This window comes from Vicia villosa, linkage group LG2 (genome assembly GCF_029867415.1).
Source record: "Vicia villosa cultivar HV-30 ecotype Madison, WI linkage group LG2, Vvil1.0, whole genome shotgun sequence".
Lineage (NCBI taxonomy): Eukaryota > Viridiplantae > Streptophyta > Magnoliopsida > Fabales > Fabaceae > Vicia > Vicia villosa.
The window spans coordinates 154,313,369-154,385,457 of NC_081181.1; the positions used below are offsets into that span (position 1 = coordinate 154,313,369).

General features: G+C 33.2%; 5 protein-coding genes and 1 non-coding gene across 13 annotated transcripts in view; 2 read left to right on the forward strand and 4 right to left on the reverse strand.

Moving 5' to 3' along the window:
• LOC131652570 (uncharacterized) overlaps nt 1-698 on the reverse strand; it is a 5,725-nt gene extending 5,027 nt beyond the window's left edge. The window contains exons 1-2 of one of the 2 annotated variants that reach the window (XM_058922465.1): nt 443-537; nt 55-106 (exon numbers count right to left, since the gene is read on the reverse strand). In XM_058922465.1, the coding sequence (XP_058778448.1) occupies nt 55-106; nt 443-489 (99 nt within the window). In that variant the 5' untranslated portion in view covers nt 490-537. Of the gene's footprint in view, nt 1-54; nt 107-442; nt 538-593 lie in introns of those variants that run through there. The other variant, XM_058922466.1, reaches the window with a different exon arrangement.
• Nucleotides 699-5,485: 4,787 nt separating this feature from the next.
• On the reverse strand, nt 5,486-5,557 carry TRNAH-GUG (transfer RNA histidin (anticodon GUG)). Its single transcript has one exon. It is a non-coding gene; the product is annotated as a tRNA-His (tRNA).
• A 7,444-nt stretch (nt 5,558-13,001) lies between these two features.
• Nucleotides 13,002-18,194, forward strand: LOC131652571 (pentatricopeptide repeat-containing protein At1g06710, mitochondrial-like). 2 transcript variants are annotated; one of them, XM_058922468.1, is made up of 5 exons: nt 13,002-15,940; nt 16,205-16,259; nt 16,300-16,446; nt 16,546-16,706; nt 17,328-18,194. In XM_058922468.1, exons 1-2 carry the CDS (start codon nt 13,076-13,078, stop codon nt 16,241-16,243), a joined length of 2,904 nt encoding a protein of 967 aa, XP_058778451.1. In that variant the 5' UTR covers nt 13,002-13,075; the 3' UTR covers nt 16,244-16,259; nt 16,300-16,446; nt 16,546-16,706; nt 17,328-18,194. The 2 variants fall into 2 exon arrangements, with proteins under 2 accessions (XP_058778451.1, XP_058778450.1); XM_058922467.1 differs by having other exon boundaries at nt 16,205-16,446; nt 17,328-18,193.
• A 659-nt stretch (nt 18,195-18,853) lies between these two features.
• On the forward strand, nt 18,854-21,107 carry LOC131647128 (uncharacterized). Of its 2 annotated transcripts, none has more exons than XM_058917041.1 (8): nt 18,854-19,112; nt 19,222-19,307; nt 19,432-19,484; nt 19,651-19,720; nt 19,986-20,098; nt 20,179-20,283; nt 20,566-20,665; nt 20,884-21,107. In XM_058917041.1, exons 2-8 carry the CDS (start codon nt 19,224-19,226, stop codon nt 21,058-21,060), a joined length of 702 nt encoding a protein of 233 aa, XP_058773024.1. In that variant the 5' UTR covers nt 18,854-19,112; nt 19,222-19,223; the 3' UTR covers nt 21,061-21,107. The 2 variants fall into 2 exon arrangements, with proteins under 2 accessions (XP_058773024.1, XP_058773023.1); XM_058917040.1 differs by having other exon boundaries at nt 18,858-19,008.
• Nucleotides 21,108-35,516: 14,409 nt separating this feature from the next.
• Nucleotides 35,517-36,941, reverse strand: LOC131647129 (protein RGF1 INDUCIBLE TRANSCRIPTION FACTOR 1-like). Its single transcript, XM_058917042.1, has 4 exons — nt 36,809-36,941; nt 36,512-36,703; nt 36,018-36,233; nt 35,517-35,802 (listed from the first exon to the last, which is right to left on the reverse strand). Exons 1-4 carry the CDS (start codon nt 36,809-36,811, stop codon nt 35,596-35,598), a joined length of 618 nt encoding a protein of 205 aa, XP_058773025.1. The 5' UTR covers nt 36,812-36,941; the 3' UTR covers nt 35,517-35,595.
• An 11,555-nt stretch (nt 36,942-48,496) lies between these two features.
• LOC131652572 (uncharacterized) lies at nt 48,497-57,585 on the reverse strand. 5 transcript variants are annotated; one of them, XM_058922470.1, is made up of 14 exons: nt 57,473-57,520; nt 57,315-57,379; nt 57,075-57,133; nt 56,607-56,686; nt 54,512-55,493; nt 54,279-54,364; nt 54,088-54,182; nt 53,552-53,857; nt 52,959-53,456; nt 52,031-52,721; nt 51,694-51,924; nt 51,469-51,593; nt 50,735-51,138; nt 48,497-50,143 (listed from the first exon to the last, which is right to left on the reverse strand). In XM_058922470.1, exons 5-14 carry the CDS (start codon nt 55,439-55,441, stop codon nt 48,854-48,856), a joined length of 4,656 nt encoding a protein of 1,551 aa, XP_058778453.1. In that variant the 5' UTR covers nt 55,442-55,493; nt 56,607-56,686; nt 57,075-57,133; nt 57,315-57,379; nt 57,473-57,520; the 3' UTR covers nt 48,497-48,853. The 5 variants fall into 5 exon arrangements, with proteins under 5 accessions (XP_058778453.1, XP_058778454.1, XP_058778456.1 ...); XM_058922471.1 differs by lacking the exon at nt 57,315-57,379 and having other exon boundaries at nt 57,495-57,585; XM_058922473.1 differs by lacking the exon at nt 57,315-57,379 and having other exon boundaries at nt 54,512-55,425; nt 57,473-57,569.
• Nucleotides 57,586-72,089: the final 14,504 nt, after the last annotated feature.

Below are 72,089 nucleotides of genomic sequence, written 5' to 3' on the forward strand. Positions count from 1 at the left end.
AAAAACTCAGAAACCTAATTGGTGAATTAAGGTTAATATAAATTGAAGACTTACAGTGACAACAATATGATACAAGTTGTGAGCTACATGTATGAAATCCATTATCCTACAAGTATGAAAAACATCAAATTCATCAATTTGTCTCTTACTTGAGGAAAACAAACATAATGAAATATGAGTATTTAATAATTTCAAGATCACGCAGTAGATTCAACCAAAAAAAGCATCAACAAAAGCAAAATCACATAGTAGAACCAAGAACAGATTGATGCGCATTGTCAAATTTACATAAAATATTAGGAGCTCTCCATTACAAGCCCGGGCAATACCTAATCAGGTCGATTATGTATAACAGATGCAAATTGAATTAATTGAGAATATGAAAATTGGGAATTAGCTGATTGAAGAATGATCTAAATCGAATTTCAACTAACTAACTAACCTAATGAAATTGATTAGCGTACTGTGCAGTGAATTTGTTGCATGCATAAATAGATAAAGCTAATGAGAGAACAAAATGAAGCAGAGAAAAGTTGGGTGGAAGATTGAGCGAGGAGAGTGTGAGAGGGGGGAGAGAGAGAACGAGGACTCACGGTGACGGTGACGGGGACGGAGAGGGAGTGGGGACCGGTGAGGGAAGACACCGCGCGGGACCAAGAAGAGGTATGGTTAGATTGGGGACAACGTGTTTTTTTTTTATCAGGTTTGGGGTCAAGCGTGGTCCTCCCTACCAAGTTCAGCGCCAATCACCACTAAATCAACTAACGGTTGGTGATTGGGGACAAGGTTTGGATGACTTACATTCACCAAAGTTACCATAATTTTATTTCTTTCTCTCTCCCAATTTTATCTATTATTTATTATTTGTTTTTATCCCATAAACCAACAAAGTTGCACGAAACTTACGGTGACTTTCCCGCCAGAAAGTCACCCAAGCCATTTCCTTAGGTCGGTGGTATGGAATAAGATGGGATGAAATGGAATAGGAGGGTAACTAATAGATTCCATCGTTTAGATTTATAAATAATGGATGGATTTAAAAGGAATATGATGTAGGGGTGTTCACAGTGCGATTTGGACAATTTTGACGTAAAAAATTATCTGAACCGTGTGAGATATTGGATCGAACTCTAGTATGGTCGAAAGGTAGCTTCTTGGTTCGACAAGATTAAGCATGAAGTCGAAAGTTGTTCACATGCTGGTGTCGAAGATCCTAGGGTTGTTAGCATGTTAAATTAGGTTTTAGTGTTTAAACCCTAATTTGTTAAGTTAGCTTGTTTATTAAGTTGCCTTGTGTAATGGGCCTTGTGGAAAAAGCTCATTAGTTAGTATGTTAGGTTTTATTATAAATAGCATACTAGTCTCTCATCATTGCATACAACAAATCCTAATTTAGGGTGAGAGAGGTTATTTGTTATTATTGTAAACTTGTAATCTTGTTTTCTAAGAGAAAGTAAAAGAATAGCAGTTATAACAAATTCTTGTGTTCTTCTTCCTTGTTTTTTATTCATCCCTTGTTTTATACTTTGTTCTTGGCATTGAAATCACAACAAATTGGTGCGGTGAGCGTGAAAAAGATGCCTTCAACAAAGTATGAGATTGAAAAGTTCACCGGAGTGAACGATTTCGGTCTGTGGCGCTTGAAGATGAAAGCCCTACCGGTTCAGCAGGGTTTCTTGAAAGCGTTGAAGGGAGAGGCAGCCATGAATGCTGAATTAACGGCAGCGGAGAAGACGACTATGATCGAGAAAGCACACAACACAATTTTGTTGAGCCTTGGTGATAAGGTTCTCAGACAAGTATCAAAGGAGACGACGACATCAGGGTTATGGGTGAAACTTGAAAGTTTGTATATGACCAACTCGCTGGTAAATCGACTCTACCTGAAGCAAGCTTTGTATTCATTCAAGATGATTGAAGACAAAGTGTTAGTTGAGTAGTTGGATATGTTCAACAAGCTGATTCTTGATCTTGAAAATATTGATGTGAAGATCGATGATGAAGATCAAGCGCTATTACTATTGTGCGCTTTGCCTCGAACACATGCTCACTTGAAAGAAACTCTCCTTTATGAAAGGGAGTTCCTGACCTTTGAAGAAGTTCAATCAGCCTTGTATTCGAAAGACTTGAACGAACGAAAGGAGCATAAACCTTCGACTGTTGGTGAAGGTTTGGCCTCTAAGGGAAAATTCTTGCGAAAGGAAAGTAAGTTTGACAAGAAGAAAGGCAAAAGTCAGCTGAAGTCTTACAGTGGCGAAGCATCTGGTATTCGATGCTACCATTGTAAGAAGGAGGGTCACACAAGAAAGGTGTGCCTTGAACGCCTGAAAGATCATGGAGGTAAGGATAATGGCAATGCAACCATTGTTCAAGATAATTTCGAACCATCTGATGTTCTTGTGGTTTCGAGCAATGACTCTAGGAAGGAGTGGATTATGGATTCAGGTTGCACTTGGCACATGACTCCAAACAAAGACTTGTTCGAGGAATTATGTGATAAAGGTGGCGGATCAGTAGTTTCCAAAAGAACATAGCTAAAATGGATGAACGCCACCCTATGAAGTAAGGGGAGGAGCAACTACAAAATGATGAAAGTTAAAACAAACTCAATTGTATCATATTTAAACAACATGCGAGAATTTGAGATTAATTTAAAAATAAATTGTGTTTGGTGGAATCTTTCATTAGTAGTAATAGAATTGAGAAAATTCTATATGGAAAAGATATGATAATTATTAGCTATTTTATTCACTTTTTAATGTATATGAAATAGTCATTTTTTTTATATCCCGTAGAGTTTTACAAAAAAAATAATTTCTCTTAAATATGTTATTATATTTGCGCTAAATCAATTGCTTTTGATTGAGTTTAACTTTGTGATATAAATATATGTAATATTTTTTTTCGTATTACATATCTTAATTATATTAATGACCATTATTTTTTAAGAAAATAAACAATAATTATTAACTCATTAATTATAGTAATGAAAATTGTAACTAATAAATTAATGAGTTACAATTTTTATTATTGAATGTTTATATACAAAAACTTTATTGAGTACAATGTTAGAATGATAGATTAATTTTAAAAAAATCATATATGAATAAAATAATATTTTGGTTGAACGTAGTTCAAAATATTAACTTTAATTATATTTTATTTTTTATACAATATCTATAAAATTTAAAAACTATTGGTTTATAATTTTTTATGACGAGCCCATTGAGTTAAGTTTTATAATTTTTATTTACAAAAGATAACAATTGAGGCTTATGGATGGTTAATATCATAATGGTGTCATTTTGTATTATTTAAATAATATAATAATGCTTAATTGTTTTAAAATATCATTACTAATTGGAAGAATACTTAATTGTTTTAAAAGTGAAGACTCATTTTGGTCCCTCACAAAAACTACAGAACCCAAATTAGTCCTCCACAAAAAATAGGACCCGATTTAATCCCTTACAAAATATAACCGGGTCATATTAGTCCTTCTGGGATATTTTTTTCAAACCGGTTTTTTCTTCTACTTTTAAACCGTGACTGGACCGCCAAGTCGTATTTTATTTTTCATTTTTCATTTTTTAAATACTAAATTGATTTTTATTTTTAATTTCGATTTTATTTTTAAACAATTCAGATTTTAAAATACAAAAAAAGATAAGATTTGTTCTAAAAAGGAATCGAACTTAAGACATTTAGGTCACATCCTATGCCTTTACCACTATGCCAACGTACACTTGTGACAAATAATTCGCATGATTTATAGTAATATTAAACAATTCTAAATTTAAAATATAAAATATAAAATTTGTACCCATGAGGTCTCAAACTCAAGTCCCTTCAAATTTAATGATAGTCACTTCACTGTAAATATGAAAAGTGATTTAAGAGCGGGTGAATCAGTTAGATTAATCGGTATTAGTGAATTTTTCTCGATTATGAATGTTAGCAATATTGTTCTAATTTTTTTCGAAATTGTTATAATAGTTTCAAAAAAATCAAAACATTGTTAACATTCATTATCGAGAAAAATTCACTAATATCAATTAATCTAATTCATGCAACCCCTCTTAGATTACTTTTCATATTTACAATAAAGTGACTACCATTTAATTTGAAGGGACTTGGGTTTGAGACCCTGTAGGTATCAAAATTTATATTTTTTGTTTTAAATTCAGAATTGTTTAATATTACTATAAATCATGTCAATTATTTGTCATCAATGTATGTTGATATAGTGGTAAAGGCATAGGATGTGACCTAAATGTCTTGAGTTCGATTCCTTCTCATAACAAATCTTATCTTTTTTTATATTTTAAAATCTGAATTGTTTAAAAATAAAATCGAAATTAAAAATAAAAATCAATTTAGTATTTAAAAAATGAAAAATAAAATACGACTTGGCGGTCCAGTCACGGTTTAAAAGTAGAAGAAAAAACCGGTTTGAAAAAAATATCCCAGAAGGACTAATATGACCCGGTTATATTTTGTAAGGGATTAAATCGGGTCCTATTTTTTGTGGAGGACTAATTTGGGTTCTGTAGTTTTTGTGAGGGACCAAAATGAGTCTTCACTCTCAAATAAAATAGATTTTTATTTCCCATTTAACTATCTTAATTAATATTTTTAATTTTAATTAGAAATTAATTTTATTTTTAATTGATGAAAAACTAATCAGTTTCTACTCTCATTTTAAATTTATAAATGCATAATATATTACCACTATAAAAAAACAAAGGACACATGCAACTAACGCATATATAACCAAATACGTATTAAAAAACAATAGAATAGTATCGTACAATAAATGAAAAACATAAAAAGACAAAGCTTATGTTTTTTTTTTTTTTTTGGAATTGACATTATAATTTGTAAATGATACCCATCCATATGTAATATAAATTAAAGTTATTTTTTATTTATCTAAATTGTAGACTATATTTTAAATGAACAAAATTTAGGTATAATTCTTTAGGTGTAGTTGTTACTAACTTTTGTCCATTTTAAAGGTTAACTAATCTCTTCTTATATGTATTATGAATCAAATATCTACTAAATAATTCATAATCCAAATGAGTTATTATTACAAGATCTAATAAATATAAATACATAAAATTTACTCTATTCTTTTATCCTACTATTTTCCGGATTAATTACTATCTTATATAAAAAGTTATTTAAATTTAATTACTTATTATATACTATATTTCAATTTTATATTAAATTGTTATTAAAATTATTTATGGGCTATCAACTAATTTATATATATATATATATATATATATATATATATATATATATATATATATATATATATATATATTTTATTTCTAATATATCCGTGCGAAGCACGGTCAGCGAGCTAGTTAGAATAAATGATTATTATTTAAATATGGAACTAAAATAAAATAATTACGAGGATGGTTCTTAACTCTTCTAATAAGGATATTTTACTATAATAAAAGATTTCATACTTTGTGGCTGCTGGGATTCGAGCCCAGGTCTCCACGGCCACAACGTGGAATTCTTACCACTAAACTACAACCACCATGTAATGTATTAATGAACAATATTTTTTAGGCTTTTAAAAGTATTGTCTTAGTTATTATGAATACACCAACCACGATCACGTGTGAATCAATTATGTTTCATTTAATAAGTAAAATGTCAATTTTAACATATATACTTGATAAAGTTGATAAGTGGCAAAAATAACTTAATGCCCAAGTCCAAGTAGATCTTTGAGAAGAAGAAATGATAGTTGACTTAAGTTATTTTGATAATTAATAAAGAAAGCATTATTATATTGACTCTAAAAAAAATTTAAAAAGTGATTAAAGTAATCTGACTTTTCAAAGGTTTTTTAATGGAAGTTGTTTCGAAAGTTGTTTAGTGGCCCAAAAAATGGAGGCCCATTAAGCGAATCAAGAAGCTACCACACGAAGGATAAGCTCGCATTTTCCCCTTGTGTCGTAGAGTATTCACCACAAGGAAACCATGTTAATCTCTCAAATCATTCCAACAGTTAAACGCATCTCACGTCGTTTCACATGCATGCAGTTACTAACCATATCTCATATTTGAATAGGAGAACACATCACTCTTAAGGTATTTAAATTCTTTCTCATTCAAATTTCATTTCTCACTCTCTTACTGACTTGAGCGTTGGAGTGTTAACCTTGGAGGTCAGTCTCCAATTCACTACATCGGAGGCATCAAACTACTATGAATTAATCATCTACAATCATTATCTAGTTCTAGGGAAAAATAAATATTTATTCAATATCTTTATAATTGTATGTAATTAATAAAAAAACTCTCAGCAATAAAACATACACAAAAAAAAAAAAAATTTAAAAATGGGAGAAAGCATTTAAAAATATGCATAATCACTTATTCCATATGCATAATCGATTAAGACTGCAAAAATATGGTGTTTTCTCCTCAGGCTCTAGTGTTTTCACCTCACTCATTCTTCCTCACGCATCTCTCACATTTCATAATTATTTATTCATTCCTACTATTATCAATAAGCTTATTCTAGATTCACTTGGATTTATTTTCTTAAAAATGAATTTGAAGCCATGTCCACTTTTCAAAAGTTCAAAGCTTAGGTTGAACTTCAGCATGTTTGTACTGTTAAAGCTTTCAATCTGATTGGGGGTGGTGAATTCATGCCTTTTCACAAGTTGTTATCTGAATTAGGTATTGTCCATAGGATTATCTCCCCTCATACAAAATGGAGTGATTGAAAGAAAGCACATGCACATAGTTGATATGGGTCGTACTCTCCTAAGTCAGGCTTCCCTACCTCTTACCCATTGGAATTATGCATTTTCTACTATTGTCTATCTCATTAATAGACTTCCCTTAGCCCATATTCAAATTCAAATTCCCTACTCAATGTTGTTAAAACTTTAATCTGATTATGCCCTCCTTGGGGGTTTTGGTTGTGCCCATTTTCCCTTACTCAGGCCCTACAACACACACAAGTTAGATTTCAGGTCTCAAGGGTGTCTGTTTTTAGGCTACTCCATATCCCATAAAGGCTAAAGGTATCTAGCTCATGGTGTCAGGATTTACATATCTAAGGATGTTCTTTTTAAATAAACTAAGGTTTCCATAGAAACATTTATTCCCTCTTACTGCATTTGTTTCATCTTAACCTCACTCATATGTGTCTCTTTCATCTCTTCACACCACTCAAGTGGTTTCTCCCCTCTCCTCATACAAATTATATTGGGGCCTTAACTTCTGACTATTCTCCTATTGTTCATGATCTCTCTCTTTCAGATTCAACTTCCTCAAGTTCCACTTTTATTGCTCCTGGTCCCTCTACTCCTAGTCACTCTAATAACGAGTCAAGTACCTTAAGAGATACTTCCTATGATCCTACTTAGTCTTCTTCTGCTAGTCTCTCAAGGGTCTTTATTTATGGTTCCTCTTCTCTTCATTATATCAACTTTCACACCTCAGACTCCAATTTCAATCCTAATTCTTCATCTTCCTCTTATAGATCTAGCTCTCTCCTACCTAATGTCATTCATGTCCTACACAGATCTGTTAATCATCATAGTATGCAAACTAGAACCAATAAAGGATTTTCACAACCTAGACTGCAACCTAAACTTCTTAATGCCCATATTGAGCCCACAATTATGAAACAGGCTCTTGCTGATTCCCAATGGAAAGCTGTCGGCAGGCACACTATGATGCCTTCATGCATAATAACACTTCGACTCTTGTTCCACTGCCACCTCATAGATAGACCTTTGGTTGAAAATGGGTTTCCAGCTTAAAGAAAATTCTGATGGAATTATAAATAAGTATGAAGCTAGACTAGTTGCCAAGGGGTTTCATAAAACACAAGGTTTTGACTTTAGTGAAACTTTCTCACATATGTTCAAGTCAATTACCATCAAGATCATTTTATCCACTGCTTTCACTTAGAACTAGTTCATTTAGCAACTTGATGTTAACAACGTATTCCTTAATGGCTTGCTTGATGAAGAAGTCTTTATGGAGTATCCTAACTGTATTGAGGTTTCCAATCCCACTTTGGTGTGAAAGATTAACAAGCTCGTAGGTAGTGGTTTGGAAGACCTCATGCATAACTTCTTCAACTGTAGTTCAAAGCTAGCAAATGTGATCCATCATTATTCATTTATTGTTCAAGTGGTCATACAATCTGCCTACTTATTTATGTGGATGCCATTATCATCACAGGTAGCCCCTATTCCCTTTTGCAAACTCTCATCACTAAGCTCAATAAGGTATTCTCTCTCGAGCACCTTGGAGGTTTGAATTACTCTTGGAATTAAAGTCAAACATGGGCCCTCTAATTCCCTTTTCCTCAAGCAATCCAAATATATTAGGGATCTCCTTCAAAGGACTAATATGCTAGATTTTGAGCTCTATTGCTACTCCCATGCAGTCTACATGTAAACTGACAAAATTTGGCTCAACTGCCATGACTGATCCACACCTCTAAAGGTTTGTAGTTGGAGCATTATAGTATGCTACACTAACCCCGCCAACAATTTCTTACTTTGTGAACAAAGTGTGCCAATTTATGACCATCTCTTAGAGGCTCATTGAGTGGTAGTCAAATTCATTTTAAGGTACCTTAAAGGCACAATTTTAGGGAGAAGGTTACTGCCAAGCAACTTCATGTCCTTCATATTCCCAGTACAAACCAATGGGCTGATGTGCTTACTAAGCCCTTCTCATCCACCAGGTTCCTAGCCCTAAAGCACAAACTCATGGTTGTTTCCTCCTCCCTGTGTGTGTGTGTGGTGGGGGGTATTAATCACTACTACAAAACGTGTATACAAAAACGCCAAAGTCACCACGGTTCATCAATGCACCATGGTGACATATCTAAACTGAGGCGCTAATAATTTTTTTATTTTTTTATTAAAAAATGTTAGCATATAATAATGATAGATGGTTTAACTTTGATGATAAAATGAAACTTTCATGGATTCGGACCTCATCGCCCTCAAATATTTTATTCCTTTCACGTTAAGACACACATTTTCTTTTTTTTTTATTTTTAAATAAATAATAAAAGGGACATCGCTACGGCCCATATCCTTTGCAGGTAAACCCTAGCACCCACCTTTTCTCTTCTTCTTCGTCATTAGCCATGATTTTTGTTCTTCATACATAAGGTATTATTCTTCTTCCATCTTCTTGATAGATAGTTCCTGATCATCTCTTTGTTGCATCATGTTTAATGTTCTCTTTTTTTAGATTTATCTTCACATCCTTAACAGGAATAAAGTACAAGAAGTATGAAGTTATGTTGAAAACTCTGTCCACCTTGTACTTTTTCTTCATAGCTTCACAAACAATGTGAACTTCATACTTTGTTACAGTTCCACGACTTCATGTATATCCATTGATGGTGTAAGTTGTTAGTATTTTTATTTTGTTGCATATATTTGTTGTTGAAAAATAAGTTTACGGTTTCACATCTTGATAACTTTCACGGTGTCTGTAGACTCAAAACAAGAATAATACATTGTTAAGTCACAAGAAAAGTAAATGAAGAAACAAGAGCAGCAAACTTTATCTAGTTCGAGAAACTATGAGAAGAAATATAAGAATTATGAAACTGATGTGTAAAATTATTACTCCCTATATTTCTTTTCATAGCTTCACAACCTAGATGAACCATAATTGATTCATGTTCTACGTACGATTGGTTTCGATAAATGGTGCGTCCTGGAAACACTTTATAATATCTGGTTTTGTTGTATGATGATGTTTTGTTGATAATGACTTTTGTATGTTGTTGTTGTTGATTAATGTTCTCAGTGCAAGAAGATTAGGTTGAGTTTATTATATTCTGTGTAAATTGTTTGTTTCACTAACCCTCACTTAAAAACATTAATTTAAATTGCATAAATACTTATAATATGCAAATTAAGTTGTATTTGAAAACCAACTTATATCAATCGATATTTTTCTGAAATGCTTGCATCTTATCATTCATTTCATGATCTTTTACAATTATAATATGGTATAATGACCTGGCTCCTTCAATGCATCGCTATCTTTGATTATAGTTAAATTTCAATAACAACAAGGCATTGGATAATATGCTTCGTCATCATCACTTATCATTGTAATTTTTATGATGATCTATCATCATAAAAATTACGATGATAAGTGATGATGACGAAGCATATTATCCAATGCCTTGTTGTTATTGAAATTTAATTTTATTCGAAGATAGCGATGTATCGAAAGAGTTAGACCAATAAACCACAATCTATATGTAAAAGAGCATGAAATGAATAATGAGACGCATGCAATCTGAAAAAAATGGTTTGTTTAAGTTAGTTTTCAAGAATAGTTAATTTTCAGAATATTGACTTCTTCATCACTTTGAATGCTTGTATTTCTTTAGTGAGGTGTTTGAAAAAACAAGCAATCTAGATATTATATAATAAACTCTGGGTACTTTCAACAACGGTTAACTATTGTAACTATGATCAAAAGTAATTTATGTTTTAAAATATTTGTTGTTGCTGGGTTTCGAACCTAGTACCTACGTGTATATATCACAATGGTTTATAAGAATAATCATTGTGATATGTGGCGCGCGCCCTGCCTTACAACCACACTCTACTTGATAACGATATGACACGCGCGATGGTACCCCTTTTCTAACCGTTGTGTAAGGGATTTTCTGTAGTAGTGAATGTAAGTGTTAGAGAAAGATATAGTTTAGACTCAAGAGTGACAAATGTAAGTTTAAATGTAAGATTTACATGCCGTAGCAGGTCATGTGCAGTTATTATATAAAATGACTCATGATGAAAATTATAACTAACCACTCAATTAATTAAAATTTAATTACACTCAAAGTGAAAACTCTCTCTAACTTTTCTAACACGTTGATACTTATAAATCAACAACTTTATATTAAAAATATAATTTTTCTTATTAAGTATATTTTATTTTAAATAACTTTTATACTATATAATTACTCTTATAACCTTCATCTTTAGAGCTTCAATTTTTTTCATTCACAATTGCAGTATAGTCTCTAATAGTCTAAATGTTTATATTTTCTATTCTACTAAACTTATTTGATTATTATGAAAAAATTAGAATTATTAGATAATGAGATAAAAAAAATTGTATTGGCAAATATTGACTATTGTTTCAGAGCAATAACCTGAGCTTAATTAATTTTTCCATAATGACTCAATAAGAAATATTTCTTACTTCCTAAAGCTAAAATAGATTTATATATGATGGAGTAAATTATGATAGACAACTTTTGGTTGTTTTTTTTTGACTAAAAAGATATTCATTCATTCAAATGGAAAAATACATCGATCATTACAAATTCAAGATCGCTAAAAACTGAAAAAGGAGAATCTGCAAACAATCTTGCAGCACCTAGGTTAATAGCATACAACGGCAACATGAAAGTGCCTACAAATATGACAAAATAAAAGCCACCAGAATATTCATACTTCTGGATCTGCAACATTGACGCCCAAGTCTTCCTCAGATCTGCAATGATTTGAAGTAAATTTGTCAACCTGAACCAACGAACACCGTACTAAGACGGGAAAACCAACGAACACCGTACTAAGACGGTAAAACCAACAAACACCGCACAAGACGATGAAAACTTAAAAACACCCCAAAGAAGAAACAAATATATATGGATAACCACTTATTTAAATAAAAAGAGAAAGAAAAATGAGACAACTTTTGGTTGTTGAACGTACCCAATTGATGTCAACTATGAATGTTGAACAATGAATAATATATGACAACGTTACGACACAAGTTGATGAAAAAAATTGAAATTTTATTTTTTATATGATTATGGTGGTACTGAAAAAACTTACATTTAGAGGGCTATGTCGGCATCATTAAGATCAATGAGATATATTGTGTTAACAATGAAATCGAGTAGAATTGTTGTTTTGCTTATTCTTAAAGGAAGAACAACACATTTAAGATTCTCTATAGCACTAGGTATAAATGAGTATTCCGCTCATGTTATTGATCAAAATAGTCCTTTAGCATACTTATTAGCTAAAATAAAACTTATTACATGAGATGAAGAACTAACGATGCATAAACATTATTTTGAACCTGTTGATGTAACATTTAGAGATGTTTATTTATTTATTTTGTAATAATATAAATTTAAAATTTCTTTCCAGAGAAAAGGTAGTTGTTTTTAGAAGAGATTTAAGACAAATTCTACCAGTTATTCATCAAGTAACAAGGCAAGACATGATTCATGCTACTATTAACTTTTCATATCTTCGAAATTATCGTGAAGTCGTGATATTACATCCATCATGAGGCCAGTTACTAGGAACGAATATGCTAATGTTATACATAGATTGGTGATGAAACAATTGAAGAAGAAAGCAATGACAATATTGCACTTTAAATTCTAGATGCTTTCTCATTAAAAGCTTAGGTGATTCAATTTTATATATTGTTCATAATATTTATTCATCCTTTTTGGATAACATGAATGATCAAACATTTTTTTAAGGAAGAGTTAAACTAACCCTGAAAAATGATAGTGCTGATGTTATTAATTAGTATATGTTGTCGCTAATTTCCTGTGAATTAGTGACAACATATTACATATTAATTAGTATATCTATGTTTTGACACTTCATACTAAGTGAATCCAGATATAAATGAGCCTAATAATGTGAACACAGACTTGGATCATCTCCTTCATTTTTCTCCCCTTCCCTCTCTATCCTCTCTATCTCTCTTAATCTCACTCTCACTCATCATTAAAAAATAAAAGATAATAAGGAGAGAGAATGAAATTAAGAGAGAGATAGAGAGGATGAAGAAAAAAGGAGAGAAAAATGAAGGAGATAATCAAAAAGTGATGTGAACAAACTTAAATTTCAAAATTTAAAATAAAAATTAATGATCCTATTACAATTATTTATTTAACTCTAAATTTGCACATGTGTAACATTCAGGGTTTTGTTCTGAACATTTTTCTTAAACCCTAAATCAAAACCCCTTTGAATTTGATTGATTTTCCAAGACTATGAGGAGGAACAGAGAGTTGAAATCTCTACTCTCTCGCTCTCTCCAATTCTCCTCTTCTTCCCAACACACTCTCCCTGGCTTGCTTCATCCCAGCGACGCCACTTTTTCAACCCCAACACCATCCCCAACCCCTGATTTATCACAAGACTACGCATTCCTCCGCAACACTTTACTCAATTCCACTTCCACACAAACCCTCCCTTCCGGTGACTCCCCTCACGACGCCGTTTCAATTTCAAACGCAATCAGAGCCGGTTTCGACATCGAAACCAATCAATTTTTTAGACAGTTTCGTGGTAGGTTATCCGAGTCTTTGGTAATGCAGGTCATGAATAATGTCAACAACCCTGAGTTGTGCGTAAAGTTTTTCTTATGGGCCGGTCGGCAAATCGGTTACACTCACACTCCACTTGTGTTTGATAAATTGCTTGAGTTGTTGGGGTGTAACGGCACTGGAAATGATAGAGTGCCATTGAAGTTTTTGAAGAAAATTAGGGATGATGATAGCGATTTGCTTCGTAGGTTGCTTAATTTTCTTGTTCGAAAGTGTTGTCGAAATGGGTGGTGGAATATGGCTCTGGAAGAGATGGGAAGGCTTAAGGATTTTGGTTACAAGCCTTCTCAGACTACTTATAATGCTTTGGTTCAGGTTTTTCTTAGAGCTGATAAGTTGGATACTGCTTATTTGGTTAAGAGAGAGATGTTGAGTTATGGGTTTGTTATGGATAGGTATACTGTTAGTTGCTTTGCTTATTCCTTGTGTAAAAATGGGAAATGTAGAGATGCTTTGGATTTGATTGAGGAGATTGTGCCTGATACTGTTTTTTATAATAGGATGGTTTCTGGGTTGTGTGAGGCTTCGCTTTTTGAAGAAGCGATGGATATGTTGCATAGAATGCGGTCTAGCTCTTGCATTCCTAATGTTGTCACTTATAGGATTTTGCTTTCTGGTTGTTTGAGAAAAGGACAGCTCGGGAGGTGTAAGAGGATTTTGAGTATGATGATTACGGAGGGATGTTATCCGAATCGTGAAATATTTAATTCTCTTGTACATGCTTATTGTAAATCAAGGGATTACTCCTATGCCTATAAGTTGTTTAAGAAAATGATTAAGTGCGGGTGCCAGCCAGGATATCTGGTTTATAATATATTCATTGGTAGTATATGTAGCAATGAGGAACAGCCTAGCTCGGATATTTTAGAATTGGCAGAGAAAGCTTATAGTGAGATGCTTGATTCAGGGGTTGTATTAAATAAGGTCAATGTCAGCAATTTTGCGCGGTGTCTTTGTGGAGCTGGAAAATTTGATAAAGCTTTTAAGATTATATGTGAAATGATGGGCAAGGGTTTTGTCCCCGATGATAGTACTTATTCTAAAGTGATTGGCTTCCTTTGTGACGCTTCTAAGGTAGAGAAGGCTTTTTCGTTGTTAGAAGAAATGAAAAGGAACGGCATTGTTCCCAGCGTTTACACCTATACTATTTTAATTGATAGCTTTTGCAAAGCGGGTCTTATTCAGCAGGCTCGCAAATGGTTTAACGAAATGTTAAGCGAAGGTTGCTCGCCCAATGTGGTGACTTATACTGCTCTTATTCATGCATACCTGAAAGCAAGAAAAGTGTCTGATGCAAATGAACTTTTTGATATGATGTTGCTTGAAGGTTGCAAGCCTAATGTTGTTACATATACAGCTTTAATTGATGGTCATTGTAAGGCTGGGCAGATTGAAAAAGCTTGTCAGATCTATGCCAGAATGCGAGGTGACGTAGAATCCTCTGATATCGACAAGTATTTTAAGCTAGATCACGACAACTCTGAAGGACCAAATGTTATTACATATGGGGCTTTGGTGGATGGTTTATGCAAAGCCAACAAGGTTAAGGAGGCACGGGAATTGTTGGATACCATGTCATCTCATGGTTGTGAGCCTAACCATATAGTGTACGATGCTGTTATCGACGGGTTTTGCAAGATTGGAAAGCTTCAGGATGCACAAGAGGTATTTGCAAAAATGTCAGAGCGTGGATACAGTCCAAATTTGTATACCTATAGCTCTTTAATCGATTGTCTGTTTAAAGATAACCGATTGGATCTTGTTTTGAAAGTGTTGTCGAAGATGCTAGAGAGTTCTTGCACTCCAAATGTTGTTATTTACACAGAGATGGTTGATGGCCTCTGTAAAGTTGGAAAAACAGATGAAGCTTACAAGCTCATGCTCAAGATGGAAGAAAAGGGCTGCAATCCAAATGTTGTAACCTATACTGCAATGATTGATGGTTTTGGGAAATTAGGAAAAATTGAACAGTGCCTTGAGCTCTACAGAGATATGTGCTCAAAGGGCTGTGCTCCAAACTTTATAACCTACAGGGTTTTGATAAATCATTGTTGCTCAAATGGCCTTCTTGATGAAGCATACAAACTCTTGGATGAAATGAAACAAACATATTGGCCAAAGCATATATTAAGTCACCGTAAAATTATTGAGGGCTTCAGCCAAGAGTTTATAACCTCAATTGGGCTTTTAGATGAGTTGAGTGAGAATGAATCAGTGCCTATTGATTCTTTTTACAGAATTTTGATTGATAATTACATCAAGGCAGGGAGACTAGAAGTTGCAGTGAATCTTCTTGAAGAGATTTCATCATCTCCAAACCTTGCAGTTGCCAATAAATATCTATATACTTCTTTAATCGAGAATCTGTCCCGTGCAAGTAATGTTGATAAAGCCTTAGAGCTGTATGCTAGCATGATAAGTAAGAATGTCGTTCCAGATCTTAGCACACTTGTCCACCTCATCAAAGGCCTTATCAAGGTTGATAAGTGGCAAGAAGCACTACAATTATCGGACAGCATATGCCAAATGGTTTGTCTCACATTTGCCCTCCCTAACTTTATGAAGTACAAAACAACGCAAGAATAATTTTTCCATGACATTTTACTTGGCTAATTTAAATTTAGTTAACATTAAGCACTTCCTTTACACACTTGGTGGTTGAAATGTGTTTTTATCCTGCTTTAGTATTTCAAACAAAACTGCTCTGTAGCTGTATCAGACCCTTGATTTATCATTTTGCATATTTATTCTGACCTTTAATTTTTGTTTTTGCATTTTCTATTGACATTGCAGGATATCCGCTGGCTTCATGAAGAGGCATGGTCAAGCTGAAGGAAAATGGATACAGGTTTGGATGGAAGACATGGTCAAGGTGAAAATGGATACAGGTTTGGACGGAAGACATGGTCAAGGTGAAAATGGATACAGGTTTGGACGGAAGAGATGGTCAAGCTGAAAATGGATACAGCTTTGGACGGAAGACATGGTCAAGCTGAAAATGGATACAGCTTTGGACGGAAGACATGGTCAAGCTGGTGAGAGGCTCATCTCTTTTAATATCTAGTTTTCTCAGATGCATTTCTTGTATCTTTGAACTTTATTGAAGAACTGTGGTATTTTCTGTTGGTGTTTAGGTAATAACATCAATAATGGAAGCAGAAGCAAGAGATTCTGAAGAAATCTTGGAAAGACTTTTCATATTCCATTAATGTTCAAATCCTGTGTATTTTGTCCACCCATCATTACATCATGCTGGGGTATGATCGTGGCATGCAGTATGCTAATTAATGTCAAGGTACACAAAATCAAACTTTTAGCCTTGATGTCCTTTGGAGCAAAGTTACAAACTCCATAATGTTTCTGTTATTTGCTATTGCTAATATTCTAGAAAGAGTTAAAATTTATGAGGTGTTACATACGTGTGTCAAAGAACCATGTAATTAAGGTTGATATAATTAACTGTTATGGAGTAAGCTGCTTCATCATTTTAGCAATCCAATCGTTTGCAAACACAAATTGTGTGCTGATTTCAAAGAACGATATTTGGGCATTATTTGCTTTGCATGTTGATTCTCAGATATTCAAATGCATTATTCTTTGTTATGCTTTCTGTTTTTCTTGTTTACCCTGTTTGATAAATTAGAAATTGTATAATATTGAATCTGTACAGAATGATATATCATGTAGGAGTAGGACTCACATCACATTACACTAACCAATCACTTGTGCTATCACATCAGCCTAATATATCCGCCGGTTTTAAATTGTTAAGTTTTTGAAATCATGCTAGATATGGTCAAGGTTTAGTTCTGAAACTCATTTGTTGGAAGTGAAAGTCATCTTCATTTGTTATATTTATGGTCTATTTTTGAAGTTCTTTCAGAGATAAATAATCATCTTATTTTTCATTGTGAAGAGCTTGGCAGCTGAGGAATCAGCTTTTTGACATCCGGCATTTGGGAAAGCATCCTTTGTTCTAAATTTTCCTATTCATTTCAAAGTATGATATCTGCTGGAAGACTTGGTGGCTACAGGTCAGAGTTGTGGAAATAATTTCTATGCTCACTGCTTACACCTGACAACCTCCAGCTGAATTGGTGGTTACAGGTCAGAGTTGTGCAAAAAACTTCTCTGCTTATTGCTTACACCTGACAACCTCAGGAAGATTTGGTGGTTACAGGTCAGAGTTGTGTAAATAACTTGTCTGCTCAATGCTTACACCTGACAACCGCCAGCAGAATTGGTCGTTACAGATCAGAGTTATGGAAATAACTTGTCTGCTCACTGCTTACACCTTACAACCGCGGGAAGACTTGGTGGTTATAGGTGAGTTGTAGAAATAACTTCTCTGCTTACTGCTTACACCTGACAACCGCCGGAAGACTTGGTGGTTACAGGTGAGTTGTGGAAATAACTTCTCCGCTCGCTGCTTACAACACCTGACAACCACAAAGTGCACGCCGGAGGGATCTTCATTAGCTGAGCTGCTTTTATATTTTGATGGTGTATATCGATAGGTTGCAGTGGTAGTTTCTAATTGGAAAATGTCATTCATTTTCTTTCTTGATCAATTGGTTTATTTTTAGGGGGAGTCATTATTGATTTTGGAAGGCAATTGCCTCCAATTACATGGCCTTCAACCCCTCCATATAAATGAAAGCAACAATAAGTTTCACACTTGAATCACATTTCATCATATAAATATATTAGTATAATATTATTTTTCAAAATGAACTCTACAAATATTTAAAAGTAAAAATTGTTTGGAGATGTATATAATAAAATATTCAATGAAATAACTTCTTTTTTCTTTTCCTTTTTAGTTTTAGTTTTAGTTTTAGTTTTTGCAATGTTGATATTTTAATTGTCGTTCTATTTTTTGCACATGTTATATTAAAATAGTGTTTTAATATATTATTTTTGTTTGGCATTTTAAAAAAATATTGAGAGAAAATTAATAGATAGAGTTTTATGATTAAAAAATAATTAAGGAGCAAATTGTCCCCAATATTGAAGAAACCTAAATGTATACTCCCTCCGTCATATATTAGAAATAAAATTCACTTTTTCAAATTCATTGAATATTAAAAGTAATATTTACTTTTTCAAATTCTATATTAAAAGTAAAATTTACTTTTTCAAATAATTAATGTATCTAAACATATATATTAATTATTCAATAAAATTGAAAAGATAAATTTTTTTTTTTTAATTTTTTACTACCGATATAATCCGGTTCGGAGATGGGTTTTAGCATCAAGTGATTTCAGTTGCGGAGATCGATGAAAAGATAAATTTTAGTATAATAATATTTGTATTTTATTAAATACACATAAATTGTTACATGATCATGATGGATTAAAAAACACTCTACAAAATACTAGTTAAATAATTTTAATTATTTTTGAAGGTCTAAAATTTGAATTTTTATTTGTCATCAATGACTCGTAATCTACCTTTAATAAAAAAACCAAAATTGTTTTTGAAGAAAAACTGACCCAGTTTTTTAAAAGCAGTAAGAATCCAACACCCAATTCGTCCCCCTCTCATCTCCGTAAACGGTGAAGGGTTTTGCATCGGAAGGACCTGAGGCTGAGGTAATCCCGCCATTTCTTAATTTTCAATTCCATTTTCAGATATTGACCCCTTTCCCTAATTGCATCCTTTCCAATTTCCATTTTCTCCCTCTCAAACGGAAATGGTGAGACATTGTTTTTATATGTATCTAGTCGTTGATGATCTACTCTGATTTCTTTCCCCGATTATATGTTTAATTTATGAATCATTTCTAAAATTGTTTAACATTACAGGAATGGGAGTTAGTAAAACAGAAGTAAACTTGAGGAGATTGCTTACAGCTGCTCCTCACCAGCTAAACCAGCCAAAACTTGTACATGTATGTCTCAAAATATAGCTTACCCCTCTAAAATCCGACTCCCAAACCTACATTTTATGTTGATCTCAATTACCTATAACTTATTTGCTATTTTTATTGAAATAATGTCGCGTTGATTCTGCAGTATGTTGCTACTTTGCGTCAACAACTAGAACAATTGGATGACCACTTGCCAAGGTAGTATGTTTCTTTATATTGATTACATTTTTTAAAACTGATTGGCCAGTTTATTTCCTCTTCTACCTTCTTAGATCATTTGTAATCCATTATCTAAATCTGTTATATTCCTGCTATATATTTCTCTACTGATTATGTGCATTCTTTGATGTTTGTGTAAATGCAGGATCTCAAAGGCTATGTTGAACGATTATTCAGACAAGATTGAAGCCATTGCATCAAAATTGGTTCATGTGGTATGTATTTGTTAGCTATTGCTTCTTGGAAAAAATATTAAAATGCAAAGGGATCATTAGAGCAACTGACTAAACATTTGAGGTTCCTTTTTTGCATCACTATAATGGGCAATGCCGTTAACAAAAGGATGGAATTATTTGTACTTGGTTGGAATGCATCATAAGGCAATGCAATTTGCTCCGTTGTTTCCTATTTATATATTCCGTTTTAGAATTTAGCTAAACAAGCACTTAGTGATTGTGATATAACAATTTAAATTTTCAGCCTGACATAGAAGTATCTGAAAAAGACATTGAGAGAAATGTTAAAGAATGCCCTTCCGAAATTGAGGAAAAAATGCCGATGTCACCTTCTTCTGGATTGCGAAGAAGGCCTGTGTAAGTTAATGTTAACCTTTTTCACTGCTGCTTGTATTTTGCAGGCTGTTATACCATTACTCATTTGATTCATTGGACAGAGCTGCCTCAAGTACTGAAGATAGAGCACACGAGCCTTCTGAGACCGATCACTTATCATCTGTTAAATTGGATACTGCAGGACATGCACATATTGAAAAACACAGGTACATTTGAAGTTTGTTTGATGGTGGGTGAGTCAGTACTACTACAGGGAAGTGTCCATAACCTATAAACCTTAGGTTCCTATGCAAATTTTTTAAAACTACAAAGGTATATATTTTTGAAAATAGGACTGATATTTTGAGCTCAATGTTACTGAATATGTTGAACTACTAGCACTGCTATATTTAGAAGTTTACTTTAGTCATCATTGACATATTCTCTCAATGCTTTGTTATTGATCATATTAATTGTTGTACTTTTTTGTTGAAACTTTTACTCCTCAGAAAGCTTCAAAATGATTTGACAGAAGAGATGGTGGTGTTGGCAAAACAACTCAAAGAGAGTAGTCTTATGATGAGTCAGTCTGTAAAAGATACAGTAAAGGTCTGATTCTCATTTTCATTCTCTCCTTCATGTCCTATTGATAACTGGTTATGAGTTGACTTTGCAAAATGTATCATTTTTGCATGAGATAAGGGATTGTGGATGATGTTAATATCTTGTGATGGCGGTCAATACAACATGTTTCATACAAAAAACCATATTTCTCGCAATTAAATTTCTCTTGAGAGGTTAATGAATGATGGGTTGGTTGATTGCAGATACTTGATTCTACTGAGCAGGCCATTGAACATAGCTTGGCAAGCACAGGTCGTGTCAATGTGAGAGCAAATGCAATATACTCAGAGAGTTCCAAGACTTCTTGCTTAACATGGCTTGTGATGTTTGTGATGACATTTGTATTTGTCATGGTTATTCTTCTAGTCCGTGTCACATAGGGCTTGCAGTTAACATTTCATATAGTAAATTAAATTACTTTTAAGCATACCTTTTTCCATAATGGAAATTTTCCTTCTATTCATATATTTACATTTTATGGACATTTAACTGTTCATACATTCAAAGTATAAGAACTATAATATTTTCTTCACATCATATCATGTCACTTTTTTATCAAAATATAATAAAAAGAAGGATCAAGCCACCTAATGGGCTGTGGAGGATTTGATTTTGGACCCTTCTGCACATCCATTCTGATTCCTCATTTTTTTTCTCAAAAAAAATATATTTAAAAATAATTAATTATAGTACCATTTAATGGCGGAAGGCATATGTGATATTTGGCTCTTTCACCCCTTCAATCACCATAACTTTTAAGAGTTGGAGTTTAAAAATTCTTTATCTTCATTCATTTATTGTCAATATCATCGTCACCGCCGACATCGAATAGATTTGAATGGTTATTTCTTCATCTTCCTCTTTCTTCATCAACTCATCATCAAAAAGTTTTAAAATTGGAATCCATTTCTTCGTTATTGAAATTTCTTCCGAAATTTCAAAATTGAAACCATATCTTTTATAGACGTAGAATCTTTGGATATTTGCTTTATACAACATTTTTTAATTTTAATAACCATTGGTGCTGCAAAAGATTCTTGTTCCCTTGATTCTTCTTTTTTGAAATTTTCGATGATCTTTACCTCATTTGATGTTTCCCGTAATTTATTAACACAATTCGTATGTCTAGATTCTAATATTGGATTAGGCTTTCAACACCGGTCATTAAATCTTAGACAATTGTTGGAGATACAATTTTTGAGATTATTTTCAAGAATTTTAACACTTGAGAACCATCTTTGAATAGTTATTTCATTTTCATTGGGTATCTCTTATTCTTGGTCTAGTGTGGTCATCATTTTCTTTTTAATCTTAGTAAAACCTTCACAAACCATTTCAAGGGTGTCCCACTTCTTTGACATAGCTAGTACAAGTTTATTCTTTAATGCCTAACACATTTATCATCAATTACATAATTTTAAAACTTTTTGGCACTTTTTATTTTTCTTCGGTGGTCCCTAAATTTCTCACATTGTTCACTACATTTTTTTAATAAGTCAAATATATATAAAATAAAATAAAAATTACAAAGAATTTAGGGGACATAAGCCAAATTCAGTCTAACCACGAAATTGAACCGAAAGGATATACAAATAAATCAGAAACAACAAAAGTGGTTTATAAAAAACTAAAGTAAAAGCGCACACACAACCAACACTATCTAGCGAACCCGCTTACGGGAGCGAAACCAAATAGCAAAAGAAAGAGTCTAGTGTGAGCATTTACTTTTCAAAGTGGTGTATGAACCAACCGCCAACACGACCTAATTCACGAACCAACAACCTCTGGAAAAAACCAGCAAACAAATTGACTCTGTCGAGTCCAACAATCCAACATCAAATTAAATGATACATATATGAAATCAATCTAGCATAAATCCCGAAGATTGATGCAAATATTAAGATAGTGTCGGCGCAGAGAGGTAAACCTAAAATTTTGGAACCTGCAGATCTCAACAGATCTGAAGCCAATCAGAGAATTAAAACCTCAAGATACCAATTCAGCACCAACCACAAAAGAGATCACACAACTCCAGATCTGAAGCAGTTGGTTGCCGATTCGCCTGAGGTGATATTTCCCGGAACCAAACCGGAGTAGAAAAGACACAAAACCGACCAATCCAGACAAGAAGAAAGGTGGAACGGAAGACAACCACAGAGGACCAACCGTCACCGAAAAACACCGAAGAAAAGCCGGAGAAACAGCGTCGGACAACCTAAGGGTGAAATGGAGGTGCAGGGGAGAGACCTCATCACACCAAGATAATGAAATGAGTAGGAACAAACGAAGGTGTAAAATAATTATGATTTGTGGGTTATGTTTTAGATGGTTCGTTTGTCCTCCTTATGATTTGTGGGATTATGTTTTAGATGGTTCGTTTGTTCCTACCTATTTCATTAATAATGAAACGACCTTATTTCATATATAAAACACTAAGCGCATGATCTGGTGAGATCTCACAATTTCACATTAGTTCATTCTTGATTTAAATTTGTTTAACTCTTTCAACTGAAACTCAAAGCACTTTGTCTCGTGCTTTCTTCTTGATTGATGATGCTTATGAATTTTTTGAAGGATAGAAAAACACTTAGAAAGGGGGGGGATTGAATAAGTGTGACTTTAAATCTTGGACGATAAAAATAAATTGCACAATTATTTTTATCCTGGTTCGCTGTTAACGAAGCTACTCCAGTCCACCCCCGCAGAGATGATTTACCTCAACCTGAGGATTTAATCCACTAATCGCACGGATTACAATGGTTTTCCACTTAGTCCACGACTAAGTCTTCTAGAGTATTCTGATCACAACTTGATCACTCCAGGAACAACTGCTTAGATACCCTCTAAGACTTTTCTAGAGTCTACTGATCAACCTGATCACTCTAGTTACAAACTGCTCAGCCAACTGCTAAGACTTCCTAGAGTATACTGATCACACGATCACTCTAGTTCCTTACAACTTAATGTAATCAATTCTAAGAGTTTACAAATGCTTCTTAAAAGCGATAATCACAACTATGATATTTCTCTTAACGTTTAAGCTTAATCTCACTAAAATATTACAACAGCAATGTAGTGAGTTGATGAAGATTCTGAGCTTTGATTGAATAGCGTTTCAGCAAGTTTATTTTCGTTCAGAGTTATTAAGAATTGGTAACCTTGCTTCTCATCAGAACTTCATATTTATAGGCGTTGAGAAGATGACCGTTGAATGCATTTAATGCTTTGCGTGTTCCGTACAGCATTGCATTTAATGTTATACGCTTTTGTCAACTACCTCGAGCCTTGTTCACGCTGTGTCTACTGACGTTGCCTTTAGTAGCTTTAACGTTCCTTTTGTCAGTCAGCGTAGTCTGCCACCTGTACTTCCTTCTGATCTGATGTTTGTGAATACGACGTTTGAATATCATCAGAGTCAAAACAGCTTGGTGCATAGCATCTTCTGATCTTCTGACCTTGAAGTGCTTCTGAGCGTGATACCATCTTCTGAGCTTCAGTGCTTCTGATCTCTTGTTCTTCTGATGCTTCCATAGACCCATGTTCTGATTCTGCTTCGACCATCTTCTGATGTCTTGCCAGACCATGTTCTGATGTTGCATGCTGAACCATTTGAGACACAACTTCTGAGCGCTGAATTATGCGTACTCTTTATATATATTTCCTGAAAGGGAAATTGCATTGGATTAGAGTACCATATTATCTTAAGCAAAATTCATATTATTGTTATCATCAAAACTAAGATAATTGATAAGAACAAATCTTGTTCTAACAATCTCCCCCTTTTTGATGATGACAAAAACATATATAAATGATATGAATTTGCGATCAGAAAGAGTAGACGGCAAAAGACAAATTACACAGCTATAGCATAAGCATATGAATATGTCTCCCCCTGAGATTAACAATCTCCCCCTGAGATAAATAATCTCCCCCTGAAATAAATACTCGAAGAACTTTGATAAAAGACTTCCCTGATTATTTCGGTAGAGACGATCATATAAGCTTCTGCCTTCAGAGAATTCATAGCTTCTGACTTCTGCTTCCATTGGACAGCTTCAGAACTTGAATTTCTTTAGATCCTTAGAACACTCACAGCTTCTGATTCCTGCTTCCATCGTGGACAGCTTCAGAACTTGAATTTCTTTGATCTTCAGAACATTCACAGCTTCTGACTTCTGCTTCCATTCAGGACAGCTTCAGAACTTGAATTTCTTTGATCTTCAGAACATTCACAGCTTCTGATTTCTGCTTCCATTCAGGACAGCTTCAGAACTTGAGTTTTCTGGATCTTTTAGAACATTCACATCTTCTGATTTCTGCTTCCCTCGGATAGCTTCAGAACTTTGAATGTCTACCAATCATCACTTCATGCTAGATTTGTATCAGAACATTGTTGAATGTACCAGAGCATCATCAGAGCATCTCTACATCCTGAAATGTTACAGAACAAAAACTAAACGACAAAAGTCAGCATGAACGAGTTAGAACATAAAATGTATGTTTGAACACATTATATGTATCAGAGCCATATAGGCTGAAATAATGTATCAGAGCAAATAATGTATCAGAGCCATAACATTATATGTATCAGAGCAAATAGAATTTAGTCAAAACAGGATAGACAATGATATTCAAATTCTATTATCAGTGCTTCTGATTCATTCTTCTTTCTTGCTTCTGATCTCTGAAGCTTGACAACACTCAGCTTGCTTCAGTTTCCATGGTTTTGCTTCTTGTGTTTGCTTTTTGCTTTGAAGATTCTCTTCACTTCTTTATACCTGCAAAACACTTAAACCATATAGAACTTGCAGTTCTTGTTAGTGAATGTGTGGGAGCTTTACCTAGTAACTGATAGATTTAATCAAATCATTTATCATTTATCTTCTCCCCCTTTTTGTCATAACATCAAAAAGAATATTTAAAAAAATTTAGATGCATAATACGACAAATAGATTCACTGGAATGTAAATCAAAGAAACTTTTTCATTGATAATCAAGAAGGTTTACAAGACAGGAATGCAGGAAAACAGATGCAACAAGGAAAGGAAACTACAAAGACCAAAAGACTAAGATCCTAGCCTACGCAAAATTCGCGCCAGAACATCATGAATCCCGTCAGTGCTTGTAGCTTGCCTTGTCATGAAGGAACGAAACTCAGCATTGGCTGCTTCTTGCGCGTCCAAACGAGAAGCCAGCATAGCTTGATTCTGATGAAGAGTTTCCAAGGTCTCCATCAGAGCTGAGGTTTCACCAGAAGAAGAAGCACCAGTATTTCTGCCCAGAGGGACAGCAATCTCAGCAGGGTGATCTTCTGGAAGATCTTCAGCTTGTGCATATTCCATTTCCTCATCTGAGTCTGACTCAGAAGGAGCCTTGGCATATTCTGGTTCAGGCAGCTCAGAAGTTCCATCTTCCAATGCTTGAAGAATAGCTGCTAGGTTTGTTGGAGGAGTAGGACCAGCAACTTCAGCACGATAAACCACTACTGGAAAGACCATGAGAGGTGCTTTTTCAGAAGGGTTCATTCTGAACCAGTTGAACAGCCACTGAAAATCTCCAGTCAGCACAGGAAACCAGAGCACAGAAGACCGGGGTTTCCACACCACGATATCTCTGCAGAGATTTTCTTCTTCCAACTCATCTGCAGGTATCTTCTCTTCAGACAAGATCCTTCTCTTAGTGTCAGTAGCCTTCACCAGAAAGTCCTGAAGAAGGTATCCCAGAGGTTGCTCATAGGATACATATCCAGATGGTTAAGGTAGGCAGCACCCAGGATCTCCAACCAGCCGTTTACATCAGAATGTAAACGCTCCAGAGAGGATTGAGTAGAAAGGGTTGGAGGGATTATGGTGAATCTGAAGTCTGGACGAACAACACTATAGGGATTAGGTGTTCTGGTGGGAAAAGGGTGTGAGAGAGGTGAAGAAATATCGGATGGAAGGGTTGAAGGAGAGAAGATATCAGATGGTGAAGAAGGTGGTTCTGAGAGGATGAATGAGGAGGAAGAGGTGGTGGAGGTCTTTGAAGAGGGGGTTGATTGAGGGGAACCGTCAAGGGGTTGATACACTTTGAGAGGGTCATAGGAGATCCTAACTCTTTTAGGTTTGGTTTCTGGTTCAGCAGAAGCCTTTCTCTTTTGTTTCCTATCATTGTCTTGATTCCCAGAGCTTGACGATGGATTCATGATGAATTTTCAGATGTTGGAAACTGCTAGGGTTTATGATATGAAAAGAGAGAGAGAGAGACGAAAAAGAAACCGAATGCAAAGAGAGAGAAATATGAGAGGGAAAAGAAACGTTTGAAGAGTATAAAAAGAAAACTGAAAGAGAGTAAATGATGAAAAGCATTTAATGTTACGTGACTTGAGGAGAGATAATAATGACAAAAGACGTGATTTGCACAGTTACCTAAGTAGACGTCCCCTCAACTGCACGCACGCTTGTCCAGAAATAGTGAACACGTGTTTACCATCTGGATAGCCAGTTATAGCTGTCTTGCTTTTAAAGAGATTCTGAATCAACTTAGACAATAAAACGTTAGTAATAACTGAATCACAATTTCTAATTGATTTCAACCAGAACTTCTTATAAAAGTAATTTCATTTCAGAAGATACTTATATATAAGAGTATCTTATCTTCTCATTCTGGGCTTGTTTCTGAAGACTTATTTTGTCCCGATTATATTAAATCCATCTGGTCTAGGAAAAAGGTCCCAAACATCATTCCTTGTGAACTGATTCAGTTCTTCTTGCATAGCAATTATCCAGTCTGGATCTTCTAGAGCATGATCAACAGAAGTTGGCTCGATCAAAGATACAAGACCTAATTGACAGTCTGCATTGTTCTTAAGGAATGCTCTTGTTCTGATTGGATCATCCTTCTTTCCAAGAATGACATCTTCTGAATGACCAGAGATGAGTCTAGATGATTTTCTGACAGATGGTTCTTCAGAAATACTTAGATCCTCCAGAGAAGCTGATACTTGATCTTCAGATTCTTTGCTTCTGAGAAGCTCTGCTTCTGATGCATTGCTTCTTGGCTCAACAACTTCTGATATGTCAATATCATAACCTGCAAAATTATCAACCTGCTTTGGTTTTTCAGAACCAAGCTTATCATCAAACCTGATATTGATTGATTCTTCCACAATCAATGTTTCAGTATTGTATACTCTGTAGCCTTTTGAGCGTTCAGAATATCCAAGAAGGAAACATTTCTGTGCTTTGGAATCAAACTTACCAAGATAATCTTTAGTGTTCAGAATAAAGCATACACATCCAAAAGGATGGAAATATGAAATGTTGGGTTTTCTATTCTTCCACAATTCATAGGGAGTCTTATTTAGAATAGGTCTGATAGAGATTCTATTCTGAATATAGCATGCAGTGTTTATTGCTTCTGCCCAGAAATGCTTAGCCATATTGGTTTCATTGATCATGGTTCTGGCCATTTCTTGCAAAGTCCTATTCTTTCGTTCTACAACCCCATTTTGCTGTGGAGTTCTAGGACAAGAGAAATCATGGGCAATACCATTTTCTTTGAAGAACTCTTCAAAGGATCTGTTCTCAAATTCACCACCATGATCACTTCTGACCTTTATGATTTTACACTCTTTTTCAGATTGAATCTGAATGCAGAAATCAAAGAACACTGAATGAGTCTCATCCTTGTGTTTCAAGAATTTTACCCACGTCCAGCGACTATAATCATCTACGATGACTAATCCATATTTCTTTCCTCTGACAGATGCTGTTTTGACTGGTCCAAACAGGTCAATGTGCAAGAGTTCTAATGGCCTTGAGGTAGAAACAACATTCTTAGACTTGAATGCAGGTTTGGAGAACTTGCCCTTCTGACATGCTTCACAAAGAGCATCTGATTTGAATTTCAGATTAGGGAGTCCTCTGACAAGATTCAGTTTGTTAATCTGAGAGATCTTTCTCAAACTAGCATGACCTAATCTCCTGTGCCAGACCCACTGCTCTTCAGAAACAGACATAAGACAAGTCACCTTCTGACTCATAAGATCTTGCAGATCTGTCTTATAAATGTTGTTCTTCCTCTTGCCTGTAAATAGGATTGAGCCATCCTTCTGATTTACAGCCTTGCAAGACTTTTGATTGAAGATTATATCATAACCATTGTCACTTAATTGACTGATAGATAAGAGGTTATGAGTTAATCCTTCTACAAGAAGTACATTAGAAATGGAAGGAGAGTTACCAGACTTTATAGTTCCAGAGCCAATTATCTTGCCCTTCTGATCTCCTCCAAACTTGACTTCTCCTCCAGACTTAAGCACCAGGTCTTGGAACATAGACCTTCTTCCTGTCATGTGTCGTGAGCATCCAGAGTCCAGGTACCATGACATGTTGTGCTTTGTCCTTCTTGCAGCCAAGGATATCTGCAATAGGAATAATCTTATCCTTAGGTACCCACATTTTCTTGGGTCCTTTCTTGTTAGATTTTCTCAAGTTCTGATTGAACTTGGGTTTGACATTATAAGCAATAGGAGGAACAGCATGATAATTTTTAATATGAGTTTCATGATATTTCCTAGGTTGTGTCACATGCTTCTTGGTGTGTGTTATGTGAAAACTTTGTGCATGTGAAGTGTGCCTAATATCATGAGAGTGGCCATACTTGAACTGATCATACAATGGCTTGTATGTGAGTTTCATTTCATCAACAGGTTCAAGTTTGTATGGGGTTTCACCCTCAAAACCAATGCCGACTCTTTTGTTTCCAGACACAGCATATATCATAGAAGCTAGCTGACTTCTGCCAATACTTCTAGATAAGAACTTCCTGAAACTTAAATCATATTCTTTCAGAATATGGTTTAGACTAGGAGTGGATTTTTCTGAATCAGAAGGGGATCCAACATTATTGGATAATTTTAAAAGTTTTTCTTTTAATTCAGAATTCTCCAACTCAAGCTTCTTTGTTTCAAATTCAAATTGCTTTTTCAGCTTTTTGTATTTGAGACTAATCTGAGACTTGAGTTCCAGAAGTTCAGTTAGACCGGAAACTAACTCATCTCTAGTAAGTTCAGAAAATACCTCTTCAGAATCTGATTCTGATGTAGATTCTGATCCGTCATCATCTGTCGCCATCAGCGCACAGTTAGCCTGCTCATCTTCTGAATCATCTTCTGACTCATCCCAGGTTGCCATAAGACCTTTCTTCTTATGAAACTTCTTCTTGGGATTCTCCTTCTGACGATTTGGACATTCATTCCTGAAGTGTCCTGATTCATTGCATTCATAGCACATGACCTTCTTCTTGTCAGATCTTCTGTCATCAGAAGATTCTCCATGTTCAAATCTCTTTGAACTTCTGAAGCCTCTGAACTTCCTTTGCTTGCTCTTCCAGAGTTGATTTACCCTTCTGGAAATCATGGACAGTTCATCTTCTTCTTCAGATTCTGATTCTTCAGGATCTTCTTCTTTGGCCTGAAAAGCGTTAGTGCATTTCTTGATATTAGATTTTAATGCAATAGATTTACCTTTCTTTTGAGGCTCATTTGCATCCAGCTCTATTTCATGACTTCTCAAGGCACTGATAAGCTCTTCCAGAGAAACTTCATTCAGATTCTTCGCAATCTTGAATGCAGTCACCATCGGACCCCATCTTCTGGGTAAGCTTCTGATGATCTTCTTTACATGATCAGCCTTGGTGTATCCTTTGTCAAGAACTCTCAATCCAGCAGTCAGAGTTTGAAATCTCGAAAACATCTTTTCAATGTCTTCATCATCCTCCATCTTGAAGGCTTCATACTTCTGGATTAAGGCAAGAGCTTTTGTCTCCTTGACTTGAGCATTTCCTTCATGAGTCATTTTCAAGGACTCATATATATCATAGGCTGTTTCCCTGTTTGATATTTTCTCATACTCAACATGAGAAATAGCATTCAGCAAAACAGTTCTGCATTTATGATGATTCCTGAAATGCTTCTTTTGATCATCATTCATTTCTTGCCTTGTCAGCTTTACGCCACTGGCATTTACTGGATGTTTGTAACCATCCATCAGAAGATCCCATAGATCACCATCTAGACCAAGAAAGTAACTTTCCAGTTTATCTTTCCAGTATTCAAAGTTTTCACCCTCAAATACCGGCGGTCTTGTATAACCATTGTTACCGTTGTATTGCTCAGCAGAGCCAGATGTAGATGCAGGTGTAGGTGTAGACTTTTCACTTTCATCAACCATCTTTTACTGAAGCGTTTTTCTCTTCCTGAATCTTTTCTAAACACGGTTAAGTGCTTGCACCTTAGAACCGGCGCTCTGATGCCAATTGAAGGATAGAAAAACACTTAGAAAGGGGGGGATTGAATAAGTGTGACTTTAAATCTTGGACGATAAAAATAAATTGCACAATTATTTTTATCCTGGTTCGCTGTTAACGAAGCTACTCCAGTCCACCCCCGCAGAGATGATTTACCTCAACCTGAGGATTTAATCCACTAATCGCACGGATTACAATGGTTTTCCACTTAGTCCACGACTAAGTCTTCTAGAGTATTCTGATCACAACTTGATCACTCCAGGAACAACTGCTTAGATACCCTCTAAGACTTTTCTAGAGTCTACTGATCAACCTGATCACTCTAGTTACAAACTGCTCAGCCAACTGCTAAGACTTCCTAGAGTATACTGATCACACGATCACTCTAGTTCCTTACAACTTAATGTAATCAATTCTAAGAGTTTACAAATGCTTCTTAAAAGCGATAATCACAACTGTGATATTTCTCTTAACGTTTAAGCTTAATCTCACTAAAATATTACAACAGCAATGTAGTGAGTTGATGAAGATTCTGAGCTTTGATTGAATAGCGTTTCAGCAAGTTTATTTTCGTTCAGAGTTATTAAGAATTGGTAACCTTGCTTCTCATCAGAACTTCATATTTATAGGCGTTGAGAAGATGACCGTTGAATGCATTTAATGCTTTGCGTGTTCCGTACAGCATTGCATTTAATGTTATACGCTTTTGTCAACTACCTCGAGCCTTGTTCACGCTGTGTCTACTGACGTTGCCTTTAGTAGCTTTAACGTTCCTTTTGTCAGTCAGCGTAGCCTGCCACCTGTACTTCCTTCTGATCTGATGTTTGTGAATACGACGTTTGAATATCATCAGAGTCAAAACAGCTTGGTGCATAGCATCTTCTGATCTTCTGACCTTGAAGTGCTTCTGAGCGTGATACCATCTTCTGAGCTTCAGTGCTTCTGATCTCTTGTTCTTCTGATGCTTCCATAGACCCATGTTCTGATTCTGCTTCGACCATCTTCTGATGTCTTGCCAGACCATGTTCTGATGTTGCATGCTGAACCATTTGAGACACAACTTCTGAGCGCTGAATTATGCGTACTCTTTATATATATTTCCTGAAAGGGAAATTGCATTGGATTAGAGTACCATATTATCTTAAGCAAAATTCATATTATTGTTATCATCAAAACTAAGATAATTGATAAGAACAAATCTTGTTCTAACATTTTTTGGTTTAGTTGTCATAATCAGAATCTTTAGAAGACATTGCTTATAAACACATAAAACAACATCCTTATCTAGTGGAATTTGATCAATCGAGGTGTACCTTGTGTTGGTAACCGTGAGCTTTGTGATAAAATGCTTGAGAACTCGAGACACTTTTTAAAAACACCATCACTATATTTTTTTGTTGGGAAAAATTTGGTCTTTAAAATTCAAGTGTGGGTGGTTAAGTCCCACATCAACTAGAAATGAAAGAAATGTTGGATATATAAGAGAAGTAACTCATACTCCCGTTACCTTAAGGTTTTAGGTGGATATGTGGTGTTAAGGTTTCTTTAATCCTGAAGGTTTAGTCCACTTTTGATGCTCCTCATACTCCCAATAAGTAGTGTCGAAATCTCTTGAATCCTTATATAAAAACTCACACTTGTGGGAGAGATAGTTGAGATTCAAATGTGAATGCTTAAGTCCCACATTGACACGAAATGAAGGAAATGTTGAATTTATAAGAAAAATGACACATACTTCTATTGCCATAATGATATTGGTGAAAATGTGGTGTCAAAGTATCTTGGATTTAAAATGTTTAATCTATTGACACTTCTCACACTCTCAAAACTCCCCGAATAAGTAGTATTAAATATAAGTGGTTAAATTTATTGCATTTCTTAAATGAGATTAATTATTATGCAGTGTCAGTGTAAAATTTTTGACATAATCAATGTATCACAACCATTCACAAATATTATTTTATAAATAATTAAAATAAAAGTTAAATTTTAATAAATATTTAACGGTCACGTTTTACACTATCAATGCACACCAATTAATTTTTTTTTAAATTACTCGAAGTGAATCATTGTCACATCTTTCAAACATTTGAAAACATAAAAATATTCTTTTATGAAAAGGAAATTTCCAACTGGCCACATTGGCTTGTTAAAAAGAACAATTTACAGCTTCATCAAATGGAAGTCACATTTTGCTTCATTCATTGTCGATAAAGAAAAAATTGGCTTATGTTTTAGAGATCACATGTGTGATTTTTTTTTTTTTTAAATTTAGATTCTGTGTAAAAAATACTAAATTGTCTTCGAAAATATATTTCTGAACGCACTAAATTTTATTTTTCATTTATTTTAATAACTTAGAAATACATATCCAAATAAATTTAAAGATAATTCGAAAATGTATCTCTAAAAATGCACTTTGCTGTAATAAAAATGAAAGAAAAGATAACAATTAGTGCACTTTATCATTTTATTTATATCATAAACTTATATTAATGTTTAATTTCACAATTTGAGTTGTTTTTTTACTAATAATATTTCACTTTACTTGCATTGTAATATCTTTTAAATTGAATATATTTTAAATTAAATTTAAAAAATATTTATCAAATCAAGAAGAAAAATTAAAAAAAAAAGGTTTAAGTAAAAATTAAAGTTTTATTTTTTTGTCAAATTATAAAAAAAATCCAGTTTCGATTATATAAAAATACTAAATTTATGATAAAAAATATTACTTTAAATAATACATTAATCATATATTATAATATTATAAACACTTAAATATTTATTTCTCATTAATAATAGACATTTAAAAGTAATAGAAATTTAAGGGCCCGTTTGGTGCGCAAGATATGATAGAGACATGATAATATATCAAGCAAGATAAAGATATGATATGGTATAGACATGATAATACTTATCTTATCATGTGTTTGGTTCACACAGGATACCAGATAGTGTGTATATATAGATATATACACGCTTGTAAAATAACTATATTTTTTCTAAATTATTTTATAAAATATTTTAAAATTTATAAATTGGTAAAAAAAATAATATTTTACAATAATTAAAGAAGTAAATAATTTTAAATATATATATATATATATCCTTATAAAACAATTATATTTTTAAAAATTATTTTGTAAAATATTTTAAAATTTATAAATTGGTAAAAAAAATTATTTTTAAATATTCTTATTTTTTAATTTTATTAAATTAATTAATATTTTTAATTTAAGAGTTAAAAGGTAGTGCACTGACAGTGTAAAATAATTTTACACTATCATCCAATAGAAAATCATAAATATGCCATGTCATTAAGTTTTTTTAAATAAAAAAATGCTTTAATTGGATACATGGGTGGTGATTGGTTGACAGTGTAAAAATATTTTACACTGTCAGTGCATCACCCATTTTCTTTTAATTTAATATCAAATTAATTTTTATTTATATTTTGTCATATTTAATTTTTTATTTTAAATTATATATTATAAGGGTAAATTAGTAAATCATTTTCTTATCCTATCCAGCCGGATTCTAACCAGCTCATATTCAGGATAACAATTTGAACTAGTGAGGCAGGATATGATAAGTTTCAAGATTAACTTATTCTATCATGTTGTGTCAGCATACACTTGATTGAGATAAGATATGATACATATATTTTATCTTGTCTTTTATCCTACGCGCCAAACGGACCCTAAAAGTCAATTCTATTTCATTATTATTATTATTATTATTATTATTATTATTATTATTATTAATATTATTATTATTCTTATTATTATTATTATTATACTTGACTATTTGTATGATTTAATACCATAAATTTATATTGATATATATCTTTCAATTATTTTAGGCAAGATTGAATTTTCTTTTAATTATACAAATAAATATTTATTTATTTATTTTATTTACTATTAATAACACATAAATAATAACTCATAAATAATTACTATTAAAATGCATAGTTATTGAAACAAATTATATTTTTTTAGAGATACATCTCTAAATTAAGCTTTAGTTTATTCGGAAATGTATATTCGAACTAAGCTTTTGTAAAAAATAAAATTTGATGTGGATATACATATTCAAATATATTCGAATTTATTCAGAAATATTTTTGAATAATGGTGGAAGACAACTTGCATTTGCCCAAACCACTTTATCTATTGCACTCTTTAGATACTTTAACACTATTAGCCTATCACAATCTCTAATGAAATTAAACATTTTTAAAAATTTAAGAATTGTGATTAATTGGCTGTATAAATATAAAAATTAAATCGAAATCTTATTCTATAAAAAATTGTAACTATAAAATATAACAAAACAAAACACTTTAAAATCTCACATTAATTGTCATCCTAGAACACACATGTAATAATTGTGTGATGTGTATTTTTGGATATATTATTGTTTAATTCCTCGTTAAGATAACTCATCTCAATTGATAAATATGTATAAGTTATTGATTTGAATAGGCGACATTATGTTTGATAAAATTACAGTAACACCATAACTTTACTAAAAGTTGTAGTTCAATAATTTGGTGTAATTTTATTAAATTCAACATAAATTAAAATATTTATCAATTATTAGTAGTTAGTATAAGTATTCTACAACAAGCTTCCACCCATTGGAGCTCTATGTGGAACCCCCTTCCTCCTCTTAGCTATTCTATAAGGTGGTGGTGTTGAAGGTGTAAAGTTCTGAATGTTGTTTCTCTTGTTGTCATTTCCATTACTATTTGATTCTTCACCATCTGAACCATCTTCCAAACTTAACTTCTTTTGCTTCCCAATTTTCTTAGAGGTTCCAACTATCTGATCCAATAAATACAAAAAATTGAACATATAATTTAGTTTAAAATATATCATAAAATACATCATGAAAAATGATCAATAATAATATTATCAGTTGAATATTAGGTTAATTAAATAATTAATGTATGTGATCTATATATAAATCAAATACATACATCATATATTCAATAAATTTAAAAAACAAAATTTACTTATAATTTGATATAGAGAAGTACCTTACAACCAAGGGAGCAGAAAGTGAATGAATCAAGAAGACTTCTTTCACAAACTTGGCAAGTATTGGTGACTCCTTTTCCATGTCTAGGTTGAGGCCTTTCATTCAAGAACACAATCTTTGCACTATTTATAATGTATGTTTGAACTCCAGTTATGTCCACTATTTTTTGTATTTCAGATACTCTTATCACATCATGGTATGAAGACCTTCTTATCTATTAAATATAATTATAAAATTAATTCAAATAAAATTTTAATTGGTCATCCATAATTGACTTTGAAATTGCAAATTCAGCATTCAATGAAACCAACACAAAAGACACACATTTTTAGGATTCATTAAAATGGATTAGACCCTCACAAAATTAGATCAAATAGAGTCATAGATAAGACACACATTGATAAGGTATACATTGATGTTTAATAATGTCACTAGTGTATGTGCTAATTGTATTCTTAAAAACAAAAAGTATTTATAACTGATTTTTCTTACCTGAATAATTTTGTGTTCTTTATGAGAAGCTAGACAAGTTGAACAAAGAGCTCCATTGATACAATCCAAGCAATACATATTGCATTCACTTTTATTGGAATTTGCATGCACTTTGCATTGAACAAAGAACCTTGTTTGAAGAAGTGGTTGCAACCATGGTGGCCATTTCGTTTCTTCTTCATTCAAACTTCCCTAATTTCATATAATTAGCCAATTCAAAACATCAAAGAATATATTTAGAAGAAAAAATGTTAAAGGAGTTACATTGATTGATTGTAGGAATACTATTATACTAACCATGATTTGCTTATGATCCTTTATGATCACAACCAAGTTTTGCTTTGTGGCAAAAGAAAAATAAAGAATTTTTTCAATATGCTACTAGGGAATTGAAGAGAGAGAAAGTAAAGGTAGTGTTTATTATAGTTTTGGTTTTATTCAAAAAGTCTACAACCAAACCTTACTCCAAACTCAAACCAAAGATTAATTATTGACATGTGTCTCAACCTTTTATTTTTCTTTATTTATCTTTTTGGTTTAAAAAACTTTAGTATTCAAATAATTTTAATTAAAAATTATTCATGATTAATAATTTATACAGAAAATGTAGTAAAGTATTAGTAATGTTCAAATCTATTTGGCATGCAATTTTTGTGGATTGGAAAAAAATAGAGATGAAACATGTTAGGTTAAGGTTGGCAAAGTTGGCAATAGTGTCTCTTTTTAAAATTGACACTTCGAAAGTTAGAATGTGGACATGTGGAGGAATCAATGTAGATTATTCAGCATTTATTTTATTTATATTTTAAATATTTAATAGAAAAAGGATGGCCAAGTGTTTAATTGTTGGGTGGATGGGTGGAATTTATCCAATTTTTATTTTAATAATTAAATACTAATTATTAGAAAAATACTAATATAAGTGATTGGAATAACTTTATGGAAAATTCTACTGTAAGTGACACAATTGAGTGCTTTGGTGAAGTCTCACCCATTTAGTCAATGAAGAATATTATCTTTAAGTTTATTAATATGGTACATAACATTTATTATGTATCCTTAAGTTTATTAATATTGCAATTAAATTTCTAACAAATTAAAAGTGAAAAAATTATTATTTTTATATTATTTTTTAACTTTAATTCTTTCTATTAAAAAAAGTCATCAGCACGAAACTGAATGAGAATTTTTCTCTACCATACATGAAACATGTGTGTTTGATCAAAATATAAAGTAAGCTCCACGTATAAATCAAAATCATATTCATATATACTCATTTTTTATGTAGTAAGACATCTTATCGATTACACTAATTGAACACAAAATCGCATAATCATGTTGTATAATGAAGCTCTACTACATATTAGTCTGGTGTGGTTGTCTTTGATAGTGCGACGATAGAAAAATAAATAAATAAATAATTTTTTTAAAAATTTATTTAGTTACGATAAAAAATAATGGGTTAAATAAGTTTTTGGTCCCTATAAATATTGTAGTTTCATTTTTAGTCCCTCCTGGATTTTGGCAACGGTTTTAGCTGGTTTTGGCAACGATTTTTTTGTAAAAACCGTTGCCTAAAGGCAGGGAGAGATTAAAAATAAAAACTACAATATTTATAGCGACCAAAAACTTATTTAACTCAAAAATAAATTAGTTAGGTAAAATTGTCATTTAAATTATAAAATTAATTTTGTCAAATAAAAATTAGGGTTAAATGACTTTTGCCTCCCCTGCCATATAGGCGTGTTTTGATTTACCCCCCTTAAAAAAAAAATTGGCGCAGACCTTACAAAATATATTACCATCATTAAAGACTCTGTTCCATTTTTTTGGCAAAAAATGTCTATGTGGACAATTAAAAATGTTGACCGTGCATATGCTGCACACGTGGCATTTATTTTAATTTTTAATTTTTTTTATAATTCCACGTGGAATTTTGATTTTTTTAATTTTTTTCTTTTAATTTTTTTCTTTTTCTTTTAATATAACAATACTTAAATTAAATGACATATAAATAGATGATGTGTAAAATAGAATTTGATGGTGTGTATATATATATATATATATATATATATATATATATATAGTAAAGCAAAAGAAAAAATCAAAATTGCAGTGATTCATTATAGAGTAGATGGACATGCGGAAGATCTCACAAAGCATAAACATAAAGCTTGAACCCAGAACAGAAGCATTTTTAACCATTAAACACACATTGCATTGATTCATTAAACTATAGAGATATTACAACGGAGATACTACAACGAAATTTCAAACAAAAAATTAAACAAACTAAGAGGTCTAAGAAATTACAATGGTTAAAATAATTTCATCTGCTTCGTGCATCATTTCAATGGAATCCCTGTCGTCTTTCACTTCAACCCACCAACGTTCCTTTTCTCCGAAAGGAAGCAAAGTCCTTGTTCTTTGCCTCTGGATCCTTCTGATTTCTTCTCCGGGTTTGTATTCCCCCTCTAAAAAATCCATGATATTCCTCTTGAGTTGGTCGTAGGAATGGATATTCCAAAACATCACTGGCACGGGGGGTTTGACGGGAGAAAAAATGACACGTCCATTCCTTCTACGATATTCCGGTTCAATAAATAGACGCCGAGGCCTCATTGATATTCGGTGAACATCTGGGCGGTGACATCCATCTGGCCTAATGCGAGACATTTTTGTGTTTGTGTTTAGGGTTTGTGTTTGTGGGTGATTCAAACCTAGAAACCCCAAATATATAGAGGCATTTGGAAAATATGGACCACACAATGTCTATAAGACTTCCGTAGATGCATCTACGGAAGGAATCAATTTTTTAAAAAATATGGGGTACTTCCGGATGTGCATCTACGGAAGCTGAGGAAAAAATTGGAATTTTTCCGGTTTTATTTTACACATCATCTATTTATATGTTAGTTAATTTAAGTATTGTTATATTAAAAATATATATAAAATTAAAATAAATGCCATGTGTGCAGCATATGCACAGTCAGCATTTTTTTATTGTCCATGTAGGTATTTTTTGCCCAAAAAAATGGAACAGGGTCTTTAATGATGGTAATATATTTTGTGAGGTCTGCGCCAATTTTTTTTAGGGGGTAAATCAAAACACGCCTATATGGTAGGGGGCAAAATTCATTTAACCCTAAAAATTATTATAAATTATTGTCTCAATTAAATTTAAATAAAAATTATTTTTAATTTTTAATTATTATTAACGGAAGACTAATATACAATTTCATATAAAAGACTCAGCATAATTTTTCTGCACTATAAAATGTGGTATATGTTGTTATTTTATTGGTCAATTAAAGTAACTTCATAAAAGAAGTCAATTGTGTGACTTCACCATAGAAGCTCCCTAACTTTATTGGCTACGAAAAGAATCGGTCTAAAGGACTTGAAGAGAAATATTTCGAAAAGCCAAGAAAATGGATCATTTTTCTTTATGAAACTTTGTTTCATACTATTTATTCATTTGACTCAAATCATAAATTATTTTCGATTTAAATTTAATTAATTTTTTATTCAATTTTGTGTTTAATCTCAAGCACATATAAAATCGTTTTTTCATCTCATTATCAACTAATATCTTTGAAACAAAGTCATAATCTACATTGTAATTTTGTGAATTCAACACCCTCTCACTTTTAAAAGTTCAAAACTTCTGCAAACGAACTTCTTTCATCTTCAACCTCTAGTTTTGATTTCAGATGTTGATAATGAGAGATTTGTAATTGATTGAGGGAGACACCGTCTTGAAATTAATTATTCTTGAAGATTTGGTTGAGATTTTCATGAAACTTACAAGATTGAGGTTGTTGTCATTGGTGCTAACAAATTCTAGTGAAAAGAATGAGGTTCTTCTCTCTAGGTGTTCTTGGTAGTGAATGTGTGGAAGGCTATGGACAAGGTGGAGTTCTTCTCAAATCTTCTGAAAGTTCATTGCTCAAGAAATCGGTGGGATCAATGGGGGATTAATACACAAGAAGACTGTGAGCAGATTAGTGATACTGAAAGATTCAAGAAGCGTGAATCGAGTAAAGATTATGCAGAAGAGTTTGCCATTACACTGTATACAAGTCAAGATCCAAATAGGAGATTTATTTTTCTCAGCATTATTGTGGATTATGATTGTATGAACTCTCGCAATATTCATCAAAATAAAAGGAACCACGCAGGTTCCAATGGGAAATCATTGAAGAGTGGAGTAGGGAAAGCGAGGACGAATGTAGGACCACAATATATCCTGGTGTACTCTCTCTCTCTCTCTCTCTCTCTCTCTCGTGTTTGAATTTAATTTTTCGTAGGATATTACATGCTTAGATTTTCAATTCTTAGTGTAGTTTATCGTTTATTCAGTTGGTTGATATTTGTGAGTTGATTAAATGCTAACTTGATCAAGTTTTAATAAAAATATGATCTTCACATTCTTGCTCTAAACCTTCAGTGTGCACTTTTGGAAAACCTTTGATGATCCATTTTGAGAATCAGTTGAATTTTATATTATTTTTAAATGGTCTATTCACCTCCTCTAGACTGTTTTGTTACTCCATATTTTCATCCAACATTGGGCACATCTATGACAAAAGTAGAGGAGGCAGGCTTTGTCGCCCTACTTACAAAAAATCTTAACCAACTTGTTGGGTCCCCTGATATGTCGGGAATCGACACCAGGGTCGTGTATAACCCCCTCGCTATCAATCGCACAATAAAACAAGTAATTAGGGATATCACTGGGACGGGCGGGGCTAGGGATATATCTCCATCTCTATCCTCATCCCCGCCCTCAAATATATTCTCCATCCCCATCTTGGATCCCTTTCATGGGAGGATTTTCTCCCACATTCTAATCCTTGCGGAACCCCAGGGTTCTCGCAAAGGTTTTAAAACATTAAAAAAAATTATTTTAATCAAATTAATAGTTTAAAAAAATTCAAAAATTAATCATCTATAAAAAAAAATAGATTGTTTTGACAATATTTAATCTATGCTCATGAGAGTCATATATTTTTTAAAATTACATATATTTAAAATAATCATTTGATTTATCTCTTTAATCTATGCTCAGGAGAATCATATATTTAAAACAATCATCTAGATATCTCTCTTTTACTAACATTACATATATTTTTTTAAAAAAATCTATAAAATAAATTGTATAAAATAGCACATAAACATATGTATAAATGAAAAATTATATATTAATTAAGATTTAATGGTATTTCAGGCGCAGTAGGGGATGTATTTGTCGTCCCCGTCCCCGAAGCGCCTTCGCGGAAACTTTGTTCCCTATCCATGCGGGGGGGAAACTTCTCATCACTGGAGCTTCAAACGAGGAATTCTCCCACTGGAATTTCCACTAGCAGATGCAAGTTGACATTCCTACTTGTAGGGGGCAAATACCCATGTCTCACAATTGCCTAACCAAGGAATCTACCTTAATTTCCATAGCTTTGCCTTCCTCTTCCTTATGTTCTTACTGTAGATCCCTATAGATTGTCTTCACCCAAGATAGTTCGAGGCTTAACGTTAACGCCTCATTGTGGACATTGTGGAATTTTAGCTTAAGGTGGATTGGAGATGTCATTGCTTCAAAGGTCGCCATGAAGGGTCTGCCTATGATGCATTTGTAGACACTTTTGCAAGTGACTACCAAAAATTGAAAATCAATTACCATGGTATCTAATCTCTTTTCCAAGGTGACTATCTCTGTAGTGCTTAAGGCATGTGCTGCATTAGAAGACCTACGCACTGGAAGGCAAATTCATAGTTACATTGTAAAACTTGGCTTGAAATCTGAGGTTTCTGTTGGTACTCCGCTTGTGGACTTTTATGTTAAGTGTGCTAGTTTTGAAGTCGCGCGTCAAGTCTTTAAGAACATAAATGAACCAAATGATTATTTTTGGAGTGCTATAATCATTGGATATTGCCAAAGTGGTAGTTCGACAAGGCTATTGAAACTTTTAATAAAATAAGAAGAAAAGGAGTGTTCTTGAATTCATTCATATATACCAACATTTTTCAGTCATGCTCTGTTGTCTCAGATTTAGTTCATGCAAATGCAATAAAAAATGGGCTAATTCAATGCCTCTTTGGGGAGAGAGCTATGATCACTATGTACTCAAAATGGGGCAAAGTGGACTCTGCATATCAAGCATTATTGGCCATAGATAAACCTGATACTTGTTAGAAAATAGGTATGATAATCCTGGATAACTTCGAAGAATCGTGTTCGTACACTTTCCGAACAAAGTATTTCGACCCTATTCTTACCTGGGTTCACGAAATCTTTGTGGGAATAATTCTCGAAGAGCAATCTGTTTCTGACAAAAGAGAACAGATCAGGAATGTAGAGAGAAAGTATTATTTTTCGTGTGTCAAAATCGAGGCCAAATGACTCCTTATATAGGAGATCAATAACAGAACCCGAAAAGGCACAACTATTCAGAAAACGGTCATATCGGTTGGGAAATGGTTCAACTGTTCAGAAAAAATTTCGAACGGGGCGCTGCCCCTTGGACCCCGACGGGGCGCTGCCCCGCACCCCGCCAGGGGCTTCGCCCCTTGGAACCCCGTTTCTATTATTCGTATTCAATTGCACGTTTGACTCTACGGGCATGCACTCCGCACTACTCTAACTCGTTTCAAGCTTAACCCGTAATTGCATCGCCCTATAGTAAATCACATTACTACCAAAATACATTGATGATACTAAAATCACCAACAATACTATTGCATGCAGGGCCGGAGCTATAGCCCAGCGAGCCCGGGCACGCGCCCGGGCTCAACCCCTCCTTTTGTTGTATACTCCCCACCTAATAGTTGGTTTTTTAGACAACACTAGGGGCAAAATTAGTAATTTTTAGACAAAATTAGTAAAAACATGGTGTAAACTTTTTGGACAAAAATTAAGGGCAAAATTTTTAGACAAAATTAAGAGTAAAATTAGTAGAAACAGAGTGTAAAAATCTTTAAAATAAGATATAAATTTTTTGTCCGGACTCCCTAAAATTTCTGGCTCCGCCACTGATTGCATGGACTGCTTTTGCTTACCATGGCAAAGCTTCTGAATCCCTGAGACTTTTCAATGAGATGCTGCGGTCCGGTGCAAGGCCAAATGCTATCACTATCATAGATTTGTTAAATGCTTGTAGCCATGCAGGTTTAGTTAAAGAAGAGAAGAATTTTTTGGATACAATGAGTAACAAGTATGGTGTGAAACCAACTATTGATTATTACGACTGTGTGATTGGTATATACTGTCGTGCTGGATTATTACAAGAGCCACTCGAGACGATAAGGAGTCTGCCGTTTGAACCTGATGCAATGAGTTGGAAAAGTTTATTAGAGGCACTTGAGGGGATTTTTATTCGTTATAGATTTACTAATTTTTTTTATAATTTCTAAAATACCTTAGATATAGTAGTTGTAAAAAAGTATAATTGAAAAATTAACTTTGTTTTTTCGTGATTGATATAATTGAAATTAACTTTACAGTGATATTTATAACAAACATGGATGGTTTTCATTTTAGTTTTTTAGTTCTATTTCAATTATAAATAGTTAGTCGAGTCTACTTTAGGCTACAACTTCTATATCACATTTGTAGATGCTTTTTCCATATATATGTAGACTTATTTACTAAAGTCAAATTTTTATCCATAAATAGGTGGATTTATTTACTAAAGTCAAATTTTGATGCTTCATGATATTTAAACAGTTCAACGTCATGGTTGAACTTCATTTTGGTCATGCCATAAAAGTTGTTCAAACTAATTGGGGTGGGTAGTTTTGTCCTTTCACACAGTAATATTGGGATTATGCTTTTCCTAGCTTCACTTTATTTCATCAGTAGAATTTTTACATGTCCTCTATAGTTTGAAATATCAAACATTTAGTTGTTTGATCAAAATTTCAATTATAAGCTCTCTAAAGAATTTGGATGTGCTTGTTTTCCACTTCTCAGATTCTACATTAACCACAAAGTGATTGTTCTTGGGATACTTCCCTTATCACAAAGGTTATTGATGCATGTCCCCTAGTGGCAGGATGTACATTTCTTGAGTCATTCACCAGGTCTAGTTCTTCATCGCTCTCAACTAATATTAGTGTCACCTTGTCCACTCTTCCTTACACATGAAATTGAGATTTCCTTTGATAGAGAAAAAGTTTTTACCAATATTTTTTATATTATACACACCCCCCAGACACAATAAATTCAATATAATTAACATTCTGAAAGATCGGTCTTCGTTAAAATTGTGGGTGAGTGGGAGAGAAATATAAGAGATATTGGGTATGTCATGTATGATAATCATGTCCACCACATAATAACTAACACATAAATATATATATATATATATATATATATATATATATATATATATATATATATATATATATATATATATATATATATATATATATATATATATATATATATATATATATATATATATATATATATATATCATGCTATCTTACTTAGAACTTGTGTCACTTCCCGGCTCATATATTAGTTAAATTTCAGATCTAGAATCTGTTTACATTTACTATTCTACTATTAAATAGATGATAAAAAGTTATTAATGGATCTATTTAATACAAAAATTTGAGAAGTTAAATTAAAGGGATTGAATGTTTATTAAAAAAATTATATAAACAAGTGCAAATTATTATTAGATGATTTGTTTGAGTAGTAAGTTATAAAAATTTAATGTTTATAAATAAATAAAAGGAAAATGCTAACGAGTGTTTCGGATGTACCCTTTAAATGATTAAATTTGTAAGTTTTTAAAAATAATTGATTTTTTAAATAATATTTTTTTATTTAGTATCCTTAAAAAGTGTCTCCAGAACACTCGTTAACATGACTCATAAAAGAAAAATTAAGAGTTAAATATTGACATTTTTTATGTTGTTTTGTTTTAACCAGGTCATCATTGATGTATCTATTTTGTTTGGTTGGATGAAGAAATGAATCATAGAGCAAAGGAAATTATCTCCTCGTTACTACATAATTTGAATGATGAGAAGAAAAGGTTAAAGATATCAACGTGAAAGATGAAGAAATGTAGATGAAAATGAAATTATTGAAGAAGCAATTAAAATTCAACTTAATGGTCACAATCTTTGTGTTAATTGCACTGGTTGTTTCAACACTAATGAAATAGATTAGTTGATTAAGTGTGGTTTGTTTAGGTTCTTTTTTGTTACAAATATGGTGTAACAATAGGTTACCAGAAGGATCCTAATTTTGTATAACAATAGGTTGCTAGAAGGATCCTAATTGTGGTGTAACAATAGGTTGTTAGAAGGATTATAAAGTGTGTATAATTTGACTTGAATATGGAATGAAATTATATTGATGAATTCTGGTGTATGAAATGCTGGTGTAATTTGACTTGATTGTGGCTGGATTTTTTACAATACTTGGGATGTATATGGCGGCAATTTGGCTACATTTTGACAGAATTTCTGGTGTAATTTTGAGACCAAATATAATGACATCATAGCATTAACATCATTAAACATTTCCAGACCAAAATATAATGGCTCATTACAGCACAATATTTTTGATAAAATACAATGGTTCATTACAAATTAAACCGCACTGCATTACAGATCAAACAGCACTGCATCATCACCAAATATACTACTTAACAGCACTGTATCATCACAAAATATACTCAAGGAGACCATTATATGTATGATCATCAACAAAACTAACTATTTGCCAGTATTGCAGCCCATTCCTTTTACTAAATGTCACATAGAACTTACAACCAATCATACACTAAATTACCATCTTTTTAAAATCATTTCTTAATGAACACTTTTTTTTTATTTTCCATTTCATATTCTTTGATAGCATCTCTTATCACCTCCTTGTTTGTAAACATGATTCTTAAATGAAATACAGTTCCCTCACCACTAAAATTTAAATACCTTTTTCACCTTCATTACTCGCAGAAGGTGTGTATAAATTATCAAAATCTTCGCATTCTTCATGTTGCATATCTTCATTAGGCCCACTAACTACAATATCTTCACCATCCTCACTTGTAACATAATCCTCATCAAATCCTTCTTTATTAACTTTAACATTAGGCTCATTAACTTCAACATGTTCATTACTAACTTCAGCTCACTAACTTTAACATGTTTATCATTAACTTCAACATTATGCTCACTAACTTCAACATTAGGCTCATAATTAACTTCACAATTTGCAGTTCAAAAACCAGTACAATGGACATCATCATCATCATCATCTGTAATTATGTAATTCAATTGGATCCACCATCAAACGATTTTTATCTACTTTGTGCTCCACATATACATATATTATCTCATATCCTGCAACATATTTGAAAAATTGCAGCACATCCTTATCATTATTCAAGGGTCTTAGACCACGAGAAAAATTGAATATAGAATTCCAATATCACATACACTTTATGTCTACATAACCCTCACTTTTAATCATTCTCTCCAAATCCACGTATGACATGAAATCCACATCCCCACTTCCAGATCATCTCATATACCTCTCCATCAACATACTACTTAACAGGTTCAAGAACTAATCTCCTCCATGGTGTGTATTCTTAACTTAACCTTATGACTCTTCCTTGGCCTGAGGATTAATTGAAAAACAATGGAATACATTAACATTCAATGGAACCACAATCAAACATAAAATAAACATGGTGGACCACATCATACAAATAAGACAAGGGAAAAAAAACAACTGAAACCACACGTTAACATGAAAATGACAATGGACCATAACTTAACATACAAATACAACAAAACAAGTGGAACACGGTGACACTCCAAAGGGGACGACAAAACATACCTTAAACAAAACTTCACTAGTTCACTATTATCCAAGTGAACACTGCTATCCAAGTATTCAATGCTCGTATTCGCGAATCTCATGAAACAAATGTTACAACTGTGAAATTTGAGTGTCGTAGATAGAATTATGGTTCTTCGTTTTTCAAAAATCATGCACTTGAGCAATAAGATTCTTCATATATGATTTTAGGGGAGAATCGTGTCTTGTTTCCCTTTTAAATCTATTTTACATTAATTAAAAATTTATTAAAAATGTATTAAAATGTTTTTATTAATTAAAAAGGTTATGCAAAATAAAATATAATTGTCATTAACAAATTCATTAAATCTAACCTAATTCCACAGTATCAACGCCACGTCATTAATAAGCATATGACACATGTGCAAAAATTGAAAGGGCCATAAAAAAAGTAAAGTGTTTAAAGGCCAAAAAGCTGATTTTCAAAATAGAGGAACTAAAATTTGAAAAACATTAAACTAGAAGACTATAAGAGCATTTAAGTCTATTATTAAAATTTTACACTTAATTGTTTTTTTCAACACAACTTGTAGATTTCTTAACATAGGCAGTAAGAGCGCATTTAAAAATTGTGCATTGCTTTTATTAAAAGTTTATAATTAGTTTTTTAATTAATGTTTTCAACACAAACTCTAAGTTTCCTAACATATGCCCTGTTCTATGGTCACAAGTTAATATTACCCATAAATAAATAATATATACTCATGACTCATTTAAATATTTAAAATTTGGAGTGGAGTGCTGCCCATCACTACAGCCTACAGGATCCAATTCCAACTCTTCCGGATCTGAAAACCTTCACAGTAATCATTTTTAAGGAATGTCTAACGATGAGCCAAAAAGATGTGGTTGGTCTCTTTGCTGCAGTAGGGAAATAAGAGGTGTTCGCATTCACCAATTTATCAGTTGAACAAGTCTATCCAGTCCTACTTAAAAGTGCAATTCGCACACTCCCATTCCATACACCCTGCAAAACATTGCAGGAAAAGGCACCAGCTGCAGCCATTCTGATGTGCCCATCATGATCATACATTGAAAGGTACAGCCAAGCTCCCATACCATAGACCTCGTGTTCACCAAGCTATTCTAACAAGAGAATATACAAATACCAGATAGCAAACTTGTTTAAAAAGTACTTAACCAGGCGTACCACAGAAAAGGGAGCCAGGAACAGAGGAAACCCTGCCATAAAAAAAGTCATCCGCAAGTTCCTAGTAAAATTCAGTAATTATGCCGGCTTGAATTCTCCCTATTTACAAAAACAGCCGTAACTATATTGTGACAACAAAAAGCTACTAATATAAAAACATGTATTTGACATTATTAAAAAAAACTTATTGACTCTTTGTTGTTTGGATGATGGCTCCTTTGCATGGGTGCTGGAAGATTATCTTACACGATGGGCTATGCTGAACAAGATAATATACACGACAAACAAGAAATATATAGCAGACGATTTATTTGTCCGTGTATCTCCCAAAAAGGAGAAAAGGGGGTTTCACACTGTGACCATCAGGTAAAAGCTCTGCTTTTGAAGAAGCTTGTGTGTTTTCCTTGTTTGAAGATGGAAATGATAGAGAAAGGGAAAGTGAAGCAGCAGCAACATCGCCTTCTAGTCCATCTGCCAAACTATCTGGACGGTTATTTTTCTTGTCTACGGCCCCAACTAGGAAAGGCGGCAGCATACCCTTGGGGGCAGCAGGAGGAGGAGGGGGCAACGGCAGTTCTGTTTCTTCCCCTAAAGCAAGATTTAGATTTGGAATCACGCCCTCGCGGACATGAATCCCTTTCAATGACATGGTATTCTGTCCCAATTGTGAGCCATTGGTATTCTGAGTATCAACAGGAAAGAAGGTTCTTACCATCGTTCCAAAGTCCTCGCGGATGATTTTTTCATTGGAAGCTTCTTCACATCCTTTGTCCTCGACGGAAGAACAAGAACCAAGATCATTTCCAAGAGATGTCAAACTGTCATTAAAGGAGTCTCTTCCTCCAGAACTATAAAGTCCAGAAGTCCCGCCAAAACTTGTCCTTAACTTCTTTCGGGAACCTTCTCCATCTTCTAATTTCCCATTTACCTCATTCCAAAGCATTTTTGGACAGCCAACTACTGATAGATCAACATGATGAACTTCTTTATCATTGGGTAGCTGGTGCTCAACCTCTTCTGCAGACATGTCTTCCTGTAGAGGAGCCTCCAAGTCAATATAGTGACGATCTTTTGCTTTCCTCTTAAGCCGTTGCTGATCTTCATCATCTTCCATCTTCTCTGAAAGTTTATCCTTAGTTATATTGATTGCAGCATCTATTCCTTGATTTTCAACAGCTGCCTCCAAGTCAATGTAAAGACCATCTCTCTGTTTCCTCTTAGGCCTTTGCCGATCTTCATCAATGTTCATTCTTTCTGAAGCTTTATCCTTAACAATATTGCTTGCAGCATATGTTTCGTAATTCTCGATAGTTTCCTCCAAATCAATGTAGGGACAATCTTCTTTCTGTTTCCTCTTGGTCCTTTGCTGATCTTCATCATATTTCGTTCTCTCCATAAGTTCATTCTTACTAATATTGTAGGCAGCATCTCTTTGTTGTTGGCTAACAGAAGGAATTTCCCAACAGAGGGTATTCTCTTGCTTGTCAGAAATAGCAGAATCAGTTTTTGCTTCCACCATCTTGCTACTTACACTTGTTCCCAATTCTTCAGGAGGTTTAGACTCTCTGCACTGTTCATCCTCAAGTACACTAGCTTCCTGCATCAAGCCAGTACATCGTTCAAGAAACCAAAAGACAATTTGTAGCATAGATAACGCCTAATCTTCATGAAACTGGTTTATCAATAGCAATCTCGTGACGGGTACAATTTTGCACTTTGCAGCACAACTAACAAAAAATAACAAGTTATACACATACAAGGGCATTCATTAAAGGGATTTCATCCTGACACATTGGTTTTCAACTAATGGTCAAATTGATCTCAACTGGCCTTTCATTGCTACTTATGTACTCAACAACCCTGTTAATTTTCACCATGTAGAGATCAAGAATTGCTAACATGGAAATATTGACATGAAATATTGCAAAGGATACATACATTCATTTCAGGCAGTTAAACTTAGCAGTGAAAAGTATCATTTTTGGACCAACAAAGTTGAACAGAATATGTACAAATCAATATCCACAATCTATCTAGGGAATCAGCATATAATTTATAAATTAAATAGTGGAAGAGAGGGGCATGATCAGTTAACAATTTTGACATAACCAGTGCATCTAAGCATATTTTTATAAGCTAAAAACAAATATTAGTATATTTAGTTAAACATTTGAGGATAAAACCATACCAGGGATGAACCAGTGGATTTCGTTGGTTGACATAAATGGTTACAGCTTTTTGGAACCCTTGATGAAGCGTTGCTATCAATTCTACCATCTGGCTTCTCTGAGCTTACTTGTTGTGAACACAACTGTGTCTGGCTATTGATATCAGTATTCCTACTTACAGTAAACGGATATTGATCTATGGAAGTGAACGAAGGAAGTGCATTGCATGCTTTGTCAGAACTAATTGATTTTTCATTGACGCCCTTTGACAAAAAATGCTCAGACAATGTCACATCAGCAGTTGAAGAATTTTCCTCAACTGGCAGTGCATTTAAACTTGGAATACAGATCTTTTTTGCAGAACCTGAATGATTAGTCCTCCGCCCTCTAAATACACCCCATAAGAAAAACAACATATTCCAGCCTGCCAAATAATAGGATGGTCAGCAATCTAAACACATGTAGAAGCAAATGAATTAAAACAATCTATTTACTTATATATCAGTCACCTAACTGCAATCTAAGCATACTGAACTGACATTTACTAACACAGAAGCATGCCATTCTTTGTAAGAGTGAAATCTCAAACCATCTTTCCTCAAGATATATCAAAACCGTAACTGACTAAATTTTGACAAATCCATGAACACTATATAGGCATATACTTCATCGCCATCCCAAACCCCAAACCCATCCATTCAGAAGTTGTTTAAAATGTTGAATTGTTTGGCATAAGCATAGAATGATTCCTTACGTTGTGAACTTTCCGGAAGCTGATTGGATGGGAATATGAGAAGTTCAACACCATCAAAAACTCCTTTAAGTGCTAAATCATTTTGAATCATGTGATCCAATAGTCCCCTGTAGTGTCTCTCATAGCTGTATCAGAACATCACAAAAAAGTTGATTAATACAACAGAAAGAAATATTTGCATCTAATGGCTGACGGCAAATATAAGAATGGTATTTATATACTTGCCTTTCAACATCTCTGGCAAAGAAATAAAGAGCAATATTATCTTCTCTAGCACCACCATGATGAAACTGTGACGGCCATGTGCTCAAGCGAGAAACTTCGTTGAGAGAAACTTCGGGATTAAACTTGGTCAGTGCCTCAAGAACCTTAGGAGATGCAGAAGAGGATAAATGTGCCTGAACTCCAGAATATAATTCTGGAGACTTTTCATTTCTATGCACTTCAAAGACACCCCTGCATACATACGAAAAGTCTCATGTCAAGCATGCTTCATTGCAAAACATGAAGCAAAACAAGGGAAATCCAAAAGTAAAGACAGCTAGTTAATCATGTTTCATACTGCCATATGTATTCGTATTCAGGAAAGGCCAACATCTTTGAAAGAACATTTGAGATTGCCACATCTTTTTTAGAAAGGTCTCTCAATAAAGGCTTTAGAGCATTAAGATCAACTAAACCCGACTTTCCTAGTTGGGTACAAAGATCAGTTGAGCTAGAGTTGAGTTTCTTCAAATCACTGGCAGATGTACATTTGGAAGAATCAGATGTAGAATTTTCAAGGCCTTCTTGCTGTTCATGAGTTTCTTCAGTGGATATACTATTCTTGTGTGTGTTAGAAACCAACACTCGGTCTTGTGAAGTCACTTCACAATTCAACTCTGTGCCTAATGTAGAAATTTCATCAATTTGACTGGTTACTTCTTTCTTCCTGTAAATTTGTCTTTTAAGTAAAGCAGCCGCCTGGATTGCAGCTTTCAGTTTATTGTCTTTATGCACCTCCTCTTTTGAGATACTTGAGGCGGCAACAGATAATTCAGAACCAGATTCTTGTAGAGTACCAGCTGTGCAGCATTCTATAGAATGGCCAAATTCCTCACATTTTTGACAAAATGGACTTTTTAGTGCAGTGGGGACAACGGGTCTTACACGATTACTAATACTCTCTCTGGATTTCTCAACCTGATTTGCTGTCTCTCGAGATCGAGGCAGTGCATCCTGTACAGCTTCATCATTACTGGATGATGTTCTCTCTGAAAAATTCCAAGACAAACAAAACAAAAAATACTATTATTTGCAGAAAAGATAGTTCCCAACACAACATCCCCTACTGAAAGATGCCCTAGCTGAAACTAATACAAGGGAAAAATATAGATGATGGCTTTATTATGCTGAAAATAAGATATTGAGAGCAGCTAATTGACCCCAAAAAAGAAAGTAAAAAAGAAAATACTATTGCAAAAATAATATGCTTCTCTTTGAGATCACACCTGAACTACCTTGAGGCTCCAAACTTTTACGGCTTATATTGTTCATTGACTTTGATGGCGCATTTGATTTTCCATCCTGGTTAATTTTCAACTCTCGATTATTAGCTGCTGAAGGTTTAATAATGGCTTCACCCCGAGGAGTAAGCTTCTGATCACCCTTAGGTGTGGAAACAGCAGAACTAGCCACATGCCGGTCATTCCTAGACAGATATTTTCGATCAAACGCACCTGATTCTTTTAAATGTCTAGAGCCTTTCAAGTCCTGAGTAGTTGCAGACTTGGGTGAAAGCATTTTAACTTTTGATTCAATTGCACTTGATCGCCCCAAACTAGAAGATTTGAATAATGTCGACCTGCTTGTTATCCGAGGAGATGGCTCCATATTCTTAGAAGTCTGTTCACTGCCTCCTTTTGGTCTTGGTGGAAATATTTCATCAACATTTTTTACTCTAGGCTTGGAATTTAAGTTATTGGATGAATTAGACTTCAACAACATACCTATTCATATAAACAAAAAATTGTGCTTAAAAAAAATGAAACTTGTGCACTAGAAAGTTACGGTGAAGCACAACAGATGAAAGATAAACACATACTCTTTGAAATTTGACCCCGGGGACCAATGGAAGAAGATCGAGTGGGATGTGTATCGTCACCACCAGGGAGGTTTCGGAGAGGCATCAGAAGACCAGACTTCCCTTTTAATTTATCTGAGCTCTTAAATGAAGATTCTCGTGACAGTGTAACCAATTTCTTGGGGCTTGAAGCCTTTGGTGATCCTTTGCTTGATTCAAGAGTTTGCCTTTTTGCTGCTGGAGGAGCCACTTCAATGTTGTCGGAAAGTCTTTTGCCAGAAACTTGAGACATTGAAGTAGTTTTTATGATTTTTTTTTCTTCGGCATCTGAACAACAAAAATTTGGTAGTAAAAATATGTGAGCATACGATTACAGACATAGATACAGATATGGGTGCTTGAATGCTAATGTTACCCTCAACATCACAGCATGCAAATTCAGTACTCAGAAAGAATCATTTGCATACACGAAGCAGGAATCATAAACGATGTACAATAAAGTGTCTGACACCGGAACACATTTTTTGTCAAAGCCATGTATACAACTTCACTCTTACCCAGCCTCTTGTTTTCAGCTTCCACTGCATCTTGGCATTCTTCACAGAACCAATCCCCTTCAGGGAGTTTCTCAAGCATTTCTCGCATGCAGTAGCTGATTCAAAGAAAGAATAATGGTAAGACTCGTTTTACTGAGAGGAATTTGAAATATGATAGATATAAGAAATATGGGGAAGTTTCTTAAACATACGTGTGCTCTGCACCATCAGTGCACCTACAACATATGGCAAGTAGATCCTCACGACCAGCATCTCCACAGATGTCACACACCTTGACCTATTTTTCAATCACCGCAATTAGATATGGGAATTAAGGATAATCATCACCACAGATGCTGTTATATCCGACTCCTCCAAGTTTCGTCTCAATCAATTTTAGTTTCAGCCTAAGAAGATCTACATAAAGGAAAGAAAAGATACTCACATCATGTTCCACAACATCTGATTCGTCACTCTCATTTTCAGATTGAGATTCCTGCTTGCCAGGTGATTTAATCAGCTCTTCAGCTTTCTCGTGATGTCCATAATGGACCGAACATTTAGAGTCTTCAACTTTAGCATCACAAACATCATTATCAGGATCTGCTTGTGACTTTGGACATACTTTTAGAGAAACGTTGGAAGTGTCGTCAATAAGTTTATCCTTATTTGTAGTACATTTCTCACCAGAAACAACAACGGGTGCACTCTCTTTGGTTAATGATGAACTGCAATTCTCTATAGAGCGTTCTGACATTTTTTCTGGTATCTGAGAATTCGACTCCCTTTCCATGTGCATTAAGCTTGGATTATCTGAAAGAGATTCATCATTTCGAGATTGTCCATGTTGCCCTTGTATTGTAGGCGAACTATGGTCAGTGTCTACATCTTTAGGAGATGGAGTCTCCAAACAAGACATATCAACAGATGGAGCAGTTCCAGATCGTTCGGCCCCAAATTGACTAGCTGAAGCTGAACTACAGGGTATATTTATTCTGTTTGCATTCCTTTGATGGTTATCATTTACTAAATTGGCATTAGATGCTCTACTGATACAAGATGTGTTGTCATCATGACCTTCTAAGTGTTTGGGATCCTGATACTTATTCTTCAAGATCTGTCTACTCTCGGCATTTTCAGATAGAGAATCATGACTTGAATTAATACTGAGCATATTACTTGTTTCACCGACATCAAGCTGCAAGTTTTCACAAGCTCTGCTACTAAGAGAATGTACATTACCCTCATTCATAGAACTCTGACCAGCCTCCCCTGAGCGGCCGTTTTCATCAGAAAACTCTTCTGCCGGGTTAAGATGCATGCAAGATGAACAAGGAGCTGAACACACATTACAAGTCCCTGATTCAAGCCTCATATTACTATTCTGAATCACGTAAGACAAACTTCTTTCCAGATTCAAGTGATACCTAATCAATACAAAGCATGAGTTGAAAAAGAAAGATGAAACATGACTAAATTTTTCAATAAATCTTGGGAATCCCTTGATGAATGTCAAGGTTTCACCATGTCATCACATAGAACTAATACAAATAATAATTTATCATACAAATAATAGTTTATCACAACTCTTAGAATTTAGGTTGGGCCTAACTCAACCTTATAAAACCGGCTTGTAAGAAGGAGATTGCCCCACCTATACGGCTATACATATGTTCAAGCCATATATTATCATATTATCCAATGTGAGACTCTTAACAACAAACACAAAAGGCGCACCTAGATTTATCTTAGCATGTTCGTTAAACATATATTTGAAGTGCAGTGACTAGTTTCCATTTTTTTCCTATAACGTGTGGAAACCGTGCAAGCCACGGACTTACTTGGATATGTTGTTAGGAGGCTTGTTAATTGTACCTGCAGACAAAAGTCCATTTTCTTAATCTAATAACTAGCATTTTATTTTTGTGAAATGCCTCCAATAGGGGGAATCCTAATTCTCAAAATCCGGATGCATATACTTTTCTATTAATGAATTATTATTTCAACAGAAAGAAACATAAAGTCTTTAAACTAAAGGCAAAAATATAATTTTAGCACTGAAATTTTTTTGCATCGATCAGCCACTTCTCAATTAGGACAACGCAAAATAAATAACAAACAAACAAACCAAAACATTTACCAAAATCAATATACATATAAATCCACCCATCCAATTGTACCTATAACTTTGTTTAAAGATGGCACTATGACAGTGCCTCCAATCTTCCACTCCTATGATTCATGCACTATAATGCTAAAAAATTATGAATTAAAACAACTTCTAATGGAAAAAATTTCATATCAAATATTCCCAATCAATCTTTCCAGCTCATTAAACAACAATGTGAATCAAATGTTGCTATTATCTCACAGCTTCGTAACAATAAGAAAACAAAAAATGGATAGCAGTAAGAAAAATATAGTGAATTACCTGTTTTCTCATTAAACAACAATGTGAATCAAATGTGGTTATTATCTCAAAGCTTCATAACATTAAGAAAACAAAAGTGGAAAGCAGTAAGAAACATACAGTGAATTACCTGTTTTCTCAGCATGTAACCCCGCGCATCAACAATCGACAACTCTAGTTCAACTTCCTAGCATCTGGAAAAACTCCTTACTGATAACATGCAGACAACACAACCAAACCATATTAACATATATCACACCAACATTTTCATCAAGAGAATTATCCAATAACCAATCCACGAAATACATATCTAGTCAGAATCTAAACAATATTGCAAATGCAAATTGAAGTAAATCAAAACCCCTTCCACAAAGAAAATCAAACCCTAACCTAACAACACAGTGAATTACCTAACCCTATCAATACCAACCTAATCAATAAATCACGTATTCCAATGTATTCATCTCAACACAACAAAAACAGTCTCAATAAATAACAAACAAACAAACAAATCGATTTCAAAAAAATAAAACAAAAATTGAATTACCAAAATCAAAAACCCTAATTATCAAAATCTAAGAAATCTCGGTAGCATTACCTTCAGCAAAGGGGATACGATTCACAGTCGCGAAAATCTGAGTTGTTGAATTCAAGTATCTGCGATGAAGAAGCAAATGAAGAAGATTCAAAAACGAAAGGGTTCAGAAAAATGAAAGAGAAAAAAGCATGCACTTCTTATATATATACACGCGAATTACATAAACTCGATCTCATTCAACAATCTATCTCTAATTAATTATTTATTAAGCAATACAATAATTAAATTAAATTAAATTACTGAGACAATTTTATAAATCCTGTTCTTTTCTTTTCTCTCTTCAGCTCGCTTTCTCTCTGTGTGATCTGAACATAACAAACATAAAATCCTAAAAAAAGTTTATTATATTATTTAAAAAAATTATAAAAAAAAAACTTGAGAATCGAAATCCATCTAACCCCGCTGGCTTTAAACTGCTACCTTTTTCTCTCTCTCGTTCATCTCTCTCTATGTTCTTCAAAATGAAATTTAATTTATTATTATAAGACCAAAAACTTAAAAAAAATTATAATCAATATTTTTTTATTTGTTATGTTTTGTCAGGATTTATTTATTGTTTATTAATTGGGAGTAAATAAGTCAAGGGAAACGAAAGGGGAGAAGTCGCACGTGTAAAACGAAGTGAGTCGTGCGAGTTAACAGTGAGCGCGTGGGGAGGAGCGCGTGAGGATGGCGTGGGCCATCGGTAACGTCTCAATAGCTAGCGTCCCTGCCTCACGTTTTTCTTATATCTTTAATTTTTGCCAAAATTAAACAACTAGTCTTTATCTTAATTCTGTGCATATTGTCTAAAATATTTTTCAAGCAACCATTTTTTTTAACAATCGATTTCTCTAAAAATAAAATAAAAATTAGCTACATGTTACTCTGAAATTTTATTTGTTGTGACAATTAAGATTTTTTTTGTTTTTTTTAAATAAGTTATAGAGTAACTTGTAAATAACAATTTTAAATGATTAATAGTTATGGAAAAAAAATGGGAGAGAAACTATTCTATTTAATTTTACTTTGATTAAAATTAATTAACTTTTTTATAATTTAGGATAAAAAATTCATTTTTTTCCTTGTAGTTTAGGAAAGAAGAGTACTCATCATCTAATTATTTTCTATAGTATTTTATTTTATTGATTTATAGTAAAATAGTTTAAAATTTATAATTTTTTATGAATAATAGGGACACCATCAATTCAATTCTTATCTTAATTGTCACAAGGGTAAATTTTACAATAGTATTTAGCTAAGATTTGTTAACACTTGATATACTCGATTTCTTCCCCTATCTTGGATATCTCCTCTTATTTTTTGCAATCTATACATTATCTTTGGTATTCTGAAAAACAACAAAAATAACCATCTCTTCTCCCCTTTCTGACATTATTAAAAATAAAAATAATAGAATCCATGGTAAAATAGTATAAGGGAAATAATATATAAGAGTACTACTTATCTTCTTCACAATGATTTGATGTCAAGGTTAATAATAAAGTTAATGCTTCTTCAAATCATCTTTCATTCCATGAAACTTTTAGAACATCATATCATATGGTCTTGTATCTTGAAGGATCAATCATTATTTTATAATAGTAGAACATGATCTTGAAGTACCTACAAAAAAATTAGTAATACTTAGGTACTCAATTTTCTTTGGGTCCTCTTGGGTTAGATATCTTCATCACCCATACATACTCACCATAAGGAATACCATGATTTCTTATGTAGAAGGCATTAGAAGAATGACCTTTTATATTATAATAAAAACAAAATAGGCATAGAAACATGATTACTTTTATGATGACTTACAATATGTTCTTTCTTTGATTCCTTATTGTTGAAATTGCTAGTAGTCTTTACAAATATAGTTTGACTTGTACTAAGATTATCAAAATTATTAAAGTCAAGTTCACATTTATTATTTGAAAATCTTTAACTACTTAACACATTTTCTAAATTAATTTGACCTTTTTCATATTTTATGATCACTTGGTTTAATTCAAAAAATTTAGACTCCAGAAATGAACAATTATTGCATGCTGAATTTTTGATTTAGTCTAACTCCACTTTTGTGTTACTAGCATCGCTCTATAGATTCAAAATGTTTCCTGCGGATTTTGACTTTAGGGACTAAATTGTTAGTATTTTGAAATGGCAAGGTTGTTTTTCAAAAAAAAAATTACAGGGGGAAAACCAGAAATGGCATATATGGCAAGGGGATAAAATGGTAATAACCCTAAATAAAACTCACTTTGAGTCCAAAAACTTTTAACTCGAAACAAAATAACATAGTTCAACAAATTGTCTCCAAAAATAAACAATATCATAGTTAGGCAAGTCAAACGTCAATCCTAACACGATGTTATATGATCAGAGCAGAAACCACTAAATAAAACGATTGTCAAAGGAAATATCTTCGCAACTAACTTCTACTTACTTCAACGGAAGCTACTCCTTAGTATTTGCACATTACTCATGCAGAGGCAACATTCAAACAGAAGGGATGAGTAATCGTAATCAATTATAAAAGATATAAGAAAAAATAAATTTGCAACAATTATAAATTACAAATTAACAACATCAAATACATCATATGCTCACACCTCAACCATCACAATAACTCATGCATAACTTCCATCATAAAGCACACATATAAATCACGTAACACATAAAAGTATCACCAAATCACTTAACATCAACAAAATTATGTGATGCCTATAGAATGTTATGCAACAATATTGACTCAATGCATGTGGTATCAATTCATGAACACACTGGTTCATTTTGCTCCTTGTTCCACCATCATAGATACAAGATCCCCACCATAAGATCTGGTTCACTCTTGAATCGGAGAACATCACAAAAATTGTTATTGTCACTGCAGGTAACACTTCACTAATTCCCCATCATAGGAGTAGCTACTCGTACTTGAACCTCCACCATAGAAACGAGGCCACATTATAATTAGAGCCAAAGTTCCGACAACAAGGATGCATAATTTACAACATGCAACAACAACATCATCAGCATCAACACCATAAGAACAACATCAAGCTTCATCATCATAACAATTCATCATAACACAACATTATCACAACAGTGCAATAACTCATTAATATAACATATAAACAATAAAATTCATAAACATATTAGACATAAAAATAATACTCAAACAATCCACCTATCTATATCACGATATAGCTCTGTGTATTAGCTTTCTAACACTTCAAACGACTCGTCATTTGGATATACATTAAAAAGTTATGATAAAAATCGTGCTGGAAAAATAGCATTTATGGGCAAATTTTGGGTGCATATGTCAACACATACATGTTACAGGTCGACACATGTACTCTCATTTTATAGCCTGTAGCTTTTGTTTCTATGTGTCGACACATACGTTAAAATTTTCCAAAAATCACTTTTCTAAAGGCTATGCGTCGACACGTAGCTCGTTCAGGTCGACACATACTGTTGTTTTAGCACGAAAACTCAATTTTTAATCATTTAAGCACCACCTTACATACCAACAACTTATCCCACAAATTCATATCACAATAATTAAACTTTCTATTGTTCTAACATCCTAATTCCATTTATCATGTCATGGGGTCGTGGTTTAACAACACATCATAACTATAACACCAAATTCATCCTCACCAATCACCAATTCATCCACTCATATTAAATCTAATCATGGTTCATGAATAACACAAATCAACAATTTAATTCACAACAGTAACATCTTCAAAGATTTCATAACATAACATATGAATTAATATTCATAACAATCACAATCAATCAAAATGGTTAAAATCCTATATCTACCTTTCCCTCATATCAATCATAATTGAGAACTATTACCCACCCTTACCTTGTTATTCCTAGCAATTTTTCTTCTCAAGCTTCAATGGATGGATTGTTCTCTTTAAGCCTCTCTTGCTCTAACACTCTTCTCCTCTTATCAATTTCACTACAAAACAGAATGATGTCTATTCTCTCTATTTTCCTTTTTATTATTAAGAATTATCATCCCAATTAGGCTTTTCCTCATATGCCCTCACTTACTCTCCAAATGACCACATTGTCCTTAAAATCTCTACACATCGAATTTATTCTATTTTCCTCAATTATTTTAATTACTAACAACATAAAACAACTATTTAATTATGCTAATATATTTTCTAACCCAAGTCTCTCACCCTCATCAATAATCAAATAAACAAAATTATATAATATTAATAAATAAATATTATAAACTACAAAATTATAAATTTGGGGTGTTACATCTATAATCTATATAACACACTTAACAAGAGAATTCACCTGATCCCACCAATCTCTTGTTTGAGCAATTGCCATTAGCTAGGTGTTGATTGGACAACTCCCAACTTTGTTTGTGAGCAATCTTTCACCAACTCCACCAAAGATGGACAACTTCCATCATCTCCTTGCGGACTGTTGATGCTTGATCTTGCCAAAGTCTTCCTTGGAGTATAATGAAAATTTCTTCTTGATGAATAACAACAAATACCAACTGCATTCAAGAAATGATATCTGCGCCCGTGACATATAACAAACTTCATAAAAAATATTAGATACCCTAATGTACCATTAGTCTCCCTTAAGACTCAATCTTCAGATATGAAGGTCCTTAACAATGGAACAAGATTAACGACCAAGATAATAAACACTATCAAAATATCTCACAATCATTCTAAAGACACAAGGTGTTAGTCAAGGATTTTAGAGGAAGGTGAATTAAGAACACACATAAGGTTCTCTCAAATTTGTGGGTAAATGAGTATTGGCTTTGGTTGTTATTAATATATTGATTAATCATGAACAACACATCAAGATAAACCAACTCCACCTCTTTAAGTCACTCAACACAACAGCAAATTACACAAAAACAATATGAAACAAAAAGGAGAATGAATTTTACTAGAATTCATAGTTAAGAAGTTGCTACAATGAAGAAAAGAAAGAATCATGTAATGGGTATAGACACACTAAAAAGAAAAACAAAGTCACTCTTTGCCTCTATAGGTTTCTCCCATAGGTTCAATTCACTTGTTTATTTCATAAAAGAAAAAACAACTATTTAAATCAAGGATGAAAATAGGGTCTTGAAGATTTGATTCAGATCAAGTGAAAACTATGATTCAAATCAATTTGAGTAGATCCAAAATATAGCTTCAAGGAATCAGTTGATTCAAATCAATTTTTGTACTTGATTCCAACCACACAAGATTGTGATTTGAATCATGGTCAATTTATGATTCAAATTAAATACTTCAGAGGCAAATCCAATTTTTCACACAGCTTCTTATTCGAAGCATGTATTACAATTGATTCAAATTAAATGACTGGAAATCCAGATTTAAGAGTTATAACTTGTGATTCAAGCTACGTCTGGTGAAATGACAAAGTAGCAACTATCTAGGCTAAAAAATACATGATATCAATGATCAAACATTTTATTAATCGAGTAAGGAAGGTTCTTAGTGGTACAACAACATAATAGTCTAAGCAATTACAAATGAAATACGAAACGCATAAAGTACAAGCACGCAATAGTAGAATCAAATTACAAATATGCAAGTACTAAAAAAATATTTATATTAAATTGACAAACACATCAAAACACATATCACACCCCACATACGTTTATACCTAAGCATACCATTCATCTACAAAGTCTCTCACCTCGCGTGAGCAGGTCCTCTTAACCACTACAAAATACCACCATATATGACTTCTCATCAACGTGGGCAAAGCCTAACCACCATACAACATAATATACCTACCAAATTTTTTGAGTGTCTATGACCTTTGCCGGAGCAACACGCGAGCTTGTACTTTGGTTACTAGTGCATAATTGAAAATCAATGTTTTATTCAATCATATATATATGTGTGTGTGTGCATGCGTGCATGCGCCCGTGTGCGTGTGTGTGTGTATGTGTGTGTACATTCACCTTCAAATCACTTAATAATATTTTCAAAACTTTATTTGAAGTAACCTTTAACATGGAAACATATGAATGTCCATGAGAGAAAATTGATTGTGGAAGACATAATCCAACATCTCTAAGTGATTTCCCCTTAATTTTATTGATAATACTTTCAAATGAACAAATTAATAGAAACTATCTTTGTTGAAATTTGAAATAAATTCTTTTATTCGGAAGAGTCAATGACAACCTTGGGATATAAACCTTTTGACCAATATTACTTTCTGATATCACATTTGCTTCAACAAAGTATTTCCCATTTTTGTTAGTCATTTTCCATTGCACAATCCTAAATCATGGTAAGTATTTCTCAACAACATTAATGCAACTCCAACTTTGAACTAAAATTTGTAAATTGGATGTATATAAGAAAAGGATGTGTTAAAAAATTCAAGATTGTGCATATCATCAAGTTTGTCAACATCTGATCTGACATAATATGGAGAATCAAAGCTCAAAATATTTTCTTCTCCAAATAATAAACTCAACATGTAATTATTGAGCAAGTCAACAATTTTATTTTTCAAAAACAATATAGTTCTATCATAAAAAAAAAATGATGGGTTGTCAATATTATGCAAAATATTTGGGTATGTGATATGAACAATAACTTAAAGTGGATATCCATAGGTTAAAATGACTAAATATGGTATGTTAATTGTAATATCTAAATAATTTTTTTCACCAATAATTTCATCACTAATTCCCAAAATCCACTAAAAATGTCTTCTTTTTTTTACATTAGAATTTATACTTCCAAATAGTAGTCTCGTGTTTGAGTTTAATATGAGAACTTCACAAAAATTATAAAGATAGGAAGAATTTATAGTAGCGTGAATAACTCTTGTCTGGTTCCTTAAGCTGATTCAATTAAATCTTCAATAGTGATCTCATGTGTTTGAAGCAAATCATAAAAAAGAATGACTATAGTTGGACCAGTCATTTGACTCACAACTTGAGTGAGTTCAACATTTTCACCATTCATCTCGTTTAAACTTAATGGTAATTAAATAGTGAACTATAAAAATAATCGTAGATGGAATGTTAAGACAAACATTAAGAAGAGATCTAAATGAAACATTTATCACACTTACCTCTCCATATATAGACAAACATTAGATATAGGGATGTCAGTTTGACCCATCCCCAGTGGATATCCACAAAAAAACCCACAACGGGTAGGGTAAAAACCCGCATAAATTGGTATGGCCATGAGCTCGGGTAATTACCACTTAAATAAGCAGGAATGGGTGCGGGTATGAGTACCACTCACCCTGCCATATACCGGTACAATGTGTGTGTGTGTGTGTGTGTGTATATATATATATATATATATATATATATATATATATATATACACACACTTTAATTTGTATTATCATATTAAAACAAATGTCTATCAATTTTTAAAATTACATCGCTGTTAACTATACATATGTAACATAAGTGTTCGTTTATTTCATGATTCAACAATAAGTTTTTTGAAAACATTTAAATGTTCTTCAAAACTTAAAATGATATGATATTTTATAGTTGATATATTTATTTTCTATTAGAAATGCGAGTATCGGGTACGTGTATGGGTACTTACATACCCAGAGGCACGGGTACGGGTGATAAAGTTCTTACCCAGCGGGTATGGGCTCGGGTACGGGGACTTTTTCCATCTGCGGGTATGGGGACAGATATTATAGTATCCTACACATACCATGCCCATTGTCATCCCTTATCAAATAGATCAACATTAAACAATTGTTTGGTTCCATAAAGAATTAGATACTCCTATAAACTTGCTCAAAAATAAATTTAAATTAGTTTGAAACTATGATAACTTAATAATTTTCTTATTAGAAATATATTAATGAGTTTGATAACTTAAATCATTTACATATTTCTCCAAAATATTTTTCCATCTTGCAAAGTTGAAGTATGATAATCAAAGGGTGTGATGAGTCATGGTTGTCTTGAAGTTGTTGTAGCCTAATAGAAAAATCCTCCCATAAAATGCAATGTGTTCTATTTGTCATAAATTAAGGTTATAAATCAAATAAATATGTTTACACATATTTATAAAAAATTATTTAATAATAACTAACAATATAATAAACTTACTCCAAATATTCAAGTGTGACATTGATAACCTTACTAATATTATAATTTTTCTCAATTTTCTTTGACGTGTTTGTCTCGACGACATAACAGATAATATCTATAACAAATGAATTTAAAAACCATGCATAAGGGTTCATAAAATGATGAACATATTAAATTACAATTATTTCGTAAAATCTAAAATCTTATCAATTAATTAGTACTTTAATGTATGCTAAAATCTATTGGAAAAAATAAAGTCAAAATGAACAAATGATTTTTCACCATAGTTGACTTCCAAAACTTTGGTTCCTTCCACAAATTTTAGTTTATACTTGCAAGCTTTAGTTTTGAAAGAAGATTCATTTTGAACAACCAAAAAAATTTCAAACACATAAATTAAACTTTTTTTATTTGGCCTTTAAACAATGATGATAAATGTTGTGATTGAACAAAAAGTAACTCAATACTACAAAATATATTTATCACAACATATTATTACATTGTTTAATCAATCAGTCGAAGTAATAGCTCTTATTTAGATGTCTGTAATTTTTTCAATTTTATTAAAAAGATATGTCACTACATTCCATAATAATAACCCTGGTGATATGTTAGGGCTTACAAATTTTGAATCTTAGCACCATCATTTTATTAAATATTTTTTGAATACAACAAACATGTCCAATAATTTCTATATTTAAATAAAAAATAATAAATTCACCATAGTTGTATCTATCAACCGTAGTTATATGTGACCTAAAATTAATATGTTTCACTGTGGTTTGTCTTATCAACCACGGTGAAATGTGTTTCTTTACAATTAAAATATATCATATTTAGTTTATTTCCTTTAGAATGCAAGAGCCCTGGCGAAGAACAGACGAAAGTGATAGCAACCCAAACTTCCAAACTTCATCTTCTTACCTCTCATTCATTTCTTGGAACTTCCAATTGACGAAGGGCATTTCTTGGTTTCAACCTCTTCTTCAATTTACGGTACTTTATCTATTTCTTAACTTTTATCACCTTCCATGTTGAGTTTTAGGTTTTAGGGTCTTTAAATATTATATTGTTGTGATTGAACCATATTCATATGTAGTGTGAGTATGAACCTCTAGTATGTGAGATTTTTGTTGTATATATGTGTATCAGAGTGGGTTAAAATAAAAAGGTAACCATTTTGAATCAAGATAATTTATGAACTTCAATTTGTGATTATGTTTTGTGTTTAGACCGATTTATCAAAAGCTCTCATGTTGGGAACAAAGTTGTGGTTTTTAGCTTTCATTTAAAACCTTGTTTGGCTGTGTCTTTTGTATGTTATACTTGTATTTGAGGACCTTGAACTTGGAATTACAGATGGGAATGTGTCTGTGAAGAAAGCCTAAGACCTTATGTTTATAAGCTTGTTTTGTTTCAGGTTTTGGTGGAAATTGTGTTGTCATATTCTTTGCAATATTAGTTTGGTTTTGTGATCTTAAGTTAGATGTGTTTGTGAAGAAAGCCTGAGACCTTATGTTTATAAGCTTGTTTTGTTTCAGGTTTTGGTGGAAATGGTGTTGTTATATTCTTAGCAATATTAGTTTGTTTTTGTGATCTTAAGTCAGATTTGAAAGATAGGTATGTGATTTTAAGTCAGATTTGTTTTGATTTTAGTTTTGTTTTGTTAAGATTTTGACATTAGTTTTGTTGTCTATACATGAAAACATGATTTTACCCCGTAGGGAAGATTTCTTTGTTGTCTATGTTTCTTATGCTTTCTGTTATAACTATTATAAGTTCTTCAAATTTTTATGATAGGAATAGGTAAATATTGGTCCTTTACTCTATCAGTTTATCATTAATCTTGTTTTTGACGTTAGTTTTGTTGTCTATACAAGAAAATATGATTTTACACAATAGGGAATATTTCTTTTTGTCTATGCTTATGTTTCTTATGCTTTATGTTATAACTATGATAACTTCTTCAAATTTTTATGACATAAATAGGTAAATATTGGTCCTTTACTCTATCGATTATCACTTTTTTTTGTCAAAATGATTAATAGAATTCTTATTATATTTACTATTTAATTTTGTTTAACATTTGATTTATTATTTCTGTTATAACTTTTTAAACTTGTTTAAATGTTATATGACAGGATTATGTAGGTAAGTTTTGGTCATTTACTCTATCAATTTATCATTAATGTGATTGCTTATTTTTGTCAAAATGATTAATAGAATTCTTATTATGTTTACTATTCACATATGTGTTAAAATTTTGATTTTGTTTGTTATTGATTTATTATTTCTGTTATAATTATTATGACTTGTTTTAATTTTTTTTATGACATGAATATGTAGATATTGCCAGAATGAGTTGGAGGAAGTATGTGCAGAATCCATTTTATCCCACAATAGAACTTAATTCAATTTCAAATTTGAATATCAAGTTGTAATAATATTATAGATTTTGACACAGTTTATATTGTTTTTTTACTATGGTTTTTTAGTGTTTTAATTAAATTAATTTTAGTAAAGATTTAACCTTTATCATCATTTAAGATAATATAATTTTTAATAAAAAATTAAATATAATAGTTTGATTTTTTTTAATATGATAGTTAAGTGAAAATAACTAATTATATAAATTTTAAAATTGGAACAATGGTTTTAGTTGAGATAAAACTATAAATTGGCCCAACAATTAAGTTAAATTAACTTGGAAAAAAAATTCATGGACTTCCTTTTTGGACTTAAAAATTTAGTTGGCCCAATAAAACTGTTAACCGAAAAAATCGAGTTTCTAAACTGAACCGTTTTAAACCAAACCCGAAAAAACCGAATGGACAAACGGTCGGAAATTGGGCCTAATCATCTCACTCGTAGGTTGGTTCAGTTCAGTGGTTTGGGCCCGAACCCGAACCGAACTGTTGTCCACCCCTAACATTTCTCATGTTGTTGATATTATTTGATGTAATGATATGCGAACTATATGTTGTTTTGTACAGTTTTGGTTTTGATGTAATATACAAATTTTGGATTTTAATGCATTTATTTGGTTTTTATGTAGTATAATTTTAAGTCATTTTAGATGCCAATTATATGTGTGGTTCACAAATAGTTCGTGTTGTTGTTTTTGGTCTATTTACAATTTAAAAAAATACAGAATAAAAAATTAAGCAATTATGTAAAATCAAAAAGTTATATTGAAAAATTAAATCATTTCACCACGGTCTGATATTTCAATCGTGGTCATATGTAAGTGCGTTATTTAGATTAACCCCCCCCCCCCCCCCCCAAAAAAATAACGTTGTTAAGAAGTCTGAAGAAACTAGTTCTGAAGACTTAAATCTCTGAAGACTCAAGTTTCTGAAGACAAAAGATTCTTAAGACCAAGTGCTGAAGACTCTGAAGATGTGACTCTGAAGACTTGAAGTTCTGAAGAACTCAAAGCTTATTCTCTTTTCTTCCAACTCATGCTGTGAGCCTCTGAAGTTCAAGAAGAAAAGAAGATAAGATTACTATGTAGTACGAGGTACAAGGTACAGACGAATGTTTCGTTCCACTACCAAGAAAGGACGGACGTTGCGCACTATCTTGTCTTCCACTACGTTCAAGCCTCCAAACTCCTGGAAGTTTCATAACTGCCCTCCAACGGATATATTATTGTATTGGATATATAAAGGCTTGAAGACTGAAAGAAGAAGCAAGAACGCTCACAATCATATTCATTCTGTATAGACTATTAATAGGTTCATTTTTCTTTTAGTCTTAGATTTGAAAAAGGAAAGTTTACATCCTGCTTGTGTAGAAGCACTATATTATAAACAAACCTTGATCAAAGGTTGTTTGATTGTTCCTTGAGAGACCGAGTGAAGGTTGTCTTGAGAAGTCTAAGGCTAGAGAGTCTTAAAGGTTGTTAGTCACAGGGGTGCCTTTGCAAGGTTAGTCACTGACGGTTGCCAGTGCATTGTAGTTAGTCACAGGGGTGCATGTGCAAGGTTAGTCACCGGTGGTTGCTCGTGTGATTGTAATTAGTTTGGTTATAGTTGATTAAGTCCTCAATTGAGAGAGGCAAAATCACCTCGGAAGGGTGGACTAGACTAGCTTGATATTTGTCAAGTGAACCAGTATAAAAATACCATGTTCTTTCCTGCTTGCATCTTTTTGTTATTATCAATAGTAGAGAGTTTTTGGTTTCAAGATAGGGGAATTGTTTTATTAAAAAGAATTATATTTTTAAAACCTATCACCCCCCCTATTTCTAGTGTTTTTCACACCTTCAGTTGACATCAGAGCTCCGGTTCTGAGTGGTGATAAAGAGTTTTAATCTTTATCAGGCACCTAACAGTGTTCAATACCGATCTAGGCTGTGTGAAAAACAATGGTTGAATTCTCAGGAACTTCTACTAACAATGTTACTATTGATAATAAGGATAAAAATCACTATAGTTCTAAACCTCCCATGTTTGATGGGGAAAAGTTTGACTATTGGAAGGATAGAATTGAAACGTACTTCATGGTTTTAGACTTTGATCTCTGGGATCTGGTAGTTGATGACTACAGTTATCCAGTAGATGCAAATGGTGTCAAAATTTCAAGAAGTGCAATGACTGATGACCAGAAGAAGGCTTGCAAGAATCACTTCAAAGCCAGGTCAATCTTGTTATCTGCTATTTCTCATGTTAAGTATAAGAAGATCACTGATAAAGAGACTGCAAAGTCCATATTTGATTCTCTCATGATGACTCACGACGGAAATGCTCAAGTTAAGGAGACAAAGGCTCTTGCCCTAATCCAGAAATATGAGGCCTTCAAGATGGGAGAAAATGAATATATGGAAACAAAGTTTTCAAGATTTCAGATTCTTGTTGTAGGACTTAAGGTTTTAGACAAAGGTTATTCTACATCAGATAATGTTAAGAAGATTATCAGAAGTTTACCTAAGAAATGGAGACCAATGGTAACTGCTTTGAAACTATCAAAGGATCTGAACAACACCAGTCTTGAGGAACTAATAAGTTCTTTGAGAAGTCATGAGATTGAGCTTCAAGAAGATGAACCTCAGATGAGAGGAAAATTTGTGGCTCTAAAGCCTAAGTCTGAAAAGACAAAAGAAGAAGAATCAGAAGAAGAAGACTCAAGTGAAGATGAAATGTCTCTGATATCCAGAAGATTGACTCAGTTATGGAAACATAGAAAAAGAAAGCTTCAAGGATTATGAAGATCAAAGAATAGAAGTGGATTATCTGGTCAAAGAAGAGCCTCTGGAAAAGAAGCTATATGTTACGAGTACAAGCAGCCCGAACACAACAAAAATGATTGTCCAAAGCTTGAGAAAGATAAGAAGCCAAATAAAGCACTCAAAGCCAAGAAGGGCCTCACCAAAAAAATGGGATAATTCTGATTCAGAAGAAGAATTTGATGAAGAGCAAATCAATGTAGCACTTATGGTTGAAGCCAGCACAAAGAAAGTCATTTTAGAAAGAGAGTTGACAACTGAAAATGAGTCAAATTCTGATGATGAACAAAAGGTGCTTTCTTCTCTTCCTCGTTCTAAACTTGAACTTTGTTTTTCTTAATTTATGAAAAGATATTATCTTCTGATGTGTAAATACAAAACTCTGAGAAAGAGTTATGTGGTTACTTATGAGAAACCTACTGAGTATGAGCGAGATAAATCTGGAAAATTATTTATCTTAGAAAAATCAAATCTCGTTATTAAAAGTAAAGTTTCTAAACTAGAAGAAGAGATCTCATCTATAACGTCTGTTACTGATGAAGTAATCAAATTTGACAGAGCTTTTCAACATTTCTTAGCTAAAAGCATAGATAGAAGCAAAATGGCTTCAATGATCTATGATGTTAGCAGAAATGGTAGAAGAGGCTTAGGATACAAGGGACCATTCTTTTCCCAAGAGCCATCCTCTAGCCTTTTTCAGCAAAAAAATGCGCCCCCCGCATGCAAGCTTCACTCGTCTATGTTCGGGAAATGTATGCCATCACCGAATCTATTAAAAAGTGGAGACAATATTTAATTGGAAGATGTCTTCATATTTTTACAGATCATAAAATCTTGAAAAACCTCTTGGTCCAAACCATACAAACTCCAGAACAACAAAAATGGGCCTCAAAATTACAAGGATTCAGTTTTGACATTTTTTACAAACCTGGTAAGAATAATCAAGTAGCGGATGCTCTGATTCGAAGACATACAGAAGACGACTCCTTGTTCATCACTATCTCATCACCAATGCCTTCAATCCTAGACCAACTCGGGAAACACTACAACGCATCAAAAGATGACCAACATTTAATAGACAAGTGCTACTCATATCCAAACATGCAAGTATTATTCAAGATTCAAGATGGCATTCTCTATTACAACGACAAGATATACATACCCCCAGATTCTAAATTCAGACATGCACTACTCCACGAATATCACGCCACACCAAATGCAAGACATTCTGGAATTCAGCCAATCTATTCAAGACTTTCAGCATCCTTCAATTGGCCTGGTATGTACCATGATATCAAAACCTTTGTTTAGTGTTGCTCCATATGCCAAAGAAGCAAATATTTGGCAAAAGAACAAGGGTTATTACAACCTTTAGCGGTTCCAAAATAGGTGTGGAAAGAGTTGACAATGGATTTTATTACTCATTTACCTTCCTCGTTTGGCCATACAGTGATTTGGCTCATCTGTGACCGTTTGACCAAATATGTTCATTTTTTAGCTTTGCATACACGCTTTACAACTCAAGATCTAGCCACCAGGTTCTCATTTGAGATATGTCGCCTCTATGACATTCCCAACTCTATTGTTTCAGACAGAGATCCTCTCTTCCTCAGTACTTTTGTTAGAACAAGATTTGTTCTGATCAATATTCTTAGTTTTGATGATAACAAGGATATGAATTTTGTGT

Bases quoted from the DNA above. Each gene is read 5' to 3' on its own strand.
- LOC131652571 (XM_058922468.1), top strand. From the start codon at position 13,076: ATGAGGAGGAACAGAGAGTTGAAATCTCTACTCTCTCGCTCTCTCCAA. The intron at 15,941-16,204 runs GTTTGTCTCACA...TTGACATTGCAG, and splicing joins CGGACAGCATATGCCAAATG to GATATCCGCTGGCTTCATGA.
- LOC131647128 (XM_058917041.1), top strand. From the start codon at position 19,224: ATGGGAGTTAGTAAAACAGAAGTAAACTTGAGGAGATTGCTTACAGCT. The intron at 20,284-20,565 runs GTACATTTGAAG...TTTACTCCTCAG, and splicing joins GCACATATTGAAAAACACAG to AAAGCTTCAAAATGATTTGA. The intron at 20,666-20,883 runs GTCTGATTCTCA...GGTTGATTGCAG, and splicing joins CTGTAAAAGATACAGTAAAG to ATACTTGATTCTACTGAGCA.
- LOC131647129 (XM_058917042.1), bottom strand. The intron at 36,234-36,511 runs GTAAGAAAAATC...TATATTTAATAG, and splicing joins AAGAACACAAAATTATTCAG to ATAAGAAGGTCTTCATACCA. The intron at 35,803-36,017 runs GTACTTCTCTAT...TTATTGGATCAG, and splicing joins TCTGCTCCCTTGGTTGTAAG to ATAGTTGGAACCTCTAAGAA.
- LOC131652572 (XM_058922471.1), bottom strand. From the start codon at position 55,441: ATGAGGCTTGAATCAGGGACTTGTAATGTGTGTTCAGCTCCTTGTTCA. The intron at 53,457-53,551 runs GTATGTGTTTAT...TTATATGAATAG, and splicing joins CCGGGGTCAAATTTCAAAGA to GTATGTTGTTGAAGTCTAAT. The intron at 50,144-50,734 runs GTATGGTTTTAT...GGCTTGATGCAG, and splicing joins AATCCACTGGTTCATCCCTG to GAAGCTAGTGTACTTGAGGA.